The 67,796-nt window shown below is 42.5% G+C and overlaps 2 protein-coding genes, 2 long non-coding RNA genes and 1 other non-coding gene across 6 annotated transcripts; 3 read left to right on the top strand and 2 right to left on the bottom strand.

Moving 5' to 3' along the window:
• The first annotated feature begins 309 nt into the window (after positions 1 to 309).
• Positions 310 to 23,299, top strand: LOC104605669 (uncharacterized). 2 transcript variants are annotated; one of them, XM_010270516.3, is made up of 12 exons: positions 310 to 452; positions 572 to 640; positions 941 to 1,105; positions 1,238 to 1,435; positions 9,063 to 9,141; positions 9,271 to 9,413; positions 19,016 to 19,097; positions 20,559 to 20,635; positions 21,270 to 21,753; positions 21,866 to 22,102; positions 22,309 to 22,459; positions 22,922 to 23,299. In XM_010270516.3, the coding sequence occupies exons 2-10, from the start codon at positions 599 to 601 to the stop codon at positions 22,042 to 22,044; spliced, it is 1,449 nt and encodes a 482-aa protein (XP_010268818.1). In that variant the 5' UTR covers positions 310 to 452; positions 572 to 598; the 3' UTR covers positions 22,045 to 22,102; positions 22,309 to 22,459; positions 22,922 to 23,299. The 2 variants fall into 2 exon arrangements, with proteins under 2 accessions (XP_010268818.1, XP_010268819.1); XM_010270517.2 differs by having other exon boundaries at positions 396 to 452; positions 1,198 to 1,435.
• Positions 23,300 to 23,380: 81 nt separating this feature from the next.
• Positions 23,381 to 25,015, bottom strand: LOC148803472 (uncharacterized). The gene is made up of 2 exons (XR_016070051.1): positions 24,875 to 25,015; positions 23,381 to 23,517 (listed from the first exon to the last, which is right to left on the bottom strand). It is a non-coding gene; the product is annotated as an uncharacterized LOC148803472 (long non-coding RNA).
• A 1,277-nt stretch (positions 25,016 to 26,292) lies between these two features.
• LOC104605668 (uncharacterized) lies at positions 26,293 to 29,132 on the top strand. Its single transcript, XR_016073130.1, has 3 exons — positions 26,293 to 26,698; positions 28,347 to 28,579; positions 28,773 to 29,132. It is a non-coding gene; the product is annotated as an uncharacterized LOC104605668 (long non-coding RNA).
• A 160-nt stretch (positions 29,133 to 29,292) lies between these two features.
• Positions 29,293 to 29,364, bottom strand: TRNAQ-CUG (transfer RNA glutamine (anticodon CUG)). Its single transcript has one exon. It is a non-coding gene; the product is annotated as a tRNA-Gln (tRNA).
• Positions 29,365 to 55,015: 25,651 nt separating this feature from the next.
• On the top strand, positions 55,016 to 55,964 carry LOC104605666 (uncharacterized). The gene is made up of 2 exons (XM_010270514.2): positions 55,016 to 55,446; positions 55,612 to 55,964. Exons 1-2 carry the CDS (start codon positions 55,152 to 55,154, stop codon positions 55,794 to 55,796), a joined length of 480 nt encoding a protein of 159 aa, XP_010268816.1. The 5' UTR covers positions 55,016 to 55,151; the 3' UTR covers positions 55,797 to 55,964.
• The last annotated feature ends 11,832 nt before the right edge of the window (positions 55,965 to 67,796 follow it).

Genomic DNA, 67,796 nt, shown 5'->3' on the forward strand with positions numbered 1-67,796 from the left:
CAACCATAACCCAACCCTATAACTTCATATTGGGTTCGGAATTGGGATCGGGTTGAGACAATTTCTTCAGTCCTTTTTTTAGAATGGTCTTCCTTTTTAGGCTTAAGATTGAAATCAAGAAAAAAAAAAAAACTTACCATTTCATTTCTTTTGAATTGCAGAAAGGAGTGATTAATAACTAGTGCATCATATGGAGCCTTACATTTGCATTAGATTAACGGCGTTCAGGGACCCGTATTCAAAAAACGGGTTTGACCAGCCCGTTTGTTAGCATTTCTCTATCTCTATTCCAAAACGCCTACTTCCTCCACTGGGGCGCTCCCGCATTTTACACGTCCCCGCCAAAAACCGGTGAAACCGTTGGTTATAATGAAACCCTAGTTTCTCAATAAGTTGCCTGGAAGAAAATTGATCGAAGAAGTAGAGCATCTCCAGTTGTTCTTTACATACAGGTACAAATATATTTTTAGTCGTTTTCGCTTTGTTCCTCCTTTGACTTCAGTTTTCTTGCATCTTTTTTCTTCAAATCTTCAGAAATATAAAGTTAAAATTCCTTATATAATTTACTTAGGGAATTTGGGAGAAAGATCCAACTTTAATGGAAAACTCCATCAGAAAACGTCTCAGCCTGCAAAATGAGGTTAGTCATTTTACATGTCGATCTCTTGATGCCAGAAAATAGCGTCTTTGCTGCTGCCAAATTAGTGACTTTACTTGCACAGTTGAGTTCTATCTGTTATGAATTTATTGGCATTTGATAATTGTATATGAGAAAAAGGTAGACCATGCCAAAAAAAAAAATATTTATTCACCGGCTTTCGGTCGGTGAAGGACTGTATGAACTGTAATTAGCTTAAAAATATTAACTTATTTGAGTGGAGCTTTGCAATGCTTATTTAGAGTTTCTTCTGATGTTCGGTTGCTACATATCTTGCATTAGATTCTTAAGTGGTTGAAGGAATTTTCTGAAAAAGTGGAGAGTAGAGCAAATGCTACTACGGTGGAAGTGCATAAACTTCTGGAACAGACTGACATTGTTGAGCAAGATATGAGGAACACTCTGAATTCTTTCAGAAATCTTTCATATAATCTGTTTAAAGAAAATGTAAGTAGAAAATTGTAATCCTAAACAATCAATTGCCTGTATTCTGCAACTTATAAGATTCACAAAATATTCTTGGTTTTTGGATCAATCAGAATATTATTTTTCTTCAAAGCACAATCTTCTTGGCTACAGAAAATATCTGAGGAAGATGAAATGTCTGGCTGTGCAAGGGAAGACTCCAAAAAATCAGCTGAAGCAGGGATTCCTGCTCAGAGCTATGAAGCAGACATATTACCAAGATATAAAGAAGCCTTATCTCTTGGCTTGAGGTCATACAGGAGCCACATTCAGAAAACAAATAGAAAATCTTCAACAGGTTCTGGGTTTAATGTAAGCTTCCATTTTTGAATTTGGCCATTATTCTTGCATTTGTAAACCTATTTTGAGCTTTAATTTCATTATGAATTCTTCATATTCTCTAATCCACTCAGGTTTTATGCATTTTGTCATTACTATATTTAACCATGAAATTGAAATGTTCACCTGTGATACTGTCAGTCTGTCACTTGAATTGCTTTATTGAAGTGAGGCATATGCTTTAGAATGGTATCCTTGAAAGCCATTCGTAGGTGGGGAGGTAAAGGCAATGTAGGGAGGTAAACCTGAAAGATGGTAGAAGGCTCTGAGAGGGGGAAAAGGGAGGAAAGATGCAGGGAAGGCTTTAATGGAGGTTGTGAGTGTAGAGAACACTAATGTGGTCCCCACTGTTTGTATGTCAGCAATAAGTTATGATTAGGATTAGTTCTTTATGATAAGATTAGGACTAGTCTTTTATAAGATTAGGATTAGTCTTTTTTTTAGTTTTATCTTATCTTATCTTATCTTATCTTGCCATGTAAGCAATTCAGTCCTTTTACAAGTATGATACTATGTATATAAATTTAAGGGGGGGGTGGCTGTTTAAACACATCAACCCAACTCTCTTTTATCAAAATCTCTCTCTCTCTCTCTCTCTCTCTCTCTCTCTTTTCTCCCTCTTCTTTTCTTATTTTTTTTCTTCTCCTTTTAAGTGTTTGTTCAATCTTGAGCGACTATTTGGTATCAAAGCATTCGATCTAGGGTTTCTCATGTGGAATTAATTCAGCCGATCACATGAGAATTATTTAGGGCTGAGTTTTTTCATTTGACTGATTCTTGGAGATTACAAGAAGTCTTCAGCAACTGTCCAAGGATTGGAAAGTGCTCCTTGTAATCAAGAAGAATCAGAGAAGAATTAAGTGATCAAGGTTAGGTCTTTGGTCAAGATTGGAGGTGCCAATCTGATTTTTTGGTTCTCTCATCAAGATTGAAGTTGGCGATCAAGAAGATTTTTTCTTCGAGATCAGTTCTGTTTCAGAAGTTTCTCGGGTTGATCAGAATCAAGATCAGTTTTGAGCAAACTGAAGTTGGCGATCAGAATTTCAGCAAGAATTTTTTGAATCAAGATCAGGTTTTTTTCCTTAGAAATTCCCGGGTAAGGTCTTATTCCTTCTTGAGGGCAGCAACAAGGATAGCTTAATTTGTGAGGTACGACTACATAGAATTTTTTTTTTCTTTTTCTCTTCTAGGGTTTTAAGAGAAAACCCTAAAATCCAGGATTGTTACTGTGTCTGGATAAGAGATTAGACTTGTTTTTAAGTTTGGCTGCTATCAGATTTCTGTTCTCTGATCTTTGTTTTTGGAGTTCTGTACCTAGGCCAACTGCTATTAGTTCTCAAATTTAGTAGGCTGATTGATACAGGGATATAGTGAATTGGAATTTTTTTTCTTTCTCTGAATCTGATTTCTGCTTCTAGACCTACTGTCGTTAGTTTTTTCAGACCCTGTAGGCTGATTGTTATAGTAAATAGAAGGTGTTTTTTGCTTAACCCCTAACCAAGAATGGAGTTCAAGCACCAAGGAGAGGGTGTTTTTGGGATTGGTTCAGGTGGCATGACTGAAAACACCTTCTAGATTACAACTGTAAAGTTTGATGGTTTAAACTACTTAGAGTGGGCCCAATCAGCCATGATGGCCATTGGGGGAAGAGGAAAATTGAACTATTTGTTGGGAGATGTGAAGGAACCAAATAAGGAGGATCCCACTTATGCTAAGTGGATTTAGGAAAATTATTTAGTGATGACATGGCTGTGCAATTCCATGCAGCCACACATCAGCCGAAATTACTTATGGGCAAAAACAACTAAAGAAATATGGGATGTTGTGAAAGAAACCTACTCTCAGCCCCTTAATGTTGCTAGGGCTTATGAGCTGAAATGTGAGGTTAAAAATCTCAAGCAAGGTGAGAAACAAGTTTCTGTTTATTTTTCAATCTTGAAATCCCTGTGGCATGAAATTGACCACCTTGAATCAATTGAATGGGAAAGTCAGAAGGATGCACATATTTACAGAAAGCAGATTGAAACTAATAGAGTGTTTGAGTTCTTGGATGGTCTAAATTCGGAATACGATATTGTGAGGCAACAACTGTTGACAAGAGACAGTGTAACTCTGTCCCAGGCCTATTCCTTAGTGCACAGCGAAGAGACTAGGAGAAAAGTTATGCTACAGCAACAACCTTTTGAATCAGCTCTGGCAGCAGTTAAGCCCAATCTAGGAGTGATAAGGAAAGAGACATAAAGAAGGAAGCTAAGAAGGAACTAGTATGTGAGCATTGCAAGAAACCTAAACATACTAAAGAGACCTGTTGGAAGTTACATCCACATCTAGTTCTAGCAAAATTCAGAAACAAAAAGGGGAATGCAAATATGGCTGTTAACACTAATAGTACAACATCATCTAGCACAAGAGGCAATCCTCTAGATACTCTAGCTACTGTCCGAGCTGCTCTAGTTCAGCTGGAAAATGAAGTTGGTAATTCAGCTCCACCTCCTCGGACACCATCAGCACCCCCTACCTCAGCTTTTGCTCATTCAGGTAATCGGGCCTCAACTCATCATGCCTCAGTTACAAGTAATACTGAACATTCATGGATAATAGATTCAGGAGCATCTGACCATATGACTGGCTTGCCGTCACTATTTACTACCTATCACTTATCTTTAGCTAGAGACAAAGTGTCCATTGCTGATGGCTCCCTCGTTCCTATTTCTGGCAAGGGAGGAGACATCAAGTTGTCTAATGCTATTTCCTTATCTTCAGTTTTGCATGTTCCTAAGCTTAGTACTAACTTGCTTTCAGTTAGTAGCATTACAAAAAACCAAAATTGTTCAGTAACCTTTTTTCCGGATCGATGTGTTTTTAAGGATTTGGAGACAAGGACGGTGATTGGGACTGGCCGTGAGGCAAATGGAGTCTATCTGCTTGGAGGGAGTCCTCATTGGGAAGATAGTGAGACTAAGAGGTCTTGTGTTTCTCAGTCTGTTGATCAGGCTATGCTTTGGCATAATAGGATGGGTCATTTATCTTTTCGGGCTTTGAAGAGTTTGTTTCCTAGTTTATTTGAATCTATCCAGATGTCTAGTTTGAAATGTGAGAGTTGTGAACTTGCAAAACACTGCAGGACAACCTATTCATTAAGTAATAATATAAGTAATATTCCCTTTGAAATTGTGCATACTGATGTTTGGGGACCTTACCATATCACCTCCATGGGGAGGTACAGATATTTCCTATTGTTTGTTGATGATTATACTCGTTTTTCGTGGATTTATCTCATGCGTTCTCGAGATGAGGTTCCAACATTAACCCGGATATTTCATCAGATAATTTTAACCCAATTTAGGGTCAAAATCAAAATTTTTAGATCTGATCATGTGAAAGAATATTTTGCAAACCCATTAGCCTCCTATTTGCTTGAACATGAGATTTTCCATCAGAGTACCTGTCCTCATACACCACAGCAAAATGGGGTTGCTGAGAGAAAGAATAGACACATATTGGAGGTAGCCAAAAGCATTATGTTTACCTCCAATGTGCCTATACGTTTCTGGGGGGATGCTGTTCATACAACAATGTATCTCATCAATAGGATTCCTTCACGGGTTCTTGACATGAAATCTCCATTTACCCTCTTATATCCTGATAAAAAGTTATTTACCATTCCCCTTAAAACCTTTGGTTGTACATGCTTTGTTTAGATTTTTCGCCCTCATCGTTCCAAGTTTGATCCTAAGGCCTCAAAATGTATTTTCCTTGGTTATGCACAAACTCAAAAGGAATATTGCTGCTATGAACCTACTTCTGGGAAAAGATTTGTCTCAATGGATGTCACTTTCTTTGGAGATGTATCCTATTATCCAAGGGTTTCTCCTCAGGGGGAGAGTAGTAAGGATGGGGTTAACTCGTCAGAAGTTCCTTTACCTATCCCATTAAGTGAAGAGGGGTGTAATGGGGAGGGCTGTCAGAGATGTAGGGATGTGAGAGTCTATCACAGACAATGGAGACAGGTTGATTTTGGACATCAACAGTGCAGGCTAGTTCTAGTCTCCTCTGCAGATCCAGATCCCGGTACCACAGTAGCCCCAGTTCCTTTTGAGGTAGCCAGATCCAAGCATGGGATTTTTGTTTCTCAAAGAAAGTATGTTCTTGACTTGTTGAAGAAACATGAAAGTTGGGTGTTAAGCCTGCTGACACACCCATTGAACAAAATCACAAGATCAGTGCAGAGGGTGGAGAACCCCTTGAAGATAAAGCTATGTTCCAACGGTTAGTTGGAAAACTTCTCTATCTTTGTCTCACTTGACCCGACATCAGTTATGCTGTCAGTGTGGTTAGTCAGTATATGCACTCTCCTAGGACTACTCACCTCCTTGCAGTTGAGAGGATACTAGCATATTTGAAGAGGTGCCAAGGCAGAGGCATTTTATTCAAGAATAATGATCACATGAAGATAGAAGTTATCACAGATGCTGATTGGGCTGGGTGTGTTGATGATCGAAGATCTACTCTGCATATTGTGCTTTTGTAGGAGGTAACCTTGTCTCTTGGAGGAGTAAGAAACAAAATGTTGTTTCTCGTTCCAGTGCTGAAGCTGAATATAGGTCCATGGCAAATGGTGTAGCTGAGATCCTATGGTTGAGCTCATTATTTGAGGAGTTAGGTATTGTTTATGAGAAACCCTTGATGCTGTACTGTGATAATCAAGCTGCCATCAATATAGCCCATAATCCGGTACAATACGGCAGGACTAAGCATATTGAAGTGGATCGACATTTTATTAGAGAAAGGGTTACATCTCAAGAAGTATGTCTTCCATACATCACCTCCGACATGCAGCTGGCAGACCTTCTCACCAAGGCAGTTTCAAGGAAGAAGTTAGAAGCAGATCTATGCAAGTTGGGAATGACAAACGTCTATTCCCAACTTGAGGGGGAGTGTAGAGAACACTAATGTGGACCCCACTAAGGTGGTCCCCACTGTTCGTATGTCAACAATAAGTTATGATTATGATTAGTTCTTTATGATAAGATTAGGATTAGTCTTTTTTTCAGCTTTATCTTATCTTATCTTATCTTGCCATGTAAGCAATTCAGTCCTTTTACAAGTATGATACTATGTATATAAATTTAAGAGGGGGGCAGCTGTTTAAACACATCAACCCAACTCTCTTTTATCAAAATCTCTCTCTCTTTTCTCCCTCTTCTTTTCTTATTTTTTTTCTTCTCCTTGTAAGTGTCTTTTCAATCTTGAGCGACTACTGTGAGGAAGCTGAGAACGCCAACTGGCAGGGCTTACACAAGAGGCCAATAAGGTATGCATGAGGAGGGTTTCGGGCCTCCTCTATTTATAGAGGGAATCATGTAATAGAGAACAGAAATCATGTAAAAAGAATGGAAACTTTCCCCAAAGCGGGAAAGTTTGTTACTTGGTTAGATCTGAGGCCGAGAGGGCACAAGTAGTGTTTCACCATGTGTCACTGCAGGGATTCTCGGAGTCTGGGTTCCCGCCTTTTCTCCTCGAGGTCTGCATGTGAACTCGAGTTAAGCTACAGCCCTACTTCTAGAAGCCTCTCATGCTTTAGCTGTTTTATTGGGGTGTTTATATCACAAACTTATTGTGTGTATGTTGTGCTACTGCACTGCAACACCTAGACAGTATATCATCGCAATGCAGTGGGTTGTTGCGACAGTGCATCGAGTCGCAGAACAATTGTGATCTTCTAGAGGTAGTAGTGGTTGTGTTCTGTGCTGTGACAATGGTTCAATGTTTCTCATCGCGAGTGTAACTATTTATTGTGGTCTGAGAACTGTGTGGAATTGTGCCATGGGGATTTTTAGGCAATGTTATAGCTGTACTTGGGTGTTCTTCAGTGCAGTTCTCTTATTTTATAAGTGAGGAAATCTGGATTTGTGATGCGATGTGAGCATGCTGTGGTCTTACCTGAGTGTCTTTAGCACAATCTCTATAGAGCCTAAATCCGTGTACTTACACTATTATATGGTACTTTGGAATCCCCTTCTTGCTAGAGTGTGAGAAGAAAACAAGGCCCTTAAGAAGGCCAAGCATCTGTTTGATTAGGATCCCCATAACAAGAACACTCTACTAAGGTTTAAAGTATCGATACACCCGATATGCATAAATAGGCGTAATGAGTGTTTTGATACCACAAAACATCATTTTTTTAGTTTTTTTCTCAGAATTGGTCAGGGGGCCGGTCTTAGGCCCACCTACGACTTGAAAATGCCCCAAATCCCAAACCTCTTGTACTTGCAGTATTGGTGGCTTGCTGATAAGATACAATACACCTGATATGGGGCATAATGTGTTGACATTTTGAACCTTGCACTCTACTAGCTACCTTTCCAAATAAAAAGGAAAAACTCTATTTTCTGAAAGTTGGCCATGCCAGATACTTTACAGTAATTGCATTTTTTTGACACTCCTAACATCACAATCTGTTCCATTTTCTGAAGTTGCAATGCTAAACATATCATGACATTGATGACGGGGTCAGTTTCCCTAATTCTTAGGTCAAAATTTCTCTATGGAACTTTCAAATGCATGCAAACTTCATTTTTGAAGGGGAGTAGCAGATTAACATTGATTGGTTGAGAGACCATTCACAAGAGGATTTGAATCTTGAGTGGAGTCCTTCATTTTGTTTATTTGTGGCTGGTGGGTCCCTCTATGATTGGCTTGTTCTTTCAAAGATAGGGTTGTCATGGTGGGTTATCTTAATTATAGGGGTATTCAGATGTATGGCGTACAAATTAGAAGAAGAGTATGTGGACCATTTATTTCTTTACGTTTGATGATCAATTTGATCAATTGTTCTATATTTGTTTATTTTTCTTTAAAGACATTGCTTTGGTTGGTTCCTCTTTGTGAAGCCCTCCTCCATTCAGTGTAGTATCTTTGGTATCTGAGGTCTTTATCCTTTATATGATGGTACCTTCTGTTGTTTGTTGAAGCCATCCAAAAAGCTTAGGAGGATATTTGATGGAATCGAGAGGCCCTGTATGCATATCTATGCAGATATGATTCTTATGTCAATTGGTCTTTTTTGTTTGGATGTAGAGGATTTTACATGGTAAAAGACTACTTGTTGAGCCAATTGCCTTCTTTTTTACACTTCTATACTTCCTATGCTTCTTTGAAATCTTTTTTAGTTATTGATACATGAGAAAGGAAAGAAAAGAAAAGAAAAAAAATTGTTGTAGTGATTTCTATATACTATGCATAGTCAAATACACTTGTAGCCAAATTTATAGTTTATGATTAACTTAACAAATGTTGGTGTATATTTATCATTCTTAAATTATTATGACATAAAATCTGGAATCCTTTTCCTATTTCTCATATATTAGACATTTATTGATACTTTAATCTTTGAAAATCTCTTTCAGAATAGAATATTTTGTAATACAAAAAATTGTAATCCCCAAGAGTATAGACACTGTACAGGGTTTCTCATTTTTTTTGTTCTTTTTCTTCTGAATTCAATAAAATACTATGCTGTTTCAAAAAAAAAAAAATGTTGACACTTTCTAATTGTATGGTTGGATGTCATCTGTTTCTTTCATATGGTTATTGGAAGATGGGTTTTGCACATGGTCCACTCCCACATGTAATTGGCTCGGAAGAATATATTCATGACAACAGTTGTGGTTTAACAGGTAACAGCTTCTCTGTGAAATGTTCAACAAAATGTAAAATATTATATAATGGCGTGCATTTATTAGTAATTCTTTTATCGTAAGGAAGCTTCTAAAATAGGTGCTATTTTGATCTTCGTTTTCATGCAGAGGATTTGATATTGGGGAGAGAATCACTTAATCCCAGCCAAATAACAGAAACAGGAGGAATATTATTTGATACCATAAAGAGTGGCTCTGACACTATGTTTAGTGGAGATTTGTTCACGGAGGAACAAGAACCGTTGGAGAAGGCAAGTTAATGGGTCCTTATCCTTGTGCCTTCTGTTTATATCTGCATATTATCACAATACAATCTCTCTCTCTCTCTCTCTCTCTATATATATATATATATATATAAATCTTACTTTTTCTATCTGTTGCTGATAAAAAAAATATATCGTACATTTTCTATAGATGTTAAAGATTGCTTCCTTAATGCAGGCAAGGGCAAATTTATGCAGCCTTTTTTATAGGAATGGAATATTTGGGAAAGCACTTATTCTTTTATTATACTAGTAGAAGGGATGTGCTTCACATGTGTATATATGATGATATATATTAAATGGCATATAATATGCATATAATTTTATTTTATACATTATATAATATAAAATATTATATATAATACATATTATAAGTGTAATATTATAATATTTAAATAAAAAATACAATAAGACATAAATATATACATATGTATACATTATGTATAAAATACATATATTTAAACATATGCGGGCTGGGCCAGGTTTTAAGTATTAGGCCTAGGCCCGGCCTGAAATTTGTGGGCATGGTGTGGGCCCGGTCCTAGGCTGGGCTTGAACATAAAACCTAAGCCCAAGCCTGAAATTTCCGGGCCAGGTTGAAATGATCACCCCTATATCCAAAGGTAGGGCTGCAAATGAATCAGATATTGATTTGGTCCTAGTTGAATCTGTTTTCTGTAATTTTTATTTGTTTTGTAATTATTGTCTATCTCTCTGACAACCATGTATTTTTTTGATGCAGATTAAATCCATCCAAATAAATTAAAATTTGAATTTGATTATATTATAATATATTGATTTTAATATATGAAATTATATAATTATATAATATATTATATAAATTTATATATAGCAAATTTAATATTTCATACTTATATTCATATATTCACACTAGAAAGTAATTAACTTTTAAAAATTTTTCTTTACTTGAAAAATGAAGCAAAGTTAGAATAAATTTGAATTGTATATGTCATTTTCAAATATGATCAGATTTCAAATGGGACTCAGATTTGGATTTTAGTTTCATTCATCGGATCCATTTATAATTCAAACTACTTTGAGTTCTGTTTTGAATCTCATTTAAGCTTTATAGGTTATATATAGTTCTACTTGATTAATGACCAATATTGACCATAACTCAAACCTAAAAGATAAATGAGATATGCCATTAAATTAATGATGAACAAACAAATTAGGAAACAAAATTGGATTTCATTTGTGATTAAAGGACATGAACCAACTTTTTAATTCAAAATAGGGAAATGAAAAATTAATTTTAAATATATTGGGTTGCTCATATCTAGGGGTGGCCACAAGCTGAGCTCTTCACGAGCTATTCGAGCTTGGCTCGTGAAAAGCTCGTCTCAGTTCGATTTCAACCAAGCTTCGAGCCGAGCTCGAGCCCAATTTACAGGCTCGTTTGTTAATCAAGCCGAGCTCGAGCCTAATAAAGCTCGGCTTGTGAGGCTCGCGAGCCGAGCTCGAATAGCTACATACATGTATACATTGATACATACATACGTACATACATATAATAATAATAATAGTAATAGTAATAATAATAAATTATAGAAAATAATATATATATAATATTTTTATGTATATATAATAATAACTAATTATTATAATTCTTAATTTTTTAAATATCAAATAAAAAATATTTTTTTATTTTTTATAAAACATATTTCTCAAGTTGAGCTTGAGTCGAGCCGAGCTCGAGCTTCGTATTGCCTTGGCAAGCCGAGCTCAAATAGCTAGCTATTCGGCCCGGCTCGAATCCTCCCCTACTCATATCATGTTTTGAACATGTTGAATTTTCATGTTATAGATTGTAGAGAAGATGGGCCGAATGGCCCATAGGCTGTTTATTCTTTCTTACTATTTATGTTCTTTTCTGTAATGGGCCTTATTCCAGGCCCATCCTTTCTATGTTATGTTCTTTGTAATTTCTTGCCCAACTAAGGGCCTCCTTGTAATTATTCAAATTTATCTTAATAAAATAGTGTTAGGGTGCTGAGAGAGAGTAATGTTCGAAACTCCACTCTCAAAACCCTCATTGCCGAACTCTCAAGGTCTGTTTTCTTCAGTTTTCTTCATGGTATCAGAGCAGGCCTGAACTTCAGTATTCTAGGGCTGGAAGCTTCAGCTCGTGTTGCCTGATTCTTGGAGGTCATTGGAAGGTGCCCAAGACTCAAATCTCTTGGAGAAGTAGTTCGGTGGCCAGGAAGAATCAGAGAAAAAAAAGGGAAACAACTCGGTTTCTGATTTGAAGCTTAAATATTGTAAGTTGTGCTCAGATTTCTGGGTTATTTTTTCTGTGTTTGGACTGTTGAAGTGTCCGAAATTTCTGGGTTGTTTTTTGTACAGCTATTCGGCTGTCTTTTAATCTAGTTTAACCCAGAGATTTCTAGGTTGTTTTCACTCCTTTTTGGACTGTCAAAACTGCCGAAACATCCTTGGATTCAGTGCTGCGAATTGTTGCTTCTTTTTGGCTGTGTTTTGGGGGCCTGTATGGACTGTTCTTGAGGTTTTTTTCACCTTTGACAGTGGGGTTTTCTCTATTGCCCACACTGTGTTTGTAAAAAGGCCTCTTCATCAATACGGACTAGTATTTACTCTTCTTGGCTACTTTTTGGTGTTTACCTAGAAGTCCCTGATTAGAAAAGGAACTTCGATTGAGTGCACAATGCTTAGAAGTTTTCTGATTACTTCTTGAAGGCCGAACCAAGGTTCTGCTTCAGTCTTGGTTCTTACAACTTCTGGGTGTAGTTTGGCCTTGTGTATTGCTGTCTTGAGGTTGGTTGAACTCAGTCCTTGCTCATCCTCATTCAGTACACTTGTAGAAGTCATCTGAAATCATATTTGAAGTGTTTACATGATGAACTTCTCAGAGTTTGAAAACAAGAATGGTGCTGAATATGGACAGGTTCAGGGGACTCCAGGTGATTCTTTATTGATTGTGACCACAGTTAAACTAGATGGAACTAATTATCTGGCATGGTCACAATCGGTAAAGATTTATATATGTAGTAGAGGAAAGTGGGGGTTTATTTCCGGGAGCAAGAAGGCTCCCCCAGAAGATGATCCATTCTACGAGAAGTGGATGCAAGAAAATTACACTGTCATTGGGTAGCTTGTGAACTCAATGCAACCACAAATTAGCCAACACTACCTATGGATGAATTCAACAAAGGAAATTTGGGACAGTGTTGTAAAAACCTATTCCCAAAAACTAAATGTGGCTAGAGCCTATAAATTGAGAAGTGATGTGAAGAATTTAAGGCAAGGGGAGAAACCTTTAGTTGTATATTTCTCAACCCTGAAGTCTCTGTGGCAAGAAATTGACCTAATAGAAACTGTAACTTGGGACACCACCAATGATGCAGAGACCTTCAGAAAACTGGTTGAAAGGAACAGGGTGTTTGAGTTCTTAACCGGACTAAACCCAGAATATGATATCACAAAACAGAATATTCTTTCCAAGAAGAGTGTCTCATTGTCACAAGCTTATGCTTTGGTGAGCAGTGAAGAGAGCAGAAGGGCTGTCCAGGTTCAAGGGGCTGGTATTAGTGATCACTTTGCGAATATGGGGGTTAAACCCAAAGGTGTTGCTGGGATATCTAGTGGCTCAGGAAAGAAAGAAGTTGTATGTGAGTACTGCAAGAAGCCGAAGTACACCAAAGACAAGTGTTGGAAATTACATCCTGATCTTGTTCCCATTCGGTTTCAAAAAAAACATGATAGTAAAAGGACATGAAGTGCAAATGTGATTGCTGGGCCAGATAGTGATAAGTACTATACTGAAGAGATGTCTACTTGTGCACAGTTGGCAACCATGAAAGCAGAATATGAAAAGTTTGGGAAGATGATCAGTCATCTAGAGGATGTGACTTCTTCCAACCCTTCAGGAAATTCAACTTCTTCTGCATTTGCTCATTCAAGTATAAGGGCTTCTGCCAATCATGCAACCACTTCAGGTAATCTTAAGATCCCTTGGATTATTGACTCAGGTGCTTCTGATCATATGACCAACCTTTCTACCTTGTTTGTTTCATATGACTTGCTTCCTGGACGTGATAAAATCACTTTAGCTGATGGTTCACTTGCCCTTATTTCTGGCAAGGGAACCATCAAGGCTACAGATTCCTTGTTCCTACCTTCTGCCCTTCATGTACCTAGACTAAATACAAATTTGTTGTCTGTAAGTAGTTTATCCAAGTCACTAAACTGTTGTGTAACCTTCTTTCCTTCCTACTGTGTTTTTCAGGATTTGGAGTCTCAAAAGGTGATTGGGAGTGGCCATGAGGCGAACGGAATATACCTGCTTGATACTCCGGGACAATGCACTGATCATCCTGGGAATGTTGCTTTCGGGTCTGTTTCTTTAGAGTCTATTAGTCGGATTATGTTGTGTCATCATCGATTGGGTTATCTGTCTTTTTCTACCTTGAGTTTTCTATTCCCTGAACTGTTTTAGGGAATTAGTTTGTCCAGTTTTCATTGTGAGTCTTGTGAGTTATCAAAGCATTGTAGAAACAATTATCCTTTAAGCAATAAAAGATCTTCTTTTCCTTTTAATATTGTGCACTCTGATGTGTGGGGGGCTTACCACTTACCCTCCATGGGTGGCTACAAATATTTTATCTTGTTTATTGATGACTTTTCTCGGTTCACTTGGATATTCCTGATGAAATCCCGTGATGAAGTTCCGATACTTGTAAGACAATTCCATGAATTTGTTCTAACCCAACTCGATACCAGGATTAAAATTTTCAGATCTGATAATGCAAAAGAATATTTTGAGAAGAACCTATCCTGCTATCTCTCTGACATGGGGGTTATTCATCAAAGCTCCTGTGTTAGGACCCTAGAACAGAATGGAGTTGCTGAGAGGAAAAATAGGCATATTGTTGAAGTTGCAAGAAGTATCTTATTTGCCTCACATGTTCCTATAAGGTTTTGGGGTGATGCCGTTCTCACAGCCACCTACCTTATAAACCGTATGCCATCCAGGGTTTTAGGGTTTAAGTTTCCCTTCAATCTCCTTCATCCGGACAAGGACCTTTTTCCTATTCCTCTTCGTGTCTTTGGCTGCACCTGTTATGTACATGTTCCAAGTGTCCAAAGGCATAAATTTGAACCCAAAGCCCACAAGTGTATCTTCCTTGGTTATTCCCCACACAGAAGGGTTACTGTTGTTTTGATCCAAAGACTAGCATTCGGTATGTCTCAATGGATGTCACCTTTGATGAGCTTTCTCCCTTTTATGGTTCCTCTCCAGAAGGACATTGTCCACAGGGGGAGGATTTGTCACAAGTGTTTGCTCTTCCTCTTCTTATCCCAGTTGAGTCTTTTGATGAGTCTACTTCTCCTTCAAATGAATCAAGGGCGGATTAGTCGTTCCATTCTCCCTGTCCCAGTATTCTTCCACCTTTACCTCCTCGTCCTATCCTTAATCCCAAGGTGTATCAAAGGCAAAGATCCAGAAATGAGCAGGTTGTTTCTCCTACAACACATGAGCCTCATACACTTCCAGTCACAGATGAGACAACAGGTACAGTTTTAGCACCCTTGGAGTCATCCTTCCCTGACCTTGATATTCCCATTGCTGTTAGGAAAGGAAAACAGAAGTGCACTGCTCACTGCATTTCCAAGCACCTTTCTTACAGGTTGCTTTCACCTTCATACTTTGCGTATCTCTCTTCTGTTGCTTCTAACCCTATTCCCAGGTCTGTGTCAGAAGCTCTTAATATTCCAGAATGGAGGGATGCTATGAGGTCTGAAATTGATGCCCTACACAAGAATTACACATGGGAAGTGGTTGATTTGCCTGAAGGGAAGGATCCAGTCGGTTGCAAGTGGGTCTTTACTATCAAATATCGAGCTGATGGCACCATTGAAAGGTACAAGGCCAGGCTGGTTGCAAAAGGCTATACACAGACATATGGGATTGATTATCTGGAGACCTTTGCACCTATTGCCAAGATGACATCTGTGAGGGTTCTTCTATCTTTAGATGCTCACTTTGACTGGCCCCTTTATCAATTGGATGTGAAGAATGCATTTCTGAATGGTGAATTATATGAGGAGGTTTATATGTCTCTTCCTCCAGGGATGTATGGAACTGATATGAAAGGAAAGGTATGCAGGCTGAAGAAATCCCTTTATGGACTAAAACAGTCCCCTAGAACATGGTTTGAGAGGTTTAGAACAACACTTGTTAACTTTGGTTACGTGCAGACACAGTCTGATCATACTCTTTTTGTGAAGAGGAGTGGACCTCTTGCAGTATACCTCATTGTATATGTAGATGATATTGTAGTGACTGGTAATGATGTTTAAGGAATTCATGATCTAAAATCTTTCCTCCATACAGAGTTTGAGATTAAAGATTTGGGGAAACTGAGATACTTCCTTGGCATAGAAGTTGCTCGATCCAAGGATGGGATTCTTATCTCCCAAAGGAAGTATGTTCTTGACTTGCTCTCTGAAACTGGAAAGATGGGTGCTAGACCAGTTGCTACTCCTATTGATATGAGTCATAAACTCTCTGCCTCAGATGGGACATTGTTAGAAGACAAAAGAATCTTCCAGAGACTTCTTGGGAAACTTCTGTACCTATGCATGACTCGGCCAGATATTGCATATGCAGTCAGTTGCATTAGCTAATTCATGCATGCTCCCCGAGACACTTATATGGCAGCAGCAGAGCGAATCCTATGCTATTTGAAGGGCTCCTCAGGAAAGGGAATTCTGTTTGTCAAGCATGGTCATATGAAACTTGAAGCCTACACCGATGCTGACTGGGCCGGAAACATTGATGACAGAATATCTACTTCTGGGTATTGCAGCTTGGTGGCTGGTAATGTTGTTTCTTGGAGAAACAAGAAATAATCGGTTGTTGCTCGGTCTTTAGCTGAAACAGAATACAGGGCCATGGCACATGGAGTTTCTGAACTATTATGGCTAAAATCATTGATGGAGGAACTTGGGGTTGAACATGACAAGCCAATGATGTTGTACTGTGATAATCAGACTGCCATCAACATTGCTCACAACCCAGTGCAACATGATAGAACTAAGCATATTGAAGTTGATCGACACTTCATTAGAGAAAGGGTTTCTTCGGGTGAAGTATGTCTTCCTTTCATCACATCTAAAGGACAGTTGGCAGATTTTCTCACCAAAGGCATTCCCAAGGCAAAACTTCAGCATGATACTGGCAAGCTTGGCATGATTGACATCTATGCTCAGCTTAAGGGGGAGTGTAGAGAAGATGGGCCGAATGGCCCATAGGCTGTTTATTCTTTCTTACTGTTTATGTTCTTTTCTGTAATGGGCCTTATTCCGGGCCCATCCTTTCTATGTTATGTTCTTTGTAATTTCTTGCCCAACTAAGGGCCTCCTTGTAATTATTCAAATTTATCTTAATAAAATAGTGTTAGGGTGCTGAGAGAGAGTAATGTTCGAAACTCTCACTCTCAAAACCTCATTGCCGAACTCTCAAGGTCTGTTTTTTTCAGTTTTCTTCATAGATTTTAGTTATACTTATAAAATGCTCTTTCTTGATCCATTAGAATTAACCTAAGTTTTAGACTTAGTGATCCTCACGTTGGGATTGATTTTTGGTGATGATTGATGATTGGAGCAATCTTGACAAGTGATGATGATTGAAAGTACATTTTCACTCTCAAAGACCATCTCTCCTAGAGTTCCAGTAATCTGAGTCTACATCACTTTTGTGGCTGCTGCTTAAACCCCCTTTAAAAGACATTTTGGAACCCTAAAGAAGAAATCAAATTGCTTTATTTCCCATTTTCCCTAATATGCAGTAAACAATAAAATTCTAATTAAAACAATAAAAAGTAAAAGATCAATTAATAAAATATTATTCAATTAAGTAATAGTAAAATGATATCTTAATAATAAAGTAATATTTCATATAATAAAATATTTATTAAAACAATGGTACCAAAATAAAAATATTTTAATATTATATATAATTGGTTTAAATTCCGTATTTTCATTAATGGTTTGGAATTCGTTCAAAATCCAATAGATAAGATTGAACTCAAATTCCTATGTAATAGGATCATATTCAAATCCAGGTATGTTCGATATGAATCTGATTTTGTTTAAGCTCTAAACAAACATGGTTTTTCCCTTTCTTTCTCGCATCAAAATGAAATCCATGCAGGCAATCTAAGAAAGACACATGGTGTCATCATGTTCATCCTTTCTATTCCAAATTATTCACACCAGTCAGGTGCTTGGTTTTTGATGAATCTAAAAGATGTTTCACAGTGAAACATCTTAAGCGATATGACTTATTTAACCCTGGATAAGGGAGTTGTTGGCATCTAGACATTTAGTGGATTCTGATCTAAAGGGAGTCGTGCTTTATTTCTAATACATGGTAGAGATGGTGTCCTGTAAATACCATTCGGACGGTCAGGAATGTCTTTCAGTTTGCATTCAATATCTTTGTGATGGATAGTGAAAATTTCCATTGCATCTCTAAATCTCCACCTTTCATGGAGGGTTGAGTGATGTCCACACGTAACACCACTTGACAAAAAAATACAGAGAGAAAAAAAGTAAGAGACATTACTGAGTTTGTAAGGATATTTATTGGAAAAATAAAAGTTCGACTGTTGAAGAAAAAAAACGTGAAACTCTCTTTTTATATGGTAGATAGATATAAATGATTCATTTAAAATCGAAAAGAGAAAAGGGGCAACCAAAACCATTAAGGTGGTCCATTCAGCAAGTCAAACTCAAATAAATAATGAAAAAGCAGTAAATTAACAAAGGGTTGAGCATCCTCATGATCCTCAGAAGTGCAGACCTGTGGCAGGCAATACCAACCGCAAATCACCTCCCACTGCAATTATGAATCGAGTTACCATCAATTACAAGCTATAACCATAGGGCATAGACTAACCAGGATTGAAGGTTCCACAGACAACAAGCTTGCTTCGGAATTTGATCCTCATGAGCCCTGGCATTACCATGGAGATACCCTTTTTGTTCTTCCTTATTTCTTGATTTTTCCTCAATCCATTAAGAGTGAACCTGGTTTGTGCAACTTAGCTGTACATTCCATAGTTTATATTGACTTTACCCTGATTGTCAGATGGTTTAATTTATAATTATTGCCTCTGGAACATTGGCCACATTCTTCAGGTAACCTAATCTTTTGTGAGGGTGATTAACTTATTACAAATCAATGTACCAATATGAGTTAGCTATGTCCTTGGAAAGTGTATCTTTTTAAAGAAGGTTCAATGTCATTTCATATATAGACCTGACTCCTCTCTGGAATACGAAGCCCAATAGCTTGACTCCTCTCTGGAATACGAAGCCCAATAGCTAGCATACTCATATTGTTAATGGATGTTTCTTAAGGTTGTTGATCTGTGAAGAATAATGGATAACATAGACAAGATTCTTATGCTCTTCTTTTACAACTAATTTTCTGTATCTAAATATAAAGTTTTGCTGTATAAAGCTCTTACATTCCTTCCATTTAATTCTCTTTTTTCATTAATCAATTTTTCCTTTACACTTACTCAAATGATTGTTTATAGGAGGGAAATGAACCACTGCTATCTGCTGCATTGGACTTCAAAGCAATGCTTGAAGCGGCACTCCTTAGCACCTATAAATTCTGTATGCCTCAGTTCTTGGTTTCAATTGTTTTTTTTTTTTTTTTTTTTTTTTTGCTTTTTGGTTTTGGTAAGCACGTCTATAAGTGTTTTGCTCTGTGAATGGAAATGTTTTAACTGATTATATATATTCTTCAGTTTCTCCATTTTGTATAATGCACTTTTTTTTCATAGGTAAGGTATAATTGTTTCAGTGGAAAAAGTATGGGAGATTGGGAGCGACATGGGCCCTGTAGCTCTCTCTATGAAACATTTTTGGCCTTTACTATTCATCATTAAAAAGATGCTGTTCTAATTATTACAGAAATTGTTGAAATTTAAGTGCCAAAACTCTTCGAAGATTGAAGCTCAAAAGTAAATAAACCCTTCAAAGGAATATGCAAGCAAATATCTGCAAGTCAAGTAAGCTTGTCTTCTTGCATGATACTATTCTGAGGCAATACTGGCTATGAAGGGCATCGTCATTGCAACTACCACTGCTAGTAGAAAGAATGGAGAGGTTTTATGTACTTAAATAGAATAAGAAAACAATTTTGCTTTGGAAGTTTCTAATATAGCACCCCCCCTCTAGTGACCAATAATCATGGCGGAAGGATGTTATATTCCTTACTAGAGAAAACTATTTATAAATGTTTTCTTCTTGGAAAGAATGGAGAGGGTTTATGTAGTTAAATAGAATAAGAGAACAATTTTTCTTTAGAAGTTTCTAATATAGCAGCACCCCCTCCAGTGACTAATAATCATGGCAGAAGGATGCTATATTCCTTACTAGAGAAAACTATTTATAAATGTTTTCTTCTTGGAAAGTTTATATGCAATCACTCTGTTTTGTACACAAATTTCATTTGCTAGTTTACTAGGGTAGTCTTCTAAACACATGTTAGGCAGTTAGGCAGGCCTTCTGAATATATACTCGTAATACCAAGAAAGGAAAACAACCAAGTTACTTCTTAAAAGAAAGGGGAACCATTAATTTAGGGCGTGAACAATATGGTGTTTGATCTTGTCAATCTTCTTCTTTATGGATTATTGTTGTTTTGACTTAGATGGTAAAGGGTGCTTTTGACTTGTTATTGCATCTTTGTAGTTTGTATCCATGGCATTGTTGTCATCATAACCATCACTTTTTGTCCTTTCTATCTATCTTTGCAAACTAATTTGATCTGTGAGCACTGCATGGATTATTTAGCCTGCAAACTGGATAAGCATTTGGATGCTCATTGAGTTCCAATCTACATTGCTACTTAGGCTATTTATTTTATTCTTTTTAATTTGATCTTGTTTTATTTATACTATCATCAACTCAGAAGGTTAATGGACTTCAATAATGTAATCTATGACTGTAATGTTGGTGACTATTGTATTACCATGAAAGTATTTATATGCATGTATACTTATTCATACATGTTCTGTAGCTTATCACCATTGTATGTCAGGCATGATATTTCCACCTTTTGCTTTTCAGATGACGAGGAAGGTCCGTCTGTATCTGATCCTGTCCATGGTTATAGTAACACCAATGAGAAAATTCATGCAAAGCTGGTCTGTTTGCTTAGCTTCTCAATGATAATGGAGCCATTAGATCACTTTTTGCATGGTTTTATTGTGTCAGTGAAATAGTAGCAAATGTTGAAACTGACTTTATTTCAAATGATTTGAAATTTTCAGTTCTTGGAGGTACCAGAACGTTGTAGTTAATTCTAAGAAAATTGGGAGCAATAGATGTTTCATACAAATGTAGCATATATTAGATGTAAACAACCCATTGTATACTGGTAACCTCACAAAGAAAAAGAAATTTATTACACATATTTAACAAATTCATTAAACATATCTAATAAATAATGCAGGATGAAATTTGGGAATTGGCTAATAGAGTGGCATCCTTGAGAAAAATTTGTGAAGTTGGTAATTGTATTTGTCCATTTTATCTTCTTGATCAATTTTGTGCAAACCTAATATGCTAATTTCTACCAGTATCAGAGTGAACTACAGTCATAGGCACCACATCTAAATCAAAGCCCAGATCCTCAAAGCTGATATGGCAAAGCCTTTTCTTTTTATGTCAAGGCTACCTTTTTTATATTTGAATATCTAATCTAAGTTTCAGTTTCTGGTTACTTGGTGTAGAATGCTCCTATTTTCCCATATTTCAGAAAATGACATTTTTCTACAGGATCATGAGGATTCTACAACACTGGATTCTGTTGATATTGCTAATTCTCGGAATGCTACTGGAATTATGAGTACCATTGTACCTGCCACTGCAGAAAAGATCATTTCTAATCAAGATTTGGTCACCCAATCCCGTGATATTTGTTCTACATTAATTTCCAGAAGCCTTTTTGATGCTGAAGAAGAATCATCTACATTTCTTTCTTCTGGTCCTGAGACTTTAATTGGTGGTAATAAGGCAGAAACTATATACAATCCCACACCAGAGGCTGATGATGCTATTTCAAAAGGTGCTGTTTCTCAGACTGCAGAATTTCCCAATTGTTCATTATCTAAGCCTGATGCTGGAGATGTAGATGCTATCCCTTTACCTTCTAGATCTGAAGGATTTATTTCCCATGTCCCTGAGGATGGGAAGTCAGCTGGTGCAGATTCAGTGATCCTAAAGAATGGAGAGGAACATGAAGGCCATTCAGACTCCTCTAGTAAGTTTCTGAAATTGTCGCCAATTTTTTATGTTAAAAGTTTCTTCTGACCGAACAGTTGAAGGGTCTTTACGAATTCCTGTGGATTAATTTGCAATTGGTGTTCTTCCAGATTCAGTTCATTTCACATCTGAAGATGTGACCAAGAGTTTAGAAAGACGTGAGTTTGTGTCTAGTTCCTTGAATACTTCTCATAATATAATTGGTGATTGTAAGCCACATTCTTCAAGACTTCAACAGTCAGATGTCCTTATTGATGTTAAGAGAGGGAAGAGCCCATTGAAGGGGTAGAACCTTCTAAGGAGATTGAAGAAAGCAATGATCTTCAATTTCTGTCTCATAAAGAGAGGTCTGTCCTTTAACCTTTTAATACTTACATGTGTGTCCTGTGCATTCTTGTTAATCTGTTACAACTGAAAAACATAGTTCTTGTTATTCATTTATGATTACATACATCTAAACACCCTTTTTGTTTACAGAGAAATTAATGCCTTTCTAGAGAGTAGTTTTGTATACTTAATCTTACTTTCTTCTTCACTTTGGCTAAATTTCCAGTTGAAGGCTTGAGTTAGTGCTGAAACATTTCTCAGATGTGTAGAAAATGCAATTTACATCAACAGCCTCAAATACAAGAGAGAATTGATGAAGGTGGACTAAGCTTACATTTTCTCTTTATGATGAAAGAATACAGTTATTCTGCAAAGAGGTAATGGTAATGTTATGTTCTTGCCACTCCCATTGAGTGTCATTCAATCACTAATACATGATTAAGGTAGTCCTTTAGGTCTTGTTTGTTTGCAGTGCAATTTCATTTATACTGATGCAAAAGTATGGGAATGCAAATGAGTTGAGTCCAAATTTTGGTTTACTTTTGTTTTATGGGTTTTATTTTGTTTTGTTTATTCACAATGCAGATGAAGCAAAATAGAACCTGAAGCAAAATAAAGTAAAACTGGAAGTAAAAGTGAACCAAAATTTATAATTTTCTCATTACACTCCCATGCATTTGTACTAGTGCAAATAAAATTGCAGTGCAAAACAAATAGAGCCAGTATTTTTTTTGGTGCAATTCTAATGACTAGTGTGCAACTTGACAACTATATCATTTCCATAAATTAACAAATTCTTGTTTGATTTCTTTATTGCTGTATCTTTTTGGATGTTTTAGGGGTACTAATTGAGACAAGGGAAAGTCTTCTTTAACCAAAGAGAAGAAAGATGGTCCATCACTGGAATTTTGGCATGTAATGGTAAAAGCTTGGTGATTACATTGCTGCTGAATGTTGACAGTGTTGATAAACAGGGCTGCTTACTGGAATCTATTCAAGTGATCTAGAAATAGTGGATTTTGATTTTATTGCTCAAGCATCTAAGTATTGTTCTCTGTTTCTAATCTTGGACATGTGGAGTGGAGTGTACTTGTTTTGGATGGCTTGTGGTCTGGATGTAATTAGAAACCTAAATCTGAATGTAGAGACCGTTTTTTTTTTTTTTTGCTACAAATGTAGAGAGCAATTGAACAGAGATAAATCTGATTTCACTGGTATATCTTGTGATGACCATGTTTATATACTAATGCATATTAGGATTAGTGCTACTAGAAAAAGAGAGGTGGGTGCGGTACTCACCATTTGAGCAGAGTCGAGCCAGGTAGCCATATAAGTGCTAATAGTTGAGCCCTTACCGAATTTACCATCCTGAAATCAAGATATTGCCTTCTTGACCTTTAAAGCCACACCTGATTGCCCCGGATTTCCTATAGAGCTACCATCGAAATCAAGTTTAATAATTTGTGCTTATTATGTCCATTGTTCATTGGTGAGTTGTTAAAGAAAAAGGGTGCTTTCACATGGACTTTCCTATAATGAATTTGATTTCATTGCAGTGAAATGTGGCTTCTATATCAACCATTAAGAATGACGGGGACAAAACCTTGTACCATGTACTCAACAATGACAATACATCTTGTTCCCTGATATATAATGTTCCTGAATGTTCTTGTACTACATATTGGTTTGATTTGGAGTAATCCCTTAAACTTTCTCTTGTTGGAGTTGGATTTTTATACTATTACAAGTGAACTTTTATCATATTCGATTCCTTTGCTGTTTCTCACCTAGTTGATTTGTCGCTATTTGCAACAATCTTTTAGTACATAATTCATAAATTTGGACTGCATCGAGGTATTGATGCAGTTGAATCCTTAATCATCAAACTTGCTCAGTGGAAAAGGGCTGCACGCCAATGAACGTTTTGATAGGAAGCAAGCTAATGTAATCATTTTTTTCTTTAGTCCAAATTTTTCTATATTCATAGATCTGATTGCACCTTTCAGTTGGCTTCATTCTCATTTATCCTTCCAAGACTCAAGTGTGCTTGCAGTGCAATTTCATTTGCACTGGTGCAAAAGTAAAACAAAACCTGAAGCGAAGTAAAACCCAATGCAAAAGTGAACCAGAACTTGCAATCTGAATCTGTGTATTTGTCCTCTCATGGATTTGTATTAATGCCAATGAAATTGCACTGTAAACAAATGGATTAGGAAGTGTTGTAAAGTTGAAATATTGGGATTGGCCCGAGCAGAAAGAACAAATCAATTGGTGTGCTGCTGATTATTTATTTATTTTTTACTCCTTCAGAGTTCAGATAAATCATTCATTTAACTGTCTCATAAATAATACAACACTAGTGCAAAGCAAGGTTTTAAATTTCGACCCGGAAACAGAACCGTTTTGGGCACCGTTTTTTGATTATGCGGTTCAACTGTCCAGGTCAAACGGTTCGACTCATGACGCCATGGCTTCATAAATAAATTAAAAAAAAACAAAAAAGTATTTATATATAATAAAAAATACCATAAAAATTAAATAAAATATATAGGAATAAGAAATCGTAGTATTGCAAGAAAGACCAGAAAAATATAGTGGTTTTTGGCTTCAATGGAGTGGTCGCCAACGCAAATAGTGGTTCTTGATGCAAGAAATTGTTGTATTGTAAAAAAAATGGAAATGAGTTAATGGCTTAATGCGTAGAGTTTGGTGGTTCCTGATGTAAAATTGGAAAACAGGGATCAAATGAGAGAAAAAGAAAAAAAAAACACAATCACATGCAAGTTTTTTACCTTATAGTCGCTGTTATACTCCTTCCAGAGTGGTCGTAGGCAGCCACAGTGAAGATTGGTCATCGGAGGTTGGATGTCCACAGTGATCGCCACCCTTCTCTTGAAGAGATGCCGTTCCTTTCAAGAGATTAGAGATGTTTGGAAACAGAGTGTTCCATTGTGTTCGCCGGCTGCCGCTGCAAATTTTGATCGCCGGCGGGTGGTTCAAACTTCGGGAAGGCAGGTGTCCGTGTGCCGCCGTCGTCTTCTTTGGTGAAGTTGGTGAAGATGTTGGGTTTTTAGTTTTGGCAAAACAAAACCTATAGAGAAGAATCGATCGAATGTTTAGAAGTTGGGATATGTTTGTCATTTTTGTTATATTTTTATTTTAAAATAAAATAATAAATCAAAATAAATATAAATGCCTAACCGCTAACTGTTGACCGGGTTGAATGAGTCGACGGTTCAATTGTTTAGGTCAATGGTTTTTTTTGACCATTTCAATGGTTCAGGGTAAAATAGGAACCGTTCGAGTGATCAGTTTACGGTTCAACCATTTAGGTCAATGATGGTTCGAAAACGTTGGTGCAAAGCATCAATCAGAAAAGAGGGTGCGACAAGTTACCACGTTGTGGAGTAGATTTGAACGAACAGTGGCCTGCGGGCCATACCGCCCTCCCCTGGGATAACTTGGGGGGTCAGCCCAGTATAGCCCACGGTCCAAGCCCGTGTCGGCCCATGCTATGCCGCAGGTTGGGTTGGTCCATGGGCCAAGCCTTGGACTAGGCTGGGCCATAGACTGAGCTGAATCTATTTATTTAAAAAATTTTTAAAAATTAAAATTTTAATTTTATATGAATTTTGATGTATACAATTCCTTATATATAATAATTAAATAAACTAATATAATAAAATTAAAAACAATTGTTTATTTTATTAATATATTATATACTATATACTATTATATAATTATAATTTATATAAATATATATATATATATATATAATATAAATAATATATACTATATACTAAAACCTCAGGCCCAACATTTTTTCTATGCTTTCATATTCACCACAAATAAACCACTCCAATCTAGATTCTACGTGGTAAGAGTTTCTGTCTCTACGTAACTTTCCAACCACATTGGATGAAATTGAATTGAAGATGACACCCATGACATGAGGAGTCGATAAACAGATTTGGTATAAAATCGTCCAGAAGCTGATAACAACCCACGAAGTTAATTTGTCTTGACCTTCTACATGGCTGATACCAGTCTGACTAACTATCAAATCTGCAACGCTCATTTTCCAATTCCAACCATTAGAGCTAAGAGGAGGATGTTTCTCATCAGATCACAAGTGGCTTTGTTTTTAGCTAAGCCAGTAACACGTGTATCTATTTGTACATGCCAGAGATGGATATTGAGGATAGACGGAAACAAATGGACTAAAATTTTAGGATGGTCGTTGTCTTGACGTGAGACCAACGTTGTTTCAGGAGGAAGAGAGAAAATCGGCAACGGGCATGGTGATAGGACGGAGAGAATCAGAGAACAGAGAACAGAGAACGGAAAAGAGATGGGGTTCTGGGATACAGTGTACCTCGTGACCGGTAAAATCAAGCGAAACGGCCCCGATTTGACTCCCGCTACCAACGCATGTCGGACTTCGTATGATGCGGCTAGTGCTACCGTCCAAAAGATCGATAAGACCGTGAGAGTTGAAGGAGTTCAGAAGCTCAAGGATAACCTCTCGGATTCTGAAGGTCGGGAGAAAATTGGTCGTTCTTTGATGAACTTGGCCGAAAGTCCAGCCGGCGAAGAGGCGTCCAAGCTCGTCCCAGGTCTGCTTTTCATTTTTCATCTTTCCCCCCTTAATTCTGAATTGAATACTACTGCCATTGAGTGCCTCCCAGCAACAGCAAGGGCGATATAACAGATACAATGTTGAATTTACATTATCTTTACGCCTGAATTGATTAGCAGACAGGGTGTTAATTAGCTGAAACCAAAGCGGTTAAAAGCGCAAACGATTTCTTCAGACTTCTTCCGTGTTCAGTTCAATAATCAAATTGCCATTTGTCCCCTTCAAAACTTTGAAACTATACTTATATTAGTGCATATATGAACTTGTAGATACATTCATCTTTGTTTGTGCAGCTATAGGCGAACATGTAAAGAGTTCTTTTTTTTTTTATAGGATATAAGGCACAAAAGATAAGCCCAGTTCGTGATTCCTGAATCTTGATAAAATGCTGGATTAAGGCACAACATTTTCATGATCAAAGGATTCAAAAGTTTTCTTGGTTCATCAGACAGCTTCTAAATACAATCTGGAATCTGGATGATAAGTGAGAACTGCCAAGTATTGGATAGCGATACTAGGCCTTTAGAACTTTACCCAAGTTTAGGGTCAGTTCGACTCAACAATGCCTTACTCCAACTAACTACTACATGAATCCTATTTTGCAGAGTTGGTTAGTTCTGGATTTGATGTCAGCTTGAATAAATAAATTATAGGGAAGAACAGTTGTTCTTTTGTTGAGATCATTCTACAGTTTGTAGTCTTACTCTGTAACATGTTCTCAGTGCTTGGCTGATCCAAACTATTCAACCTGATAGATTTTTCACTTTATTCTTATCAAACATTACTGCCTTGTATACTGTATTTTGGTGATTGATTTTTCACTTTGATCTGGTTGGGCCACTTACATACACTCTGGGATGTGGAATTGTTTGAAATCTATGGCTTGCTTCACTGAATTCACTATTTCATGTTTTTTCCCTTGGTATTTCACTCAATTTGAATGGCAAAGAGAAAGGCTATTTTTGGACTCTCTGGTACAGAATACCATTTTTTTTTGTCTTGGCTTTTTATTATGTGTAATTTTTAAGCAACTAGTTAAATTTCATTTGGTTAAACAGATCTTTCAGCTGAAACTATGAGCATATTTTTGGTTTCTAAAAAGGGCAGTCCAGTGTAGGAGGCTTTCGCCAACGCAGGGTATAGGGTCTGGGGAGGGACAGGTGTATGCAGCCTTACCCCTGCACATACAGAGAGGCTGTTTCCATGATTTGAGACCTGGTCACCCAGGTTGCAATGGAGTAACCCAACCATTGCACCAAGGCCTACCCTCTGGAAGAGAGGAAAGTAGTTCCGGTTTTAGCATTTATTGTAGTTTTTGACAATGGTACTGTTTCTCAGTAATTACATGGATATTGTAATGGATTATATGTAAAGGATTTACTTTCTATCATAGTCCTTCATGTTCTTAACAATTCAAATGCTAGGAAATGATTTATGAAGTACTCCTTCCCCTCAAAACTCAAACCATGGCGAGAACTTGAGGCCTAATTCAAAGATTCAACAAGGAAAACGTTATTGTCTTTGTTGTTGTAGACTTGTTAACTTGTTTTAATTTCTTGATTTTCTTCTTTCTACCGTATTGGGTGTTTTTGCTCTTATTTATTCTCAATTTTGCATATACTTAGGTGGGCCTCTAATATATAAAATCTGGAGATGGTTTAAGGATGAACCTCCTTCCCTCTCGGGCAGTGACGAGAAAAAATCTGAAAATTCTACAGAAGAGATGAAGGAGAAGAGAATCGAACCAACAGAACAAGACCCGAAGGTCAATGATGAGAAAATTGTGACCCGGTCCCGGTTATAGAAATTGGTTTTCAGCTCAGTAAGGTGACAGGCGAAACTAGTTTATGATTCAAGGGTAATACCATTTTCACGCCCCTAATTTGTAAGATATGCTGGTCTTGCTTCATAATTTTTTTTTGGGCATAAACAAATAAAGCTAAAAAGAGCCCTAAAATGTTAATTTTGAAGATTCCAGCAATCTGAGAATGATCCATCTTATATTTCTTTTGAGTGAATTGCCATGAGTAATGGTTGTGTTGGTTTTGCAGGGTATTACCGTTGCAGTATTCTGGCATCATTAAGCAAAGCAAGTCTACTACCACCACCATCATCATCATCCAACCTAGTCCCAAATATATGGGGTGGGCTAGATGAATCCTGTTTCATCATTCCATTCTTATTATAAAGCTCTTTTCTTAACCTATATAGCAGGAATGCCGAGCTGCTTCCAGGATAAAAACTACATGCCTTTGATGTACCATGTCATACTGCTCGATTAGTTCAAAAATTCAAACCGGGCATTCATGGCAGTAATAGCTATAGCAGCTCCTTCCATTGCTTCTATAGAATATATATAGAACAATGCTACATCACCCAAAATCCATGCAGAAGAAAAACAGTTGCAATCATGTTTAGAGCCGATTTTTATAATTGATGAATGATCTCATCTTTATGGAATCCCATACAAGATTTGAAGTATTGGTTTTTTTTTGGACATATCGATAGAAGGCACAAGTGGAATGGCTCAAAAGCGGCTACACAAGATGGGGGTATAAAGTTAGAAAAGTAAGGTCCCACCGAGATTTGAACTCGGGTTACTGGATTCAGAGTCCAATGTCCTGACCACTAGACCATGGGACCTTTGGCTGCATTCCTTGTCGACATCACAATCCACACGACTTACTCAGTTTTGCTTTGAAATGTTGAATCCTGTTTCCCTTCTCTCTCTTTTCTTCTTCTTCTTCTTTCTCCTCCGCCACAAACACCACTGAATGAGAGCAACGTCTCCCCTCTTCTTCTTCCTCTTTTCTCTTTTCTTTCCTCTGAACAAAATCTATACTCTACATTTCCCTTGTAGATAGATGGTTAACCATCCAGGTTCAATTGTCTCTGTTAGGAGCAGATCCGATAGACGTATTTCTAAGAATTGCTCCACCTCTTTGTTGGTTGTTGGAGAACAAAGATTTAGGGCTTTGAAAAAAAAAAAAGTGAAAGACTTAAACATATCCTGAGTTTTCATAAATTGGTTATCCTATATTTTTCAAATAGACTCAAATATACCTTGGGGTTGATTCCATTGGACTTAAAAGATGTCTTTCATTACTAAAATGTTAAGAACGGTTATGTGATGTGATATTAGCTATTTAATTTTTAAAAACTCTATTTTACCCCTTTATGCTCTGTTCTAATAACTTGTGTAAATCAAACTGGATTGAAATAAAAACAGGGGTAAATTACAGGGACAGGCTAGCATTTGCTGGGAGCATGTACCAAACATGTTTTAACCAATGCCATCTATATTGCCAAAGGATGGTGATGATGGACCAAATTACTTGTCACCATTTACCAACCACCAACGAATGTGATTTTCTTGGGAACTAGAAATGTCTTGTTCCCTTTTCTTTTTAAATTTCTGGGAATTAAGATTGAAGATTGGTCGTGGGTGTGAGTCATTCAAGTTCAACGGTGGAGAGTCTTACAAGATTTTTAATAGATTTTCATTATTGTAGTCTATTCGCTGTAAGCATCAAACAAGATTTGGTAGTTCCTTTGTGAGATTCATCCCTTGGATTATTTGGGTGGAAGATCAATTTGTTTAATTCTTGTCGTCTCGGTAAGAACTAATCTGTTTGACTTTAAAGCCACTCCATGTTTTATAACCAAGTAATTGAATTGTCTTTGAAGATTTTAGAACTTCTGAAAATCAATTTACTTCTCCAAATTACTGCTACCAAGGATTCTGATAGCTCCTACAAAAAGTGAAAGCTTAGCAACATATTGTTTTTCTGCTGTTAGAAATTTGAAGTAAAAGGGTTGTTTATTAATTTAAGGGCAAATTTCTTAAACTACCCTAACGTTTAGGAAATTGAGTAATTATATCTATACTGTTTTAGATTGTTTTGTCCATCATTCTTCTTTAAATTTTCAAAATGAAACTTTTGACACTTCATTGAAAGTGAGAACTTCATACAAAACTCGTTTGAAGATGTCAGAGACGATGGACCAATTCAAATAAAACTCATCTCCAAGGTTCAAAGTATCGATATGCCTGATACCAAAACCAGTTCAAGGGGGCCGGTTTAAGGCTCCTCCACCCCCTGAACCGGTCAGAACCCTGATACACCCTCTGTAGGGGTGTATTGGGGAGCTCCTGAAATGATACGTATCGGTCGATACGTGTCAATACTTTGAGCCTTGTCTCTTGCGATTGGGAACCTTCAGAAGATGTCGGAAACCATGGTTTTAAAAAATGACCCAGAAATAGAACCGTTTTGGCCACCAGTTTTCGGGTTGAGAGTTCAACCATCTGGTTCAAATGGATGATCCGTTTTGAGTTTTGACAACAAAAATTAAAAAAAATAAAAATAAAAAACAGTCAAAAACCATTGAACGGGTTGACAGTTCGACCACCCAGGTCAACGGGTCGTTGACCGGTTCAATGATTTTGGCCAGAAACCGGGTTTGGGGTAAAACGGAATCGGTTGCCTAAACGGTTTTCAGGCTGAACAGTCCGACCGTCCGGATCAATGGCGGTTCGAAACCATGTTGGAAACAAAGGCTGGAAGAAGAATGATGGAATCGTGGTATGGAGTTGCAGTTTCGGCTGTGTATAGAGTGGTACTACCAAGTGATGGAACTATGGTTGCAATGAAGTGAATAGCAGAGAAAGGAGAGCGGTTTTGGCCATGTGTATAGAGCAGTGCTACCAAGTGATGGAACTGTGGTTGCAATGAAGTGCGTGGCAGAGAAAGGGGTGCGGTTTGAGAAGACATTTGCAGTAGAGCTGGTGGCAGTGGCTCAACTCTAGCGTTGGAATCTTGTCCGATTTAAGGGATCAACTCCAACACTGGAATCTTGTCAAACTCAGGGGATCAACTCCGGCTCAGGGGATTAACACTGAAATCTTGTCTGGCTCAGGGGAGCAGTGGTCAATACAAGGCAATTAATGATGAGGGGATGCCTCACCACCAGAGGCCTTTCATGAAGGGCTGGCTGTACATCGAGTTCCATGTGGAGTTCTAGATTCTGGTGTTCTTTCTCCATATCAGTGTCGCACCTTGGAGACAATCCTGCCCACTAAAAAAACAGTCATTTGGTTGGGCATTTTCGAAATACCAAAAATGGCAGCCACCATCTATGATGTCGCAATGTTACGGCTTTGAGGGCGGTTGGCGAAGCTCAACTGCTCAACTGTTCATTTCAGGGGGGTCAGGGGTCAGCGTTACAGCTTCCAACGGAATCAATGACCACCCCTGATCCCTGATCCCCCTGAAATGAATCTCTCTATCTCTCTCTATTGGGATTTTTCTTGAGCTTTGCGAGAGCTTTAATGGCAAATTCTTGCTGCCAATGAACAGGGTCCACATCGGCGATCTTGTGAATACGGCCCATGACGTTGGAATGCTTATTGGAAGCTTCCTGGCAGAGATCGATGAGTTGATGATCTTTGGAGAATAACTATACCTTATCAATGCTTGCTGGTGGCGATGACAAGGAAGACTAAGAGAAGATCACCACCGAGGATTTGTTGTTCTCATTGGATGACGATGAGCAATGGCCAAAAAAATGGAAGAAAAGAAAAATGGAAAGGAAAAGGGGAATATAGGGAAGGGGGGAGAGAGAGAGGATGGAAGGTTAGCTGCTGGTTTGAGTGGAGAAGACGGTGATCTTTGCCAGAAAGCAGCTAGAAGATGGCTAAACCATCGTTGACTACAACATCTAGAAATAGTCTACATTGCATTGGTTCGGAAGGTTCATGGAGGAATTATCAAGCATTCTTTGATGGCTTTGGCTCGGAAATACAATCAGGACAAGATGATTTGCAAGAAATGTTATGCATTCTAGATGAAGGGTGATTTTGGGTATAGTAATTGTTGAAGGGTATTTTGGGTATTGATGAAGGGTGATTTGGCCTGACCTCGTAACAGGGGGACACGTGGACACGACTTGACTAACAGATGACAGATCAGCATGATCAGCCCACAACATAATGGTCTTGTGTACCCATCTACCCCGGGCTAAAGTGACCTCGAGATAGGGTCACTCCGAAATGAGATCGCCTCGGTACTAGATCGCAACAAGAACACTTAGATGTCAAGGCACTTCGACATTCAGTCCAGTTCGGGACTTAAAGGCGTTAGCTCGGGGATACCGACGTGCTATTGTGAGGATCCCGAAAATCCCTCCGACGGTTCCTGGACTTCATGGGATCATGCCGCGTAACAACCAACGTTATCTCCCCCGACCGATTCGGACGAACTCGATAAACCTTATCAGTTAGCAACACTATCTCCCATTATCGCGGAAACGGATCTCATCGTGACGAGGATTCCGAAACTACTCCGCGAAACCCGCGAGGACTCCATTATATAAAGGCTCCACCCCCAGGGGTGCAAGGTATGTGTGATTTCCTGCTCTCAAGCTCTCTCATTTTCAAGCAAATTCAGCTCGTTATTAGCCTACTAACTTAAGCATCGAAGCGACCTCGCCGAATTAGCATCCCAGGGTTCTCTGATATCCTTGCAGGTTCAGTCCGCCGTCCGTCTGAAAGTCAAATCACCTCCAGCTGGGAGCAGTCAGATCGTACTAAATCAGATATAATTTAAAATTAAATCAAAGATGTAAAGTCATGTTTAAACGGCCTGTGATAGAGACTTAACAGGAAGGGAGTTGTGCGACAATTATCAGAAATAGTAAGGATACTTTAAGACAACACTGAAACAATAGGAGTATAGTTAGTCAATTTCATAAACGTTAGGGATAGTTTAAGAAATTTGCCCATAATTTAACAAAAAGAAAAGCAGTGCTGGCCATTGCCATGAATCAACAACCAGGACAGTCGATTTGCCTCTATTCTTCCATTTTAATCAAATCCCAATTTACGTGCAGGCATATGAAGTTAAGGTTAAATTATTATATGAAAAAAATACTTGCCTGGATCTCTCACTACCGTATTATAAACTTTAACACAATATCCATTCAGGGTCTAATAAATAGTTGATGATTGGTTTTCTATTTTTAAGAAAGTAGGGTTTGCAGGGTGGTGTCTCAATGTAGAACACAACCTGTTTCACCTCTTAACAAAGAGTGTAACTGTCTTTTTGTTCAAACTGTCAAAGGTAAAGGTGGAAATGTATATTTAAGTCTAATTGCAAAACCCAGGGTATGTATAAGTAGTTTATAAAAACTCATGGTATTTCTAAGCCTTTTATCCACAAAAATATCGATAATTGTTCTACTTGGACTCTTGGGATTAACCCTGACTGTTTGTTAAAAGTTTCAATATATACACAGTGCATAAGCTCTTGAAATCAAAATATTACAAAAAAGACTAGATGTTTTCTGGTGGCATTTGATGTTTTACAATTGATGAATAGTATCAGTCGTTGAACTTTTGAGAGGGAAGCAGAGGGAGGTGGAGTGTGAGAGGAAGCTTAAGAAAACAACGATCGTAAGCTCTGTTGTTAATCTGGAAAAAAGGTCCGAACGAATGCCCTCTTTGAAGGTAATTTATATGCTTTCATTGATCTACTAGGAATTATGCCACATGGGTGACTAATTGATGATGTGGTGTTCGGTCATGTCAACAGAACCGCATATAATAGCTTCAATCTACGAAAATTGAGAAGTGCTACTGGTTCATCGGAAATCGGCAATGGGAACGAACGGATCCTCGGAGAAGGGAGACCATGGCGGCAAGTTCACATGGTTTATTGGTCTATGATGGATACTTGGAAGCTGAGATTGTTTAAGAGAAAGAAGCGATTTCAATGATCCCAATTTTGAACATCTGGAGGCCGTCAGCGTTACCACCTGTGATGTTACCGTTTAGTCTCTTCTGGGATTTTTTCTTCAGCTTACTTTGCTGTGGTTTCTTTGGCAGAAGAAGGGGCTGAAGTCCCTGGCTCTTCAATCTCTGGTAATCAGATATTAGGGGAAAAGCACTGGAAATAGATCTGGGGTGGGTTTAAGATAGATCATAAAGTCAAATCAAATCTTTTTTATGGAAATGTTGTTGGAATGTCTGATAATGCAATCCGCTCAGTTTGTAACTCTGCTGTCGAATCTAGTACGCATGCCCTGTTTTAGAAAATGGTACGATACTTGTTGTGCTTTAAATGACAGAAAATAGGAAAATTTGAGCTTCTCGATTTATTTGCTTTGGGCGATATGGAATAACAGAATCGGCTTCATTTTTTAAAACATTTCTCCTGATTCAAACCTGGCTGCAATTCGTGCTCAGAGGAAGATGATGGAGAGGAATCTGATTTTCCCTCAAGACTGGCAACCTTCTTCCCTGCTAACTGATATCAGGAAAAATGAAGTTTTGCTTCTAAACGTTAATCTGGATGGCAGTTTTTTTGGGTATTGTTAGGATTAAAGTCTGAATTACCGATTAAGTGGTATGGCAAACAAGAAAATAATTGAGAAATATGTGAATTATAAAGTAAATAATAAGAGCAAAAGAAAGGTAAAGATGGCACCAGATTTACATGGTTCCGTCAAAAAGACCTACATCTACGGGAGAGGAAAGAAAACTTGTTTATTCATATTCTTGATGAGAGTATTACAAACCGGCCACCTTACTAGTGCCGAAATGCCTTTAACAAAGCCTTGAAGCACTCCATAGCATAGATGACTGCTTTGATCTGGTGTGAAAGAATCCTTAATGGCAGCACTGAAGAAGAAAACCGATCCCAATCATAGTAGGAGCAGATCTTGCTGGAAGATGGCGATGGAGTTCTCCCAATCTCTTCAGCTTTCTAATGCTCTCTCTCCATGCACTTACTACCCCCAAGAGGCACCATTTTTATAGAAGAAAATAAGGAACATGGTCCCTAAAATTTTGGCGAAAAAAAAATGGAAGGGCAGAAGTGGAGGAATCAAAATAAATGCAACAGTTTTGGTAGAGCAATTGTGACTGTTGAGTCACCGCAGTCATACCAAAAGACAATAGTTATTGTGGCTGTTGAATTCTTTAGCCACACCAAACGTCAACAGGTATTGGCAAAGCAGGTTTTGGAGTGATTATCTGGAATCATTTGTAGGCTCAAAGTACATTTGCGGGAGGTACCAGCTTGGAATTGATGTCAATTCATGGGCGGGTATGGGTGCATAAAGTGTAGGTTTTTGACCTTTTGAATGTTTATACCCTGCAATGGAAATCAGAAATTTGCATTGGACCTATCCATACTTCTCCGAAAAAAAACACCCCCTGAATGTATTTTGCTTTTTTCTTTGTGGTGACATCATTTCAATATAATTTCCATAAAAATAATTGAAACCTGACAACCGGGTCTGTGGATTGATCCATGGCCCAACCCAACCCAAATTGTTTTGGCTTGCGTCGGATTTTTTGCCAGGTCTAGTTGGGAGGGGAAGGAGAAAAGGGGTAAAGATGAGATTATAAAAATAATTTAATGATCACTTAAACATTTTATTAACCGATGGCCTATTTGTGTTATGTGGGGCCACCTGATATGTAATTAGTTGGGAGGGGTAGGAGATAAGGGGTAAAAATGAGATTATAAAAAAATTGAATGATCACTTAAACATTTTATTAACCGATGGCCTATTTGTGTTATGTGGGGCCATCTTACAATACAAGGTATATGTAATTAGGTTTTGAAACTTAAGTAGTTTTCTCAGGGTATACAACTAATTATCCCAAAAAATAATCAATTGATTATTAGAATTTATGTTTTTAATGAAAATTATTATAGGTTTCCCATAATAATTTATCTAAACAGTTTATCAGTTACTTTTGAAAATATCAAAACTACCCTTCAATGACAATACTAAGGCAGTAAGGCATACTCCGGTGGATCCCACCCTGCTGCTCGATGACAATACTAACACATTTTTCTTCTTTTGGGAATCCTCTTCAAGATAATTTGTGTAGTTTCTTAATGCCTATGTTATGCACAATATAAGAAAGACTCCATCTCGCTGTCTAGCTTTGGATATATGAATACAAAGTTAACTAATGAAGCTTATTTGGTGCTATTGCAGTGATTACTATCACTCGGTAGGAATAGGAAATGTTTTTCTCATATAAATTAGAAATGGCTAGGTTTATTTTCTCAGTTTGCCTCATGTTTCGGGCATATTTCTTCGTTGCATTTTTTTCTATAATAAAGTTCTTCAGCCTTCTCAGTCATTGTCTCTATGTCTCTTTCTAATAAACTAAAAAAAACGCACAAACAGATGAGGTGGTGTTCAGTTATACGTACGTTTTGCATTTTAACAAATTTTAAAAGACTTTGGAGCCAGACGCCCGTTAAGTCTGGAATCCGTTAGTCTTAAAATCATATGTACGTGGTGTTCATTCTTTCGCGGATGCAGAAAGATTTTTGCATACTGGATTCAGAAGATTGAACTCATTCTGCTGCCGTTCCTATTAACTCAATGACTTGGTGACAATTGTCCCAATTCCCCTCGTATTTTCGTGCGACTTCATTATTACTTGCAACAATTTTCATGTGAGACATCTCCCCCTCCCCCCTCCCCCTCTCCTCGAACCCAGATTTCCTATAAACTTTTTCTAGTCACACTCTACCTGTCGTGAATTGCAATCACACATCTCCAAGGGCAGGTAGAATGTGGGTAGAGAGTTGTGGGCGGAAAACCCCCTAGCGCTGCTGAACAGTATTCGGCTTCAGTCAGGGCAAAGCCTATTCAAGTAGCTTTTAATGCCTTGCATTGAGAATATTTTCGTACTTGTATGCTTCATTTCAATGCAAAGTTGTAAAAGGATGTTAGAATGGTATGGGCACAGATTTGCCCTGATAGCCTTATCTCTGCTGAACAGCACTAGAATCCTACAGCGAAAGTAATACTTCTACAAGAAAAGGAATACTGCTCAATGGAGTTAGTCCTTGACAGATACTACAGTAACACATTGAACCATTTGCGGTGGTGGTGACGGAGGTTGCTAGTGTTTCTTGAAACTGCGTCTCGAGCAAAATGCTCTAACGGGTTCGCCGTCGAGGTAGACCACCGGCAGGTTTTCACAGTTGCATATCTTGATGGTCATGAAAGAACAACTAGTCCACGTATATCCCACCCTCCTCTACTCTTCTTTGCGCGTACTCTATTCCCATCTCCTTCAACTTCCTTTCCACTACCGTTATGCTCTCGCACTGCACAGTTCACATCTAAACCCAATGAAGCATTCAGTGGTAGGTCAAGACTCTTGAGGCAATGAGAATCAGTCTTTTCTTAGAACAGGGGAAGAAGAAAATCTTAAATCAAAGCTTAGTTAGAGAGCTGACTTGTATCATTGTCCAAACTTGTAATTAATTTAAAACAATTCTAATTAATTATAAAGAATAAAAGAGAGCTCTCTCGTCTCTGAATTAATTAAGATAGCTGGAGAGAGGTAGAGAAGGAACTGCCTGGAAAGAAACATGACTATCTTTGGGATTAATCTCGCTTTTCGTCGGCAAGCTTTCTGGGTTCTTTGCTTGCAGAAGATGGATGCCAATATTCCATAAGCGAATAGCCTACGCATAAGAAAGACTGAAAGAAGATCCAAACAACAACAAAATTAGATCAAACATCTATTTTATTTTTATTTTCTTATTTTGATCGAGTTTCCTAAATGGGGTTGTGACAATAATAAATTTACCATGCTCCCTCCAAGTTGAGAGATTCAGGCCGCCCAACTGGGATAACCCAAGCACATGCTGATAGAAATGTAGAGATTTCTCGACTGATTTACACAGAACCGAGACATGATTCAACAACGTAAGATAAAGGGGTCCTCCCACTATATCCATATCCAACATCTTCGGATTCAACAAGATTAGTGAAGGACATACAAAATCAATCTCAACCTCTACCAAGAATCAGTTCAAAACTAGGCTCAATCAATGTTGACGCAAATAAAAAAGTCTAAAACACGAGCTGTTTGAAAGGGGTTTAGACAAAGAAAAGGAAGAATCATATGAAATGGGAGTTTTTTTTTTTTTGAGACACAGAAGAGAAAATATCTAACAAAAAGCTACCTATTATGAACTATGAACAGAAACAAGAGAAAAAAGAATTGATGGGGAGAATGTCTCATGTGGAAATTGTTGCACGTATAGGAAATTCGGACTGAATTAATTTAGCCCTTTGTTTGTCTACTTAGTACTGTTGCTTGTCTAATTAATTCGGACTGAATAAAGAGTATTTTGGCCAATGAGGGGGCTTGAAATGAAAATTTGGGTTGATTGATGGGTAAATGAGGGAATTTTAAGTTTGACTTTGATGGAGTGACATGGATTTGGATACAAGGCTTTTGTAAGGGTTTGATAGTATTGGGGACTTGTGGCTCGTACGTTTTTCATTTGAGAAGTGTCATTGTGTTAGTCTGTCAGATGTGTTGAAATAGAATCTCTAATGGATGAATGGTGAAATGAAAGAATTTAGGGCTAAAATTTGGTGTGATTGGGTGATAAATGGTTTTGTTTCATGTGATGGAGTCTGATCGGGTAACGGGTGTGGTGGTGTGGCAAAATTGAGACCATCAAAAGGGAATCTTGTGGATTTGACGATGAATTTAAGGCTATTTGAGTTGAAATTTAGTTTCCTAGGGTTTTGGCATATTCTAAAGATGTTGGTAAGGTCTAATCGGGCATTTGGAGTGTGAAAATTGTATTAGAGAGGGGACCAAACAAAAATTGGGTGTTGACAGATGTCTTATCATCTCTCGTACTATCATCGGGAGATGTTCGAATATGCTGTGGGGCATTGTGGGGCACCCCCTTGTGGGCGCAGATGTGAACTCCATTACTTTGTATGAATTCTGACATTTGTTGTCCTCACAACTGTCCTAATAAACATTAACTAGTTCTTAATCTAGTTAATGTTTGCTTTTGAAGCATAAAAAGTTGAAATAGTGATATCGTTTGGTCTGTTCTTTTTGTTAATCTAAGGGGGTGTTCTTTTTTTGGATTTTGAGAGGGGGGAAAGTTAGGGGGGAAAGTTGGTCAATGAGATTTTGGTTCCCATTGACCAAGAATCCTATGTTCATTTTTCAGATTTATGTGGGGATCAGTGAAAGTTTATTTTCCTATACCCATCTCCTAGGTGGGTAAATAACTTTCCTACGTAGGGGGAAAGTTGCTAACACTTGAATGGGACAAAAATGCCCCTTTTAATAATGAATTTTTATGGATAAAATGGTCATTTCCTCATTTACCTAGTAAATAAAAGAACATGGGTAAATGCACTTACCCAGGTAAGTGTTTCCTAAGATAATTGCATTTACCCGAAGGAGGGAGAGGAAGAGGGAGAGAGATGGGGTTTTGGGATGCAGTGAACTCAATGACTGATAAAATCAAAAGAAATCTCCCCGACACCACTTCCATTACAAACTCAATTAGTCTAGTCACACATACGATCAAGCAAAACATCCCCGATATGACTCCCATTGCGAACACCGTTGTTGATGCTCAGAATGGGTTGAGGACAACTCTGTAGCTTCGCTTCTAGGATGAGCTGGCAAATGGAAAAGTCTGAGGGGTGCTGAGGCCGAGGACCAGTGGGGTCCGAGGAGGGCGGAGGGCCAAGGCCGAGGACCTACAAAGAAGGAGACGTCAAAGGCCCCGGGCGCTAGCCCGAGGTGGGGACTTCGATGGCCAAGTTAGTAAGGCATAGCAAAGAGGGCGGACGAGGCCTAGGTCGTCTAAAAGCTAGAGAGCTTGGAGTAGTGGGTTTCCAACCCAGGTTTTAGGTCCTTACCTTGAGGGGGGTAGCGCCTATTTATACTTGAGACCTCCTAGAGGTACATAGACGTGGACGGTCAGGATGTGGTCCGGCCTTGGGAGCGTAGCCATCCAAGGTTGCCGCATGTGGCCACGCCATTGTTCCCGCACTGCTTACCGCTCTCAGTCACGTGTCAGCGTGCTACTGGCCTGCCTAAAAGTGCCTACATCATTTGCCCCCACTCTCGAGGCCACGGTGGAGGTCTTGGATGAGGACCTTAGTTTCGGCCGAAGAGAGTGAGTCATCCTTGTTGGGAGGAGCCAAGTGGTCTTCTATGGCGAGGGCCTCAGCTACGGCTAAGATGATGAGAGCGATCTTTTGGCGTGGAGGTGCTAGCCTCGATTTCAGAGGACTGTTGAGGCCGATGACCTATGAAGCCTGAGGGCTGTTGAGGCCGAGGACTTGTGAAGCCCGAGGGCTGTTGAGGCCAAGGACCTGTGAAGCCTGAGGACTGTTGAGGCCGAGGACCTATGAAGCTTGAGGGCTGTTGAGGCTGAGGACCTATGAAGCCTAAGGGCTGTTGAGGCCAAGGACCTGTGAAGCCCGATGGCTATTGAGGTCGAGGACCTGTGGAGTCCAAGGGTTGTTAAGGCTAAGGACCTGTGAAGTCCGACGACTGTTGAGGCTGAGGACTGTATTTTGCACGGGTACGAGGTGCACATGCCTCCCAGTCATGCTCCAGATTAGCTGATGAGTCCATGCGTGGGCCAGGTGTTGTCGAGAGGGGGGCAGAGGGGGCAGCCGAGGTGTGGCTACTGAGGGGCTGCTAAGGTGTGGCTACCGAGGGACCGACTGAGGCATGGCCGTCGAGGTGACGATGCCTTGAGCCGAGGAGGTGAGGTCTCAAGCAAGGAGGGGCACACGTCCATCGAGAGGCGGGCAAAGGGGGCAGCCGAGGCGTGGTCGTTGAGGGGCCACTGCGGTGTGACCGCCGAGGGGCCAGCCGAGGCGTCCGTCGAGAGGCGGGCAGAGGGGGTAGCTAAGGTAAGAGATAAGAGATAAGAGGGGGTAGTCGAGGTGTCCGTTTGTCTTTTTTGGGGGTATCATTGAAAAACAAAAAGTTGTATGATTGCACTTTAAGAAATAAGAGATAAGAGGAAATGAACAACCATTTTTTTCTTAAAGTTAAAAGATTCCTCTTAAAAGATAAGAGTTAAGAGGAAACGAACATGCCCTTAGGCTCATTTTGGAAAGAGTACACATAAATTTGTAGAGTGTGAAACCTTGTATTTTGTATGTATTTGCACTGTATATATTTGTATTTGTACACATTCCAAAGTGAGCCTTATAGAATTTATAAATGCTTCAATCATCATCATCATCATCTAGCCTCTTCTCAGTGCAACAAGCAACGTGATTATCTTGGAGAGGAGGTGAAGTCATTAAAAGCAAAGATTGTGAACATTAAGGGTGATATTCAAAGATAAAGGAAGATATTGAGAAGATGAAAATAATGTAAGAATGACTCAGATTGTGACCCTCAATAGTGGCCATAATCCAAGTCATTATTATTTTAAGGATCCCAACGTTAGCTTGTTGGGAATGAGTTGGAAACCTCCCACAATCACCCCATAATTGTAGTTGTGTGTTTAAATTTGAATTTTAATTTCAAATTTAATTGAATAGTGGAGAAGGTTTAGGAGAGGTGATGGGATTTGGAGATATTTTTTCTCAACTAAGGTGGCATTTGATAACACTTTTCAAACATCTGAAAATGTTGCTTTTTAGACGCCACCTACGTTTGGTATGCCCTCTTATTATAGATCTGAAATCCAAATTCAGATCTTAATTAATAAGAGGTGGACGAGGTCCTTAATGCAGTCAGACGTATTTCAGAGGTGTGTGAAAGACAAAAATGTCCCTAAAGAAATTTAAATATGACATGTTTTGTCCTTCATATTAGCTCAAAAATTCGATCATTTGAACTCTCATTGTGATCTCAACGAAACTCCACTGCCGTCAATCTCATCGCTGCAACTTGCAGCGGTGACAATTCTCTCTCTCTCTCTCTCCCTCTCTCCCTTGTCTTCCCGCCACCGCCACTACAAGTTGCAGCGGTGGCGGTTCTCTCTCTCTCTCTCTCTCTCTCTCTCTCTCTCCCCTTGTCTTCCCGTCACCACCATTGCAACTTGCAGCGGTGATGGTTTTCTCTCTCTCTCTCTCTCTCCTATCTTCCCACCGCTGCCAATGCTACTGCAATGGTTTGGAGAGTAATAATAGTAATAATAATAATAATAATAATAATAATAATAATAATAATAATAACATATAAATAATTATAATACTAAATCAAAAACACAAAAATAATTATAATATATTTGATAATAAGAATATAACATATAAATAATTTAAAGAATAACTAAATAATATTATAAATTACTAATTTTGAAATGTTTTAAATATCAAAAAATTTAATACTAAATCATATTTCCAACATTATTTAATAAACAAAAAAATAGATTAAATAATGAAATTATGTAATAACTTTAAAAATAATTGAAATAGTGTTCACTAGACAGTTCAATTCGATTACAGATTGTTTGGTCAGCAAAACTGATCTCTGATTTGATCGAATTGGGGAATTGGCCACTCGAAACTAACCAACAAACTCGAGTTATATTGGTCAATATTTTAAAAACCAACCCAAAGACTGGCCCACTTTTGCATCTAGATTGCGGTCACCCATGAGAAGTAATTGGAAGGCATAGTGCCATACCCGAAGCTGATACTGTTTACAATAGCAGTAACCCAACACCCAACAGAGGTGATCGTGTAAAGAACAAAGAAGGTGATCTTCTGAGTTTTGGTTTATGTTATTCGCACGAGAGAAGAGAGGAATAAGGGTGTCGGTGAAGTTGTTGCCGCTCTTTGGTTGTGGAACCCCAAGAAGATGAACAACTCTTCTTTTTTATCCTTCTCGTAAGTTTAAAATATGTTTTGCAAATACATGGTGATTGGTGGGGCAAATATGTAACTTCCCATTTAATTTTATTGCACGTATAACTGGGGTATGCGAATTAAAATGTGTTCAAATCTGATTAGAAGTGCATCCAGGGCCCAGGCACACACCAAACCCAATATATGCATGCAGGAAATGGGGACTCATGCAAATTAATTACAAGTGCACGTTGGCACACACCAAACCCAACCCAGTGCAAGAAATCCGGACTCCTGAAATCAGTTTCTTATTAATTAGTTTTTGATAACAAGGGAAGTAGGTTGAATGAATCATTAATATAATTTACATCTAGCCTTAATCTTTTTGTTTTTATTTTTTAACTTGACAATGTTTAAACTTAAACTTAAGCTTTCAAATAAAATCAGTAAAACATATCTAAAATACTAATAATACAAAGTAATAAAATTTAAGAACTAATTAAAAATATTATTATAATCATAAATAATACTTTCATATGGTCATTATAAGGTTTACCAATTAATTATAAAAATTTTATGAATCATAAAGTAATAATATTTAATTTCAATTTTAAAATGATTAACATAATAAATTGCTGCTTTTGATAAAACAATAATAATAATTGTTAAAATTAAATTCAAAAATTTTAAGGAGTGATAAACCTAGCATCATATCATAACTTAAATTATGCATCAATAACAATTTATTAATATAAGCAAAAATTATTAATTTAACCCAATTTAAATTCTATTTTAAAATAATGAAAAATAAACACAACCAGACATGTTGAGTGCGGATTTGCCTTCACCTTACCCATTGATGAAGCACAATCTGGCCGGTCTTAGCTGTCGATGATCTTGCCTCTGAACTGAGTAACAGGGACCTGAAACGGAAGGAGAAGAGAAGCTCCGGGGAGAACCCGGCGTAAGGGCTCCGAAGCTCAAGTTAGAATCCTTCAAAGGCAAGATAAACCAGATAGCGCGAAAGTTAGCATACCTCCTTCCTAGGGGGGTAGAAGCCTTTTATAACCACCTCGCGCACTCACTTCCAGGCTTCCGTCAGGTCGGGCATGATTACTTCTGAACTCCTGCCAGTTCGGATGTCATTTCCTCTGGCCGGACAAAACCGCCACTGTTCCTTTTGTTGGAGCCGTCTCTGCGGCTAGTGACGATGGTTGCAGGTGGCGGTAGCAGGAAGCCGTTTGAAATGCGGCTGTCAGGCGTCAGATCCCAAATCAGTCAGGTGCGTCGCCCTTGGATACGGACGTCCTTGGTGTCGGGTACGTTTGGTCGGCCTGGTGTTTCGGAAGTGAAGTGTTGGAGTGGCGAGCGAGGTGTCTTGAGTTCGGTTTGGAGTGTTCCGAGCTGCCATGGGCCAGCTCGGGTCAGCTTTGTGAGGCTTGGGGCCCAGTATAGTTCGTGCTCCTTGCAGGGAGCTCGGGTTCTCAGTAGGGAGCTCGCTCTTAATAGGGAGCTCGGACTCCCAGTAGGGAGCTTGCTCTTAATAGGGAGCTCGGACTTTAGGGAGCTCGGGTCCTCACTTGGGGAGCTCGGACCCTTAACATGGAGCTCGGGCTCCTAGTAGGGAGCTCGGACTTAGGGAGCTCGGGTTCTTACTTAGGGAGCTCGGACCCTTAATAGGGAGCCTGCTCTTAACAGGGAGCTCGGACTCAGTACAGCGGTCTGGAGTTCGGGCTCGGTAGTGAGCTTGGACTTGCTTCCGATGTTCGCTTCGGGCACTCTACTGTCCCGAGCTGCTTGCCTTTGCCACGTGTCGGGCGATCGCGAGGTCGGGCCAAATTTCCCTTCATCAATTGCCCCCCACTCCCTGCGACAACGGTCCCGTCTTGTCGTGGGGAGTTTGCAAGGTAGCAGGAGGGTTTTGGTCCGTGCCGAGCGCGTTTGCTCTAATTTGATTTTCAAAAAGGGGTGCGCGTTTGGGAGTCGTGACGGCAGTTGTTCGGGAGTTGCGCTGCAGATGCTTTTATTGCGAGGAGACGTGCGCCGACACCCCGTCAGTTTCGGGAAGACGCGTGCCGACACCTGTCCTCTGACAAGACGTGCGCGACGCTCCGTCAGTTTCGGAAAGATGTGCGCTGATTGGTCTTGGAAGACGTGCGGCTTAGCGCGGCTGTGGGCCGTTGGATTGGCTTCGATCTAGGCCGTCGCTTTCCAGCCGCTGTGGATATAAATAGCGCGCGGGGGGGGGGGGGGGCGTCCTTGCTACTATTGTACATCTTGAGCTCGTGCCTAAGTTTCAGCTCGCGTCCAGGCTTTTCAGCTCGCGTCCCAGGTTTCCTTGCTTGTTCGAGCTTTCGTGGTCTGCTTCAGTCTTCTTCCCGGGTGAGTGCTTTTGGAATCCTGTTCCGTTTCCCGATGTCTGGTTTGGAGGGTTCAGACTGTTCAAGCGGGTCCGATGTAGGTTCTACGAACCAGTTTGCGTCCCCCGGTAGTTCAAGTGAGCCTGATGTAGGTCCTGAGGAAGGGGTCGGGCCTATGGCCCGAGGTGCTTCGGGTAGGTCGGCGTCCACCTCCCGTCGTGGCCGGGTTGTAGATCAGTTCGGCCCTTCGACTATGACGCCTGAGGAACTTCAAACCCTCGTAGAATACTACGACTTGCCCGGGGAGCACGGTTACTTCATCCCTACGGGCAGCTTCCCTTGGGAACACGGTCCTGATGAGATCGTGATTTTCCGGGAACAGCTCGCCGCGGGGCTGCGACTGCCCTTTCACCCTCTCCTTGTCGAGGTCTTAAACCACTTCGGTGTGACGGTCGGCCAGTTTCACCCGAACTCTATTAGGAACTTAGTGGGGACGATCTCTTTATTTTGCGACGAGAACTTTCCTCTGGATCTGGAGATTTTCTCTTCCATTTTAATGCTGAAAAAGCAAGCGGGTCCCCTTCCTGGGCGTAGGCGGGCATACTACCTGTCCCCTCGCCCGGGCTTCAAGCTCTTACACAGACTCCCTAATAAGGTCCCGGCGTGGAAGCGGGACTACTTCGGGGTGCGAAGTGTGCTGGGGTGGCCGTTTCAGACTGGCTGGGGGATGGCCACTCCCGATTCCGGCATCACACTTGATAAGGAGACGGCGAAGGGCCTCCGGCAATGGGCGCGGCTTGGACTGGATTGTCAATGGTATCTGACGGAGGCCAAGCTTATTGCAGCGGGCCTGAGTTTGGGTAGGTTCTTTCCCTTGTGATCCTGTCTTGCTCTTCTTTTACGTGTCTTACTGATGCCGAACTCCTTTTCGCAGGTACGATGGACTTTCGAGGGTCCCGAGGTGGGCACTTTTTCCAGGGCATGAAGAGGAGAAAACGGGTGGCTAAGCGAGCTCGTGCCGAGCCATCCCAGGGGGCGGAGCCCGAGGTGCCGGACTATCCGGCAGAGGAGCCCGAGATGGTTCCTCCAATGCAGGAGCTGGCGAGGGCTCCTTATGCCGAAACCACGCACACGGGGGCTCCCGCCTACTCCGAGTCTGCCCATACGCGAGCTGGGCCGTCGGGCTCGGAGGTCCCGGGGGACTTCAGGAGCATGCTGTCACCTGTTCATGCTCTTCAACGGAGTAAGGAGGCAATGTTTCCTGAGGAAGTCGCGGCGTGGACCGAGCTCCCTCTGCACCAAGTGGCTTGCCGTGCTGTTACTCATGCCATGGTGGTAAGTGCTCCCTTCTTTAGACTTCGGCCTTTATTCTTTTATTCGTTCCTTTGATCCCGTTTTTCTTTTGATAGGTGGAGAGATGCTCGAGGCAGGCGCGGGCTGCCGAGGAGAATGCTCATCCTGCTGAGGAGAATGTTCGTGCTGCTGAGGTTGTTGCTCGCCTTGCGCGGTCTAGGCAGGCGAGGTCTCAGAGGGATGCCGAGGCCATGGGAGTGGTGGTGAAGAGTATGGCGGAAATAAAGTTGGACCTGGAGCACCAGGTCGAATATCTTCAGGAGGATATCAGGGAGAGGACTCAGATCTTCTCTCAAGGCATCGAAGACGCGAAGAAGAAAGCTGTCAGCGATTACATTGCTTCGCCGGATTTCGATGATCTGATGGTAGACTCCTACAGGAGGGGTTTCAAGCTAAGCCGGTGGATGATCCGGAATACGTACCCCGAGCTTGACACTAGCGCCATATCCACTTCGTGCATTACTCAAGAAATGGCTAATGCTACGAATGCCGAACCGGACTCCGAGGGGGAGGCAGGTCCTTCGGGTGTTGTCGAAGCGGCTTTTGATAACGATGAAGTAGCCCCTGGCTTGTGAATGTACACATTTTTTTTTTGAATGTACACATCTATTTTGAAATGAAATGGCTTTTTGTTCATGTACTGGTGTTTTCGAGCTATATTTTTTGCCGAACTGACCATTTCGGTCCTTCAGTTCGTTTTATGAAATGGCTTCGGCGTACTTGCCTTGGTGGCCTATAGATAGTACCTTCTTAAGTTGACAACGTTCCATGCTCGGGGTACTTGTTTCCCTTCTAGGGTTCCGAGCTCGTATGCTCCCCCACCGAGTGTTTTCATTACTCTGTAGGGTCCTTCCCAGTTTGGTCCAAGTTTCCCTACACCGGGTTCGGGCACCATGACCTTACGGAGAACCAGGTCGCCGACGCGGAAGTTCCTCTTCTTTACTCGCGCGTTGTAGTACCGAGCTACCTTTTGTTGGTAGGCCGTAGTTCGGATGTGCGCGAGATCTCTCACTTCGTCCAGTAGGTCGAGGTTGGTACGTAAATCGCCCTCATTTGTCCGTTCGTCATACGCTTCTAGTCGCAACGTAGGCACTTCGATTTCCGCCGGGATCACTGCTTCGGTGCCGTAGGTGAGGTTAAAGGGGGTCTCACTTGTGGCGGTCTTTTTCGTGGTTCGGTGTGCCCATAGAACACTTGGTAGTTCGTCTGCCCACAAACCTTTGGCTCGGTCTAATCGTGCTTTCAGTCCGCGGAGGATGGCTCTGTTCATTACTTCTGTTTGGCCATTTGCCTGTGGGTGTGCGACCGATGTGAAGTTCTGACTAATTCCCATACTTCGGCACCATTCTTGGAACTTGATATCTTCGAACTGTTTGCCGTTGTCGGAGATCAGTACCCGAGGTAGCCCGAAGCGACATACGATGTTCTTCCAAAAGAAGTTTTGTATGTTTCGGGCTGTAACTATTGCCAGGGGTTCGGCTTCTATCCACTTTGTGAAATAATCTACTGCCACCACTAGGAATTTTCTCCCGCCTGTCGCTGGTGGGAATGGCCCCAGGAGGTCGATGCCCCATTGGGCGAAGGGCCATGGACTAGTGAGGTATTTGAGGTCGGCAGCGGGCTGATGGTGGATGCTGGCATGCTTCTGACACTTGCCGCATTTTCTGACGAGCTCGATTGCCTCTGTCTTCATCGTTGGCCAGTAGTATCCTTGTTGAAGTGCCTTTTGGGCGAGGGCTCTGCCCCCCAGGTGTCCGCCGCACAAGCCTTCATGGATGTCGCGGAGTACCAGCTCGGCTTCGGCTGGGCGCAAGCATCGCAGATAGGGGAGCGTGTAGGATCGTCGGTACAACCGTTCGTCTATCATGACGTATTTGGCTGCCTGGCGCTGCACCCTCTTGGCTGTGTTGCGGTCCGCGGGGAGGGTTCCGTCTAACAGGAAGCTCGCGAGTGGGTCGATCCAGCTCGGCTTTGCTTCGGTGACGGGAGCGACCTCTTCTGCCCCACCGAGAATGCTGGGCCGAGGCAAGTCTACGTACACGGTTCTCCTTGCGTTGTGGCTCGTGCTAGCCAGTCGGGACAGGGCGTCGGCCTTAGCGTTCTCTGACCTCGGGATTTGCTTGATAAAGTGCGACTGGAAGTTGAGCAGAGCTTCCTTTACTTTTGCCAAGTACGCAATCATAGTGAGCTCGCGTGCTTCGTACTCGCCTATAACTTGGTTGACTACGAGCTGGGAATCACTGCAGATAACCATGTGCTTTGCTCCGACCTTGCGCGCTAGGTTTAGCCCGGCTATCAGTGCCTCGTACTCCGCCTTGTTGTTGGATGCCGCGAACTCAAAGCGTAGTGCATATTCCAGTTTTGTTCCGCTCGGGCCGCGTAGCACTATTCCAGCCCCGCTGCCTTGTTGGTTCGAGGAGCCATCTACGTGAAGGATCCAGGGCTCCTCATCCCAGTTCGTGCTTGGTCTAACCAGGAGGGAAGCCACGCTGGCTGCTACTTCACGGGGTTCGGACTCGTTTGGCTTGGGAGCTCCGAGTTCGCTCGAACTGGGGATCTCGGGCTCGACCAGCTCAGGGGCTTCGAGGCTAAACATGCACTCTGCGATAAAATCTGCCAAGGCTTGGGCCTTAATGGCAGTTCTTGGCATGTACTGGAGATCGTACTCGCTGAGTTCGATGGCCCACTTCGTCAGCCGGTCGGAAACCTCGGGTTTGAGTAAAACTTGTCTCAGAGGTTTGTCGGTCAAGACCATGACGGTGTGGGCCTGGAAGTACGAGCGTAGTTTCCGTGCTGCTACCACCAGAGCGTATGCTAGCTTTTCTATCTGCGGGTACCTAGTCTCTGCTCCCTGCAAGATTTTACTAACATAATATATGGGTCGTTGGACCCAGTCTGCCTCCTTTACTAGTACCGAACTGACCACCTCGTCGCTAGCCGAGAGGTACAGTTCTAAGACTTCGCCTTCCTCGGGCCGAGCTAAGGTTGGCACACTGGCGAGGTAGCCTTTTAGCTCGTCAAACGTGAGCTGACAGTCTTGGGTCCATTCGAACCCTTTGCCTTTGATTGCTTTGAAGAAGGGTAGGCAGCGATCTGCCGATTTGGACATGAAGCGGCTTAGAGCGGCTATGCGGCCGTTTAGCCTTTGGACTTCTTTTATTTTCCGAGGTGGTCTCATATCTAGGATGGCTTTTATTTTGTCTGGGTTGGCCTCGATGCCGCGTTGATAGACAACGTAGCCCAGGAACTTGCCCGAGGTGACGCCAAAGACACATTTGTTGGGGTTCAATTTCATGTTATACTGACACAGGATTTGGAAGACAGAATCTAAGTCTTGTATTAATTCTTGTGAAAACTGTGTTTTGACGACCATGTCGTCTACATAGCACTCTATCTTTGTGCCGATCAGGGAACGAAACAGCCTATTTACAAGTCTTTGGAAGGTCGCCCCGGCGTTTTTTAACCCGAAGGGCATGACCTTGTAACAGTATAGACCGAACTCGGTTATGAAGCTGGTTTTTTCCTCGTCGGATTGGTCCATCAGGATTTGGTTGTAGCCTGAGTAGGCATCCAGGAAGCTTAGCAATTCATGTCCCGAGGTCGCGTCCACTAGGCGGTCGATCCTAGGAAGGGGGAAGCAGTCTTTCGGGCAAGCTCGGTTCAGGTCGGTGTAGTCGACGCACATGCGCCACTTGCCGTTCGCCTTTTTCACCAGCACAGGGTTGGCCACCCAGCTCGGGTAATGGACTTCCCTTATGAAGTCTGCCACGAGGAGCTTTTCGACTTCCTCGTCGACCGCTCTCCAGCGCTCCGGGGCTAGGTTCCGTTTCTTTTGTCTAACGGGTCTGACTAAAGAGTCAGTGTTAAGTTTGTGAGTTATAAGACTAGGGTCAATACCAGGCATATCGACCACGGACCATGCAAAAATATCTAAATTTTGGAGTAAAAAACTTACCAGTTCGGTCCGTAGGGGTTCTTTGACAGAAGCACCAATCTGGAGTGCGCGAGCTGGGTCCGTAGGTGAGGTCGGGATCGCGACTGTTTCTTCTGTTGGCGAGGCTCGTTCTTCACCTTGCTCCGTAGGCCGCTCCAGATCGATGTCGCCGGTCGGCTTGGACTTGCCCTTTAGGGCGGCAACGTAGCACTTGCGGGATTCGAGCTGGTCGCCCTGCACTACCCCCACATCGAAGTCCGTAGGGAACTTCATGGCCAAATAGTAGGTGGAGACCACCGCCCGCAGGATTTGCGTGATTGGCCGTCCTATTATGGCATTGTACGGGGAGGGGGTCGCGACCACCAGGAAGTCGTGGTTGAGTCTGACTGCACAAGGCCACGTGCCGACTTCCACGGGCACCGTTATTTTTCCAAGGGGCCTGACTTCCTCCCCGCTGAAGCCCACCAGGGGAGTGCTTGCAGGTTTTAGTTCGCTCCTTGGTAGCTGTAGCCGATCAAACGCCGACTTGAAGAGGATGTCCGCCGAGCTGCCTGAATCTACGAGCACGCGCCTAACCTCGAAGTCGCTGATCCTGAGTTTAATGACAAGTGCGTCGTCGTGAGGGTAGCGAACTTCCCGCGCATCGTCTTCTGTGAAGAGGATCGGCTCCTCGGTCTTCGGCCTTTTCGGAGGGTTCCGCTCCTCGAGGACCGCTTCGCGAACTGAGGTCCGGGCTGCTGCTGATGTGCATCCCGCTACCACCGAACCTCCCACAATTACATGGATGGTTCCCCGAACTGGCCTTTCTGCCGGAGGCTGTCGCTGCATCTGTTCGGCAGGCCTGCTGCTAGTTTCGGGGGCGTCCTTTAAGTGTTCGCCTGACTGATCCGCTTTATTGCTATTATTGTTGTGCTGTACAAAGTTTCTCAAGTATCCGCGACGGATGAGCCCCTCTATCTCGTCTCGGAGGTTATTACACTGCTCGGTACTGTGACTATGGTCCCTATTGAAACTACAATACAAATTCTTGTTTCTTTCGTTCGGATTTCCCTTTAGGCGAGGTGGTCATTTCACGTAGGGGGCGTCCTTGATCGTCATTAGGATCTCGGTCCGCCTCGTGTTCAGTGGCGTGTAATCCGTCCGAACTGGCAGGGGAGCTCGGAACGACTGGTTCGGTTTTGGGTCCCGGGCCGGGTTTTTTTGGTCGGCCGAGCTAGAGGGCTCGCCGTCCCTCTTTCTTTTATCGTTTCTGCCCTCGGTTCTTTGGTTGATTTCCTCCTCCGTCCTCGTGAACTTGTCCGCGAGCTTGAGGAACTCGGCCACGGTCGCGGGCTGGTTAGCTACCATGTGCCACTTGAATTCCTTGTGCGTCACCCCTCTTTTTGCTGCGGCGAGCTGCACCGCGGGGTCTAACTGAGGTATCTGTAAGCATGCCTCATTGGATCGTTTGATGTAGCCCCGTATGGGTTCTCCTTCCCTTTGGACTACTCCGAAGATGCTTTCCTCTGCTCTGGGGCACCGTTTGCTGGTGACAAAGTGTGCAGTGAAGACCTGCACGAATTGAGCCCAACACTTTATCGATCCGGGGGCCAGGTTCCTGTACCAAGTGCGGGCTACCCCCTTGAGGGTGGTGGTGAAGGCCACGCACATGCATGATTCGCTGGCTCTGGCGAAGTGCATTTGGGACTGGAAAGCGTCCACATGGTTATTGGGGTCGAAGGATCCGTCATACTTGTCTAGGGGTGGGAGCTTGAAATCTGTAGGCAAGGGGACTGCCAGGAGTTCTGGTGCGAGGGGGGAAGGAACTGAGAGAATCGGGGCAACTCCTACCTCGTCCGAGCTCATCTCGCCTTTGCCTCTAAGCTCTGATAGGACGTGGGTGGCGGTTCGTCGACTTCGACGGTGCCTTCGCTACTGAGTGGGCCTTGTGCTGGCGCTGCTGGCCTTCGTGTTGCCGAGCTTGATGGGCCCGGAGTGCTGGTAGTCCGCTGCTGCCAGTGCGCCGAATCGGTTTTCCACTAGTGGGGACTCTGGTTTGGAGCCCCGAGGTGCCGATCTCGCGGGCGAGGTTCCCGATCCGCCTGCGAGCCGCGAGGCGGGGATAACTTTTCTCTCTCTCCGGCCAGGGGACGAGGCCTGGCTGTTTGGTGGATTCTGGGGCCTAGAGGCCTTTCCTTGGAAGCGCCCATCCTGCGGGGAGGCCTTGACTGGCTTCGGGGCAGGGTGGCGTGGTGGAAGTAGTGGTTGGTTCGGTGTCAGTTGGGGGAACTGCTGTTGATAGTGGTACTGGGAGAGGTTGTGCAACACTTGTTGCTGGTGAAGCTGGTGTTGCTGGAACTATTGCATCTGGGCTTGCATTGCTCGCATGCACTGCATTAGGTCGTCCAACCGATTTTGGCTAGCTGCCAGGGGGACGGCGGTTGGTTCAGTGAAGGTAGTCTCGATGGGAAGAGGGAAGGGGATGTTTGCGGCCGGTAGGCTTGCAGGCGCCAATGCTTGTGGCGTAGCCAGATTGGGGATTCCATCCACCGAGAGGGGGATGGTGAACTGCCCAACACACACCATGGGAACTTGGGGCTGTTCCCCGGTGGTGTTTGTCTCTATGCCGCGTCCGGCGTTGCTGGATGAGGCCATGAGTTGAATTTTTCAAGGAAGAAGAAAACGGGATGAAAGTTTTGGAGGGAGGCCTTTTGAAGCGTTCCCACAGACGACGCCAATTGATGAAGCACAATCTGGCCGGTCTTAGCTGTCGATGATCTTGCCTCTGAACTGAGTAACAGGGACCTGAAATGGAAGGAGAAGAGAAGCTCCGGGGAGAACCCGGCATAAGGGCTTCGAAGCTCAAGTTAGAATCCTTCAAAGGCAAGATAAACCAGATAGCGCGAAAGTTAGCATACCTCCTTCCTAGGGGGTAGAAGCCTTTTATAACCACCTCGCGCACTCACTTCCAGGCTTCCGTCAGGTCGGGCATGATTACTTCTGAACTCCTACCAATTCGGATGTCATTTCCTCTGGCCGGACAGAACCGCCACTGTTGCTTTTGTCGGAGCCGTCTCTGCGGCTAGTGACGACGGTTGCAGGTGGCGGTAGCAGGAAGCCGTTTGAAATGCGGCTGTCAGGCATCAGATCCCAAATCAGTCAGGTGTGTCGCCCTTGGATACGGACGTCCTTGGTGTCGGGTACGTTTGGTCGGCCTGGTGTTTTGGAAGTGAAGTGTTGGAGTGGCGAGCGAGGTGTCTTGAGTTCGGTTTGGAGTGTTCCGAGCTGCCATGGGCCAGCTCGGGTCAGCTTTGTGAGGCTTGGGGCCCAGTATAGTTCGTGCTCCTTGCAGGGAGCTCGGGTTCTCAGTAGGGAGCTCGCTCTTAATAGGGAGCTTGGACTCCTAGTAGGGAGCTTGCTCTTAATAGGGAGCTCGGACTTTAGGGAGCTCGGGTCCTCACTTGGGGAGCTCGGACCCTTAACAGGGAGCTTGCTCTTAACAGGGAGCTCGGGCTCCTAGTAGGGAGCTCGGACTTAGGGAGCTCGGGTTCTTACTTAGGGAGCTCGGACCCTTAATAGGGAGCCCGCTCTTAACAGGGAGCTCGGACTCAGTACAGCGGTCTGGAGTTCGGGCTCGGTAGTGAGCTTGGACTTGCTTCCGATGTTCGCTTCGGGCACTCTACTGTCCCGAGCTGCTTGCCTTTGCCACGTGTCGGGCGATCGCGAGGTCGGGCCAAATTTCCTTTCATCCCCACTCATTTTGCCACATCATTGAGCTCTTAGCGTCTGGCCATATCACCCATCCTCCTATTTCACTGTCATAATAAATATTAATTTATTATTATATGAAATTAATTATATATTTATCTAAAATAATTATTTATTTTTAGATTTGATTTGGCTGTGTATTCAATAGTAATGAGACTACGATTTCGTAATGTGTTTTGTATGAATTCTGGACATTTGCGGTCCTCACAGTACTGACTCCGTATATATTGATGCCATTTGGGACCGCTTAAGTCTTTAATCTGGTGGTCAATGTTTGCTTTTGAAGCAAAAAAAGTTGAAAAAGATTGAACGGGTATTGCACTGACTGAATCCGGTTTCGAAACAGTGATATCGTCTACCAAGAGAAATTTAAGGTCGAAGGAGGGAGAAGAAGAGGGAGAGAGATGGGGTTTTGGGATGCAGTGAACTCAACGACTGATACAATCAAAAGAAATGTCCCCGACACCATTTCCGTCACAAACTCCGTTAGTTCAGTGGCGGATACTATCAAGCAAAACATCCCCGATATGACTCCCGTTGCGAACGCCGTGAACAAGATCGGTGACACCGTAAGAGTCAAAGAAGTTCAAAAGCTGAAAGAAAACCTTCCCGACTCAGAAGGCTGGAAGGAGATCGGCCGTTCTGTGAAAGACGTGGTTGATGGACCTGCCGGCGAAGAGGTGTCCAAACTCTTTCCAGGTCCGCTAGCTTTTCCATTCTGTTTTTTTCCATCGGTCTCTTATTTTCATTGTTTGCAGTTGGATTAATCATTCCCAGGTAGTGTGTTTGATCTTTTGGGCACCCCGTGTCTTCTCTGTCCTGATTATGGAATCGGATGAAATTGATTAGTCCTGTTTTTGGTAGGAGGAGGTTCAGCTTATAGGATTTATAAAGGGTTGAATCCAAAGCGGGATGAAGTGAAAGATCTTAAGCAAGAAGTAAAGGGTATGAGAGCAGAGATTGAGAAACTGAAGAAAGATCGGGCACCTCGTTTGGACGCAGAAGAAGGATTCAAGATCACAGATTTCTTTGGTGATCAGTTCTGTTAGAAGCGGGTTCTTGTAAATGACTACTTCCTATTTGACTTGAGTGCCCTGACTCCTGAGTATGTTCATGAATCATGATGGAACTAGGATCTTTTAAAGTTTAAATTTATTAGAAATCTAGAATCATGATAAATTGTACGGAGACTGGAGATATGGACAAATTCTTCGTCATTGTTTAGTGTTCGTGGGTGTTATATTTAAGCTTCAAAATGCCTGTGAATTGTGAATCAGACCCCAATTGCCACAGGTTTCAGTTAGCTTGGCTTCGAGCAATCTCTGGAACACCATTTGTAGGGTTCATTAGCACGAGTCGGTCTTCTAACTCGTTTAGAGCTCAATTGAATAACTCGGAAACTTTAAGATGTTTCCCGGATTGTTCCAATAGCCGACTGACTGCTCACTGCTCATACTGCTTCATGCTTTAAAGTTGGTTTTGGCTTTGAACTATGAAAGAGGAAAGTGGCATTAGAAAGATGATTTAAGACCTAAGAAGAAAAAAATTCTTAAGCTGTGTTTGGTATGATAGAAAATATGGGAAAAACAGAAACTCGAGGAAAACTCACAAAATTTGTCAAAGAACTTTCCCCTCAATCTTTTGTTTCTCTCTTATTTTCATTTTCTGTCAAACCAAACATAGCCTTAACGCTTAATCCAGTTCTTTGGAGGAAGGCACCATCCAGTGGTAGTGGGGATTGGGCAACAACTCCGTACGCCAGGTTGTTTGGTGTGGCCTCTCACAAGGAGAAATATAAAGAAAAAGAAAAACCCAGCTCCAACCCCACTCAAACTAACGTAATAGTTAAGGTTTTGGTTAGAGTAGTTACCAGAGATATTTAGGTTTTTATATTTTCTCTTTGAGACTAGTCAGTATTTCTTTTCCTGTTTCATAAACTTAAATTGCTTTTTGGAATTAAAAAAAAAAAGTATAAAGGTATTTTCCATCCAAGGGTACAACTTGGCATCCAATCCGATACAAGTTTTGGCACAGGTTGGGCCAGTATTTTCGGGTTAAAGGCTAGGACTAATCTAAAAAATTTGAGCCCAACCTAAATACGGGTCAAGCTTGGTTTCGGGCCTGTGCGTTGGGTAATCTAAGCTTGCCCAATCCAATACATACATATATATATATATATATGCACACACAATTTATATATATTTCATATATTCTACTTTTTTATTGGTCATAAAGTCTAATATCTATATCTATACTATTTTAAAAAGCATGAATAGCCTCAAAAATATTTCTGGAATTTTTTGAGGATAAAATTTGCCCCTATATATTTAAATTTATTGATAAAAATGAGGGCAAATAGGGTAATTGATTATTGATACTAAATGAGTTGAAAAAATGTCATTTTAAGATGTTCAATACATTCAATTACCTCTCATTAAATCCAATATTTAAGATATTAATTTGCATTCACCTTCATTCAATCATATATTTAAGTCATTTTTCTCATTATTAAATTCTATTAATTAAATCCATACATTATAAATTAATAATTCTAATAACATAAAAAAATTATACTTTTAAAATCTACCTAAAAATAGTATTTTCATCTAGGTGGAGGTAAGAAATTAAACCATTTTGGGTCAGATGGGCCAATCCATGTTGCCACAATTAAATAATAAAATTTAAAAATAGATAAAATATAAAAAAATAAGATATTAAAGGAAATGCATTATCTAGATGGAGGTAAGAAATTAAACCATTTTGGGTCAAATGGGTCAACTCGTGTTACTACAATTAAATAATAAAATTCAAAAATAGATAAAATGTAAAAATATAGAAATTAAAAAATGGAGCATTTTTTACATCATATATTCAACATATTAAACAATAATAAGTATGATAAATAAGAAATATTTTTTATTAATAATGGAAATGGAATGTAAAATGTAAAACCAATTAGAAATAAAATTATTTTCCTATTCTCTCTCATTGAGTCTCATATCTAAGGTATATTCTCTCATTGAGTCTCATATCTAAAATTATTTATCTCATCATTAAATTCAATTAATTAAATCCACAACATTAATTTTAATAGTATAAAAATAAACATTTTGAAAAGTAATTTGAAAACAAAACTGATGATGCGCAATCCGATCGATCCTAGCTGCCAGTTACCTCGCCTCTGATGGAATTGGAAGTGCCTGAAACAAGGAAGAACTTGGAGACTTCCGGGGCGGAACCCGGTTGGAACACTCCGAAGCTCAAGTTAGTGCTCTTGAGAAGGCAAGGGGAAACAATGGATTTCAAGACCAGAAAGCACAAAATATCACATACCTCATTCTTTGAGAGAGGGGGGCCTTTTATAATCACCCTGTACACTTACTTCCATACCTCTGACAGTTCGGGTATCATTACCTCCGCCAGATTGGGTGTCATTTCCTCTGCCAGATCGGGTGTCATTTCCTCTACCAGATCGGGTGTCATAACCTCTGCCAGTTGCCAGTTCGGGTGTCATAACCTCCACTGCCAGTTGCTAGGGCCATCTCTCCCCCGTCTGAGATGGCGGTGGCAGGTGGCCATTGGAGGGCGGCTGTCATGTGTCGGACCCCTAATCAGTCAGGTGTTCCGCCTCCATGTACGGGTTTCCTGGGCGTCAGGTACGGTTGTTCAGTCAGGCGACTTGGAGCTGAAGTGGTGTGCGAGGTGAAGTCTTGAGTTCGGACAGAAGTGCGGCCCGAACTGCCCCGGGGTGGGTCAGCTCAGGTCTTTGCCCTTTGCGCTCCTTGTAAGGCTCAGGACCTCCAAGGGGAGAGCTCGGGTTCTTCCTTGGGGGAGCTCGGGTCGTAGGTTCCTTCTTTGGGGAAGCTCAGGACTCCTTTCCTCGGAGCTCGGGTTGTGGGCCCGCTGCCGTGCTGAGCTGGTGCTTCTGCCAGGTCACTCTCGGTTGCTTCCACCTGTCGCATGGCCAAGGGGTCGGGCCAAATCTCCCTCCATCAATTGGCCCCCACTCCCTGTGCTCGGGGTCCTGACCCGGCGTGGGGAGTTCACGGGATGATGGGTGAATTTGCCTCGTGATGCTTTGGCCTTGGTTTGGAGCTTCTCCGGACCTGCTTGTGTTCTTGGTCCAATCAGGGTCAGCTTGGTTCGACCAGGGGTCAATCCCGGGTTGCATGCAGCCCATGCGCAGGCGCGATACGATTTTGAATTGTCAAAAGTGCGCGCTAAACTCACTTCTCCTCAGGGGGCACACAACCGGTTTTGCGGGGAGCCATTGGATGGTTTTGATCTTGGCCGTTGATGCGCGAGTACAGTGGCTATAAATAGTGGGGGGGCCTTGGTCACTTTCCTTCGCCATTCTTCAGCATTCGTTTCTTGAGCTCGCGTCCAAGGCTGTCAGCTCGTGTCAACTTTCGTAGTCTTGTAGCTTTTCTTGGTGAGTCCTCAGCCCTCTATGTTTCGATGTCTAGCTCGGGTAGTTTAGATAGTCTCCTGGGGGTTCTGATGCTGGTTCTATGAACCGAGCTGCTGCCTCCGACAGCCTTAGTGAGTCCGAGGCGGGGCCCGAGGTAGAGCTCGAGTTTGAGCCCGTAGGCTAAATCACCTCGGGTAGTTTGGCATCCACCTCCCGTCGAGGTCGGGTGCCAGATAAGTTCGGACCTTCCACTATGATGCCCGAGAGGCTTTGGTCCCTTATCGCCTAGTACAACCTGCCCGGGGAGTATACTTATATTTTACCCTCGGGCGACTTTCCTTGGGAGCACGGTCCGGACGAGATCGTGATATTCCGGGAGCAGCTTGTTGCCAGGCTGCGCCTTCCCTTCCATCCCCTTATCGTCAAGGACATGAACCACTTCGGTGTCACTGTAGGTTAGCTTCACCCGAACTCCATCCGTAACCTTGTCGGGACCATCTCCCTTTGCTGTGAACACTACCTTCCCTTGGACCTGGAAAATTTTTCCACTATTCTCATGCTTAAGAAACAAGTGGGTCCCCTGCCCGGGCATAGGAGGGCGTACTACTTGTCACCTTGCCCGAGATTCAAGCTCTTACACGATCTCCCAAATAAGGTCCCAGCATGGAAGCGGGACTACTTCGTGGTTCGAAGTGCTACAGAGTGGCCGTTTCCTACTGAGTGGGGGTTGGCCGTTCCTGACCCTGGTGTCGCATTAGACGAAGATACGGTGAAGGACCTCTAGAACTGGGCTGGCTTGGGCTCAAATGCGAAGTCTACCTGACGGAGGACAAGCTTATTCAGGCCGGTCTGAGTTCGGGTAGGTTTCTTGCTCAGATAAAGATACTTTTGCTTTTGTTTTTATTTTCGTCTTTTGATGCCGAGCTCCTTTTTGCAGGTGTTATGGAGGCAGAGAAGACTCGAGGTGCGAGTCTGTTCAATGGTATGAAGAGGAGGAGGCGAGCTGCTAAGCGGGTCCGCGCCGATCTTTCTCGGGTTGTGGAGCCCGAGGCACCGAGAATGGCCCCTCCATTCAGGAAGCGGTAGGCGTCCCCTATGTCGAAACAGCTTATACCCGAGCTGTGCCTTCAGGCTCGGGAAGTCAGGTTGAGGTTGGGAGCGTGCTGACGCCGAGCTACGCTCTCCGAAAAAGTAAGAAGGCTACTTGCCCTAAGGAGGTCGTGGCGTGGGTCGATCTTCCTACGAATCGCATAGGCGCTCGTGCTGCATCTCACGCCATGGTGGTAAGTCAGAGTAGTGTTTTTTTTTATTTTTTATTTTTTTTACCGAGCTGATTTGTTCTCGTTCTGGCAGGTGAACTCCTCTATCCATGCTTTGGCAATCCAAGCAGAGAGGGGCTTGAAGCGAGCGCAAGCTGCCGAAGTGGTTTCCTGTGCTGCGCGAGCCGAGCTAACGAGGTCTCTGAGGGACAAAGAGGCCTTAGGAATGGTGGTGAGACACATGGTGGACCTGAAGTTGGACCTGGAGCATCAGATCGAGTACCTTCAGGATGATATCAGGGAGAAGACTCAGTTCTTTTAGGCCATCGAGGAGGCGAATGTGAAAACCGTCGATGATTACATCGCTTCACCGCACTTTGACGATATGATGGTGGGCTCGTACAGAAGGGGTTTCAAGTTGAGCCGATGGATGATAAGGAACGTACCCCGAGCTCGACATTAGTGCCATAACCACTTTGCGCATCACTCAGGAGATGGCCGCCGCAGCTAATGATGACGTGGATTCCGAAGACGAAGCAGGACCTTCGGGTATTACCGAAGTCCCTTCTGAAGGTGAGGAAGATGTACTTCCGGGCTTGTGAGCTCGTTTGTGCTTTTGTTTTCTGTTTTTTGGATGAAGTGTAAACAAGTTCGTTTTGCAATGAATACTTCCCCTTTTTTGGCAAAGTGTTGTGTAGTTTTTTTTTTTTCGCCAAGCTGACTATGTTTCTGAACTGCTAGACAGGCCCAGAGGCGAGTTAACATAGTAAGGCTATGTGCCCGATTTGTTCTCTGCCTAGGTTAGTTAACATAGGCTGAATTGGGCCCTGGGCTATGCACCTCGGGGTCCATACTTGTGCAGATTGCTTTCGTTGATGAGGTGCCGAGGTCCTCTTTAGCTCGGTATTTTGGCCCTTATGGTGCTGAGGTCCTTGTTAGCTCGGCATTTTGAGCCTTAGGGTGCCTAAGTCTTTGTTAGCTCGGCATTCTGGCCCTTAGGCTCTGGTAGTGGCTCATGGCCTGCTTAGTTTGATCATTTATAGGTAAAATTGTCTTAAGTTGACGATGTTCCATGCCCAAGGTATCTGTTTACCCTCCAGGGTCTCGAGCTCGTATGCTCCCCCGAGTACTTTCTTTACTCGGTAGGGTCCTTCCCAGTTCGGTCTGAGTTTGCCAACGTCGGGCTCAGGTACCATGATCTTGCGGAGGACCAGGTCGCCGACGCGAAAGTTTCGTTTCTTAACTCTGGCATTGTAATACCGAGCTACCCTTTGCTGGTACGCTGCGGTTCTGATTTATGTGAGGTCCCTCACCTCGTCAAGTAGGTTGAGGTTGGTACGTAGCTCGTCCTTATTAGTATTGTCGCTGTATGCTTCCAATCGAAGTGAGGGGATTTCGATTTTGGATGGGATGATTGCCTCCGTGCCATAGGTGAGGTTGAAGGGAGTTTCTCCAGTGGCGGTCTTCTCTGTAGTTCGGTATGCCTATAGGACGCTGGGCAGCTCGTCTGCCCATTACCCTTTAGCTCGGTCTAGCCTGGCTTTTAGTTCATGGAGGATAGCTCTGTTCGTGACTTCTGCCTGACCATTTTCTTGTGGGTGCACAACCGACGTGAAGTTTTGCCGGATCCCCATGCCTTGGCACCACTCTTGGAATTTGATGTCCTCGAACTGTTTTCCATTGTCGAAGATCAACACTCGAGGTAGCCCGAAGCGGCACATTATGTTCTTCCAGAAGAAGTTTTGGACGTTTTGAGCTGTGATGGTTACGAGAGTTTCAGCTTCAACCCACTTTGTGAAGTAGTCTACTGCCACTACTAGGAACTTCTTTCCTCTTGTTGATGGCGGGAATGGCCCGAGTAGGTCGATACCCCATTGTGCGAAGGGCCATGGGCTGGTGAGGTACTTGAGGTTGGCGACGGGCTGGTGGTGAATATTGGCGTGCTTTTGGCACTTCTCGCACTTCTTGATTAGCCCGACGGCGTCTGCTTTCATTGTTGGCCAATAGTACCCCTGTTGTAGTGCCTTCTGAGCGACGGCCCTGCCCCTAGGTGTCCGCCACATAGGCCTTCATGAATGTCGCAGAGTACGAGCTCGGCTTCGGGAGGTCGCAAGCAGCGCAGGTAAGGGAGCGTGTAGGATCTTTGGTACAGTCGTCCGTCTATCATGACGACGTTGCGTTTTGCGGGGAGGGTTCCATGTAGCAGAAAGCTCGCGAGTGGATCAATCCAGCTCGGTTATGCTTGGGTGACAGGAGCGACCTCCTCTGCCCCCCGGAGAATGCTAGGCCGAGGTAACTCCTCTATGTACACAGTTCTCATGGTGTTGTCACTGGTGCTGGCTAGCTGAGACAGGGCGTTGGCCTCAGTGTTCTCTAACCTCGGGATTTGCTTGATGAAGTGTGACTGGAAGCTAAGAAGTGCCTCTTTTACCTTTGCTAAGTAGGCGATCATAGTTGGCTCGCGGGCTTCGTATTCTCCTATAACTTGGTTGACCACGAGCTGGGAATCGCTGCCTTTACCTCTTGCATCAGGGCTAGCCCGGGACGCCTCGTATTCTGCCTCATTGTTGGATGCCGCGAACTCGAAGCGTAGCGCGTACTCCAGTTTCGTGCCACTCGGACCTCGGAGAACTACACCGGCTCCGCTGCCCTACTGATTTGAGGAGCCATCTACGTGAAGGATCCAGGGCTCCTCATCATAGTTCACGCTCGGCCTAACCAGGAGAGATACCGAACTGGGTGCGACCTCACAGGGCTCGGACTCAACCGGCCTGGGAGCACCGAGCTCACCCGAACTGGGGGTCTCGTGCTCAACCGGGTTGAGGACCTCGGAGCTGAACATGCATTCAGCAACAAAATCCGCCAAGGCTTGAGCTTTGATAGCGGTTCGTGGCTTGTACTGGAGGTCGTACTCACTAAGTTCGATGGCCCACTTCGTCAATTGACCGGAGACCTTGGGCCTGAGTAATACTTGCCTCAAGGGTTTGTCGGTGAGGACGATGATGGTATGGGCTTAGAAATACGGACGGAGTTTGCGTGCCGCAATGACCAGCACATAGGCTAGCTTTTCGATCTCCAGATACCTCGTTTCTACTCCCTGCAATATTTTACTAACATAGTAGATGGGTCGTTGGACCCGATTTGCTTCCTTTATTAGTACCGAACTGACCACTTCGTCGCTTGCCGAGAGGTACAGTTCTAAAACATCGCCCTCTTCGGGCCGGGTCAACACTAGGATACTGGCGAGGTATTTTTTGAGCTCGTCGAACGCGAGCTGGCATTTTAGGTTCCACTCGAACCCTTTGTCTTTTATTGCCTTGAAGAAGGGCAGGCAACGGTCTGCTGACTTAGACATGAAACGACTCAGAGCGGCTATTATGCCATTCAACCTCTGAACCTCTTTCATTTTTCGGGGTGGTCTCATATCTAGGATGGCTTTTATCTTGTCCGGGTTGGCCTTGATATCGCGCTGGTTGACGATATACCCTAGGAACTTACCCAAGGTGACACCGAAGACACACTTGTTTGGTTTTAGTTTCATTCTAAATTGACGTAGGATTTGAAAGACAGAATGCAAGTCTTGTATTAATTCATGCAAAAACTGTGTCTTGACGACCATGTCGTCTACATAACATTCTATCTTTGTGCCAATTAAGGGCTGAAACAGCTTATTAACAAGCCTTTGAAAGGTTGCCCCAACATTTTTCAGTCCAAAGGGCATAACCTTGTAGCAGTACAGGCTGAACTCGGTTATGAAGGTGGTTTTTTCCTCGTCGGACAGGTCCATCCTGATTTGGTTGTAGCCCGAGTAGGCATCCAGGATGCTTAGCAACTTGTGTCCCGAGGTCGCGTCTACTAGGCGGTCGATCCTGGGGAGGGGGAAGCAATCTTTTGGGCAAGCTCGGTTCAGGTCGGTGTAGTTGATGCACATGCGCCACTTGCCGTTTGCCTTTTTTACCAGAACGGGGTTGGCTACCCAACTCGGGTAATGAACTTCCCTCATGAAGTCTGCTGCGAGGAGCTTCTCGACCTCCGTATCGACCGCCCTCCAACGTTCTGAGGCTAAGTTGCGTTTCTTCTATCCAATGGGTCTGACTACAGGGTCAGTATTGAGCTTGTGAGTTATGAGCATAGGGTCTATGCCGGGCATTTCTACCGCGGACCAAGCGAAAACATCTAAGTTACCGAGTAAGAAGCATACCAGTTCGGATCTTCTTCCAGGGATGCTCCGACCTGAAGTAATCTGGCGGGGTCTTCTGTCGAGACAGAGATGGGAACAGTTTCCTCTGTTGGTGCAGCTCACTCCTCGTTCTGTTCCACAGGTCGCTCTAGTTCGAGGTCGTTGGTTACCTTGGTCTTTCCCTTGAGGACGGCAACGTAGCACTTGCGGGACTCGAGCTGGTCGCCCCGCACTACCCCGATGCCGAAGTCCGTTGGGAACTTCATGGCCAAATAGTAAGTGGACACCACGGATTTTAAAGCGTGGGCGATCGGCCGACCTACTATGGCATTCTAGGGGGAGGGGGTCGCGACCACCAAGAAATCGTGACTGAGTCTTACTGTGCTAGGCCGCGTGCTGACTTCCACAGGTACTGTGACCTTTCCCAAGGGTCTGACCTCTTCTCCGCTGATGCTGACCAATGGGGTGTTCGCGGGCTTCAAGTCACTCTCTTGGAATTGGAGCTTGTCGAAGGTTGCTTTAAAAAGGATGTCTGCCGAATTGCCGAAGTCAATGAGTACCTGCCGGACATCGAAGTCGTTGATTTTCATCTTTATGACAAGTGCGTCGTCGTGGGGGTAGTGGACCCTGCGCGCATCGTCTTCGGTGAAGAATATGGGGTCTTCCGTACTAGGCCGCTTCGGGGGATTTTGTTCTTCTTTGGCGGCCTCCCGGGTTGATGCCCGAGCTGTTGCCGAGGTGCATCCTACTACGATTGATCCTCCAATGATCATGTGGATTGTTCCCCGAATTGGAAAGCATCGACGTGGTCGTTGGGGTCAAAGGACCCGTCATACTTGTCTAGGGGAGGAAGTTTGAAATCTTTGGGCTTGGGAACCGCAAGAAGTTCTGATGACAGGGGGGAAGGAACTAAAAGAATAGGGGCAACTTTTACCTCGTCCGAGCTTGTTTCTTTACCTCGGAGCTCGGGTAGGATGCGGGTGGTAGTTCGACGTCTTCGCTGCTGAGGCCTGGTATTGGCGCTACTTGCCTTGGTGTTTTCGAGCTCGATCGGCCCGGACTGTTGGTAGTCCGCAACCAGGACACCAAATTGGTTCTCTGCGAGCGGGAGCTCGAACTTAGAGTGCCGAGGTGCTGACTTCGGCAAGGAGGTTTCTGATCCGCCGGCGAGCTGCGAGGCAGGGGTGATTGGTCTTTCCCTCCTGCCTGGGGATGAGGCCTGACTCCTGGAGGGGTTCTGAAGCTGGGAGGCTTCCTCTCGGTGAAGGCGCCTGCCCTGAGGGGAGGGCTTGACTGGCTTTGGAGCAGGGTGCCGAGGTGGGAGCTGTGGTTGGTTCAGAGGCAGTTGGGGGAACTGATGTTGGTAGTGATATTGGGAAATGTGGTGCCGTACTTGCTGTTGATGGAGTTGATGTTGCTGGAACTGCTGCATTTGGGCTTGCATTGCCCGCATGCACTGCATTAAGTCATCAAACTGGTTCTGACTGGTCGCCAGAGGGACATCAGTTGGTTCGGCGAAAGTTGTCTCAATAGGGAGGGGAAGGGGAACATTCACAGGTGCCACCATGCTTGGTGCATTGAGACTAGGGATTCCGTTCGTCGAGAGGGGGACGATAAACTGTCCGATGCATACAGTGGCGGGCTGAGGATGTTCCCCTACAACATTCAAGTCGCTGTTGTGCCTGTTGCTGCTAGAGGAAGCCATGGAAGCTAAGGTTTCTTTGGGAGTGAGAGTTAGAGGTTAGGGGAGGCTTTTTGAAGTCTTCCCACAGACGGCGCCAAATGATGATGCGCAATCCGGTCAATCCTAGCTGTCGGTTACCTTGCCTTTGATGGAATTGGAGGTGCCTGAAACAAGGAAGAACTTGGAGACTTCTGGGGAGGAACCCGGTTGGAACACTCCGAAGCTCAAGTTAGTGCTCTTGAGAAGGCAAGGGGAAACAATGGATTTCAAGACCAGAAAGCACAAAATATCACATACCTCATTCTTTGAGAGATGGGGGCCTTTTATAATCACCCTATACACTTACTTCCATACCTCTGACAGTTCGGGTATCATTACCTCCGCCAGATCGGGTGTCATTTCCTCTATCAGATCGGGTGTCATTTCCTCTGCCAGATCGGGTGTCATAACCTCTGCTAGTTGCCAGTTCGGGTGTCATAACCTCCACTGCCAGTTGCTAGTTCGGGTGTCATAACCTCCACTGCCAGTTGCTAGGGCCGTCTCTGCCCCGTCTGAGATGGTGGTGGCAAGTGGCCGTTGGAGGGCGACTGTCATGTGTCAGACCCCTAATCAGTCAGGTGTGCCGCCTCCGTGTACGGGTTTCCTAGGCATCGGGTACGATTGTTCAGTCAGGCGACTTGGAGCCGAAGTGATGTGCGAGGTGAAGTCTTGAGTTCGGACAGAAGTGCGGCCTGAACTGCCCCGGGGTGGGTCAGCTCGGGTCTTTGCCCTTTGCGCTCCTTGTAAGGCTCATGACCTCCAAGGGGAGAGCTCGGGTTCTTCCTTGGGGGAGCTCAGGTCGTAGGTTCCTTCTTTGGGGGAGCTCGGGACTCCTTTCCTTGGGGCTCGGGTTGTGGGCCCGCTGCTGTGCCGAGCTGGCGCTTCTGCCTTGTCACTCTCGGTTGCTTCCATGTGTCGCATGGCCAAGGGGTCGGGCCAAATCTCTCTCCATCAAAAACCATTTTATTCCCTTCTAGTGATGGGTAAGAAATTCAACCATTTGGGGTCAAATGGGTTAATGAATAATGCCATAATCAAATAATAAAAATTAAAATAAATAAAATAAATAATACAAAAAAAAGAATTGGGCATATCTCTAATACTGTATATTCATTATATAAAGCAAAATTAAATATGGAATGTAAGAAGTATTTTTATTAATGATGAAAATGGAATGCTAAATTTAAAATCAACCTAGAAATGGAATGATGTCATTGTCAAATAACAAAATTTGTAAAAATAGAAAATACAAAGAACCACAAAAAGTAAAAAATAGAGAAAATTTCAAGCACATATATCTGCTATTATATATTTATAAAAAATAAATACATCTCTATTATTATTCATTCATTTTAGTAAACAAAAATAAGTATTATACATAAGAAATAATTTTATCATTGATGAAAATGTAATACAAAATTTAACGTCACCCTACAAATCAAACTATTTTTCTTTTTGGGTGGTGGGTTATTGGTT

This window comes from Nelumbo nucifera, chromosome 1 (genome assembly GCF_055504915.1).
Source record: "Nelumbo nucifera cultivar China Antique chromosome 1, China Antique-T2T, whole genome shotgun sequence".
In the NCBI taxonomy this organism is placed as follows: domain Eukaryota; kingdom Viridiplantae; phylum Streptophyta; class Magnoliopsida; order Proteales; family Nelumbonaceae; genus Nelumbo; species Nelumbo nucifera.

Excerpts from the sequence above, each read along its gene's own strand:
- LOC104605669 (XM_010270516.3), top strand. The coding sequence starts at position 599 with ATGGAAAACTCCATCAGAAAACGTCTCAGCCTGCAAAATGAG. Across the intron at positions 19,098-20,558 it reads CCTTAGCACCTATAAATTCT|ATGACGAGGAAGGTCCGTCT; the intron begins GTATGCCTCAGT and ends TTTGCTTTTCAG. Across the intron at positions 20,636-21,269 it reads AGAAAATTCATGCAAAGCTG|GATCATGAGGATTCTACAAC; the intron begins GTCTGTTTGCTT and ends ATTTTTCTACAG.
- LOC104605666 (XM_010270514.2), top strand. The coding sequence starts at position 55,152 with ATGGGGTTTTGGGATGCAGTGAACTCAACGACTGATACAATCAAAAGA. Across the intron at positions 55,447-55,611 it reads GGTGTCCAAACTCTTTCCAG|GAGGAGGTTCAGCTTATAGG; the intron begins GTCCGCTAGCTT and ends TGTTTTTGGTAG.